Source organism: Aedes albopictus, chromosome 1, assembly GCF_035046485.1.
Source record: "Aedes albopictus strain Foshan chromosome 1, AalbF5, whole genome shotgun sequence".
Taxonomy (NCBI): domain Eukaryota; kingdom Metazoa; phylum Arthropoda; class Insecta; order Diptera; family Culicidae; genus Aedes; species Aedes albopictus.
The window spans coordinates 52025673-52097761 of record NC_085136.1 but is presented as its reverse complement, the minus strand read 5'-3'; the positions used below and the strand labels follow the sequence as shown (position 1 = coordinate 52097761).

Here is a 72089-nt window from a genome sequence, read left to right as displayed (position 1 = left end):
CTTCTCGTTATTTTTTTATAAATAGCTCCCCTTAGGTAGTGCCATGATTGGTACACGCACCCTAGCTCTGGTTAATATTCACAATCGTAGCACACTACTCTAATTAACTAACAGTTTAACTGTTTAAATAAACTTCGTAATCGTAATCCACAGTTCAATCTTACAATCCTTTACCACGGTTTTCCTCCACATGACATAAGGCCATGCTGGACCTCCTCGCATATGACAGACGTCAAATTGTGTTTCCTCGGTACTTGTTGCTAAACTGGCAACCCCGCCAGATCAAACAATGACTCGTAAAATGACATCGAAACGGCAGAACGACGAGAACAACGTCATGCAGTAAAGAACAAAGGTGCCTCATCATATGCCTGAATTAATAACGCGTGTTTATTAGATGAAACCAATTTGTACCATTTTTCGATAAGTACGGGCTTTAGGAGGGAATAATTTTCCCTGTGCTAGATAATTATAGATGATCCTTTTCCTCATTTCCATAGAGTAGATAACACCTACGATTGATTTTTGTTTATCCCCTGCTACGTGAGATAGAAGAGTTCATTCATTACACGTGAAGTGAGTAATAATACCACAGTGAATTAGATATACAAATAAAATAACCTTTATTAATAGGCGATTTAGGGGCACTTTGAAACTGTTTGTTCGGGAACAGAGCTACAATAGCCTAACTGAAATTGTAAGTCCTTTGCCTCAGAATTCATACCGATACTTATAATAAATACAATCCTTTTAGCTTGAAGCATTCGCTACACAAGATTCAACGGCGTTTCTCTGGTTCCCCACAATTCCTTCAAGAATTTCATCATGAGCCGAGCGGGCGACATTGATGAAACCACCAGCCACGTAGAAAGCCTGGGATCAGCCTCTACCACCGCTAGCCGTAGAGCCAGGCTGCAGATACAGTTACAGCGGCTCGACGAGGAGCAAGCCATCCAAAAAAAGAAGGCAGCACTCGAGGTCGAAGCGGAGTTCACCAGGAAGAAGTACGAGGCCCTGGAGGCTTCCATAGCGGATGATTCGGTGAGCGTGCGGAGCCGGATCAGCAAAGGAAAGTCTGACAAACAGGTACGTGATTGGGTGGAAAAACTTAACGTTCCGATTGGTGACGGCAATCGAGTTGCCGGCGATGACGACGGAGAGCTAGAAGGCGCGGTCGGTGGGGTAATGGAGAAATTGGATCCCGAGAAGGATCAAGTAAAGTTCAACCCCGCACTTCCAGCTGCAGCGAAGCCAGTGGACATCGAGAGATCCAAAGGAAGCGATCACCCAAGAAAAGGAAAACCATCGACACCCGAAGACGTAGAGTATCTACGACGAATGCTGGAGCAGTACAAGACACTGTACCTAGCAGAGAAGGAGAAAAACCGGCAGCAGCCATCGGTGCCGGAAATTGGTGGCAGCAAAGGAGCATACCCGAAAATGAAGCCCGCCGAGAATTCACACGATCGTCCCACATCCTCAACTCCGAAGCTGATTGGTGAAAGGCAGGATGACCCTGAGAAACTACACAAGCTGATGTCGCATTCAGCAACCGATGGATTGGGAGAAGGTGTCCAGAACAACATAAGACCGACTGCAGATGACGAATTTGGGTTACGCCAAGGCATCTTTCGAAGGAGCAACGTTTCAACCATTGGCAACGCGCCATTTGCCACTGGAATCCAGCGACCAAGAAGCCCAAATGACACGGTACATCAAGGGGCACCTATTGGGAGTGTTGAGCATCCAGCTGTACTTCAGATGCGGCCGGAGCCCGCCATCTTCCCCGTAGCAGTCGGTCCCACGCCTCAACAGCTTGCCGCTCGTCAAATTCTACCTCGAGATCTACCAAGCTTCTCCGGAAACCCGGCGGATTGGCCTGTTTTCATCAGCCAATACACGTATACGACCGAAGCGTGCGGCTATAGTGACGGCGAGAATATGATTCGCGTGCAGCGCTGCCTGAAGGGTGCAGCCTGGGAGGCTACAAGAAGCCGCCTGATTCTCCCCGCATCTGTACCCCACGTCATCGAGTCGCTTCGTATGCGCTATGGGCGGTCCGAGCTGCTGATTGAGTCGCTGATCGAGAGGGTCAGGAGCACACCAAGTCCCAAAGCGGACAAGTTGGACACCATCATCGAGTTCGGAACGAAAATTCAAACCTTGTGTGATCATATCACAGCGGCGAACCTTTTGGATCACCTCGGCAACCCGACCTTACTGAAGGATCTGGTTGAGAAGCTGCCGGCGGAGTATAAAATGCGATGGGCGACGTACCGGAGGAATCGACCGCTGGTGAATCTCCAAACGTTCGGCGAGTATATGGAGGAAGTCGTCGCTGATGCGTGCAGCGTATCATCGTACGGAGGAAGTGAGAGCGAAAGGTTCGCAAAGCGTGAAAAAGGAAGGGCACCCGACCGAACTCTTCTTCATTCCGATGCCGGGGGAAACAGTAACACGTTAGCGAAAAGTTACAGCAACCGGCCCATAGATTCCAGCAACAACTTCGAGTGTGCGATTTGCAAGAAGATCGGACATCGTGTAAGGGATTGTACGACATTCAAGGCACTAGCAATCGACGAACGTTGGAAAAGAGTTCAAAGTCTCGGATTATGCCGAACTTGCTTGTACAACCATGCCAGACGATCGTGTCGTATCACCAATAGATGTGGGGTGAACGGTTGTCTAACTCGTCACCATCCCCTCCTACATTCCACCCCAAAAGATACAACGACTTCCAACGTACCCGCACCACTGGACCACCACTTCCATAACCGAGATCTTCCATCCTTGTTGTTCCGTATAATTCCTGTCGTTTTGTACAGCGGAGCGAACAAAGTAGCTACGTACGCTTTTCTGGATGAAGGGTCCAATATTTCGATGATCGAACGGCAGTTAGCAGCGACGCTGAAGGTGACTGGCTACCGGCATCCGTTGTGCCTTAAATGGACTGGTAACGTGACGAGGGAAGAGAGTGATTCGCAGCGGATTACGATAGAGATTTCGGGCACCAATCAACGAGCACCGAGGTATATTATGACTGATGTTGGAACCGTGGACTCCCTCGACTTGCCCAGGCAAAGTTTGCCGATCGAGAAGCTAGCCGAGAGGTTCGGGAATCTGCGAGGTCTGCCTATTCAGGGGTATCACAGTGTTATACCTCAGTTGTTGATTGGAGTTGACAACCTTAAACTGGCAGTCCCACTCAAGGTAAGAGAAGGCAACGTGGGCGGCCCGGTTGCCGTGAAAACAAGGCTTGGATGGTGCGTATACGGGGGTCATCGGGATGAAGGACAGCTGTCCGTCAACTACCACGTCTGCGAGTGTTCAGATGGCGATTCCCTTGACAAAACATTAAAAGCGTATTTTTCGCTTGAAGAAGCTGGAATACAACCGACCGGCGCCGGAGTAACTGCGGAAGATGAGCGCGCCTTACGGATCCTCGAACAAACTACCCACTATGCCAATAATCGATACGAATCGGGTCTGTTATGGAAATACGACGATTTTGAATTTCCTGACAGCTACCCTATGGCTGTAAAGCGGTTCGAATGTCTGGAGCGCAGATTGGCCAAAGATCCAACACTCAACGAAAATGTTCGGAAGCAGATCCACGAGTACGAACAAAAGGGGTACGCACACCGCGCGTCACCTGAGGAGCTGAACACGGCTGACCTTCGCCGCGTGTGGTATTTGCCGCTTGGAGCTGTTACCAACCCTAGAAAACCCGGAAAGGTGCGACTCATCTGGGACGCCTCAGCAAAAGTTGATGGCGTCTCTTTAAACAGTATGCTACTGAAAGGGCCCGATCAGATGACACTTCTACCTGCGGTACTTTTCCGATTCCGGCAGTATCCAGTCGCTGTAAGCGCCGACATCAAGGAAATGTTCCATCAGGTACGAATTCGGCCAGAAGATCGACATTCTCAACGGTTTGTGTATCGAGCTGACCCAACGGCGCCGCTGGAAACGTACCTGATGGATGTGGCCACTTTCGGGTCAACTTGCTCCCCCGCAACAGCGCAATTCGTGAAGAATACGAATGCCAACCGGTTCAAACAGGAACATCCCAGGGCAGTTCAAGGAATCATCCACAACCACTACGTGGATGACTACCTTGACAGCTTTGCTACCACTGAAGAAGCTGCTCAAGTCGCGTCACGGGTAAAAGAGATCCATCAACATGGTGGATTCGACATCAGAAATTGGTGCAGTAACCAACGAGTCGTCTTGGAACAACTTGGAGAGGTCAAGAAACAAACTGTCATCGATCTTACCTCCGGTACCGATAAACAGTCGGAACGGGTCCTTGGAATTATGTGGGATACACAAGATGACGAATTCCGATTCAGCACTTCTTTGCCCGACGATATAACCCACCTGCGAATGCTTAACACCAAACCGACTAAACGGCAACTGGCGCGGTGCGTCATGTCGTTTTTCGATCCTCAAGGGTTTTTGGCGCCATACCTGATATTCGGGAAAGTTCTGCTACAAGACACCTGGCGCGAAGGAATTGGTTGGGATGAACAGATTTGCGACGGAACGTTCGAGCGATGGAAGCACTGGCTAGAGATGCTGGACATAATCAACCAAGTGAACATACCGAGATGCTACTTCTCCATGGGTGATCTTACGACTGTGGACATCCATACGTTCGTGGACGCAAGCGAAATAGCGTATTCGTGTGTTTCGTATTTCCGGATTGCGAATCCCTACGGTCCAGCAGAGGTGGCGTTCGTAGCAGCGAAGACCAAGGTAGCCCCCGTCAAGCCAACAACCATTCCCCGTCTGGAACTCATGGCTTGCGTGCTTGGAGTACGGCTGGCCAAATTCGTAGTCGATGGACACTCACTTCCAGTTCGGAAACAATTCTTCTGGAGTGACTCCGAGGTTGCAATGAGTTGGATTAACGCGGATCCTCGGAAGTATCGCCCCTTTGTTGCTTTCCGTGTGGGCGAAATTTTGGAAAAATCAAACCGCGAGGAATGGCGCTGGGTGTCATCCAAGCTAAATCCGGCGGATGAGGCAACGAAGTGGGGATCAGGACCGTACTTCGACAAGAACAGTATTTGGTACAGCGGACCTGAATTTCTTCGCCACTGTGAAGATCAGTGGCCACCGAGGAAAATCTACGATAAGGTGACGGACGACCAACGTGCCTGCTACGCCCATCGCAATCTACAAATGCCGGAGCAATTGCTGGACGCCGAAAGGTTCTCCTCATGGAAAAGGATGTTACGCGTGATGGCCTACGTTTGCCGATTTGTGAACAATTGTCGAACGTCAAGCACTGGTCAAGAGCGAAAAACCGATCATCTGACGCAGTCAGAGTTACGGAAAGCCGAGCAATGTGTATTTCGAGCTGTGCAATGGGAGTCATACACTGACGAACTAGCCGTTTTGACCAAGAACCAACGTCTGCCAGTTCAGAAGCGCCAGCCATTGGAAAAGACTAGCGCTCTCTACAAAATTTCGCCGATGTTAGACGCTGCAGGAGTTTTGCGAGTGGACAGTAGGATCGGTGCAGCTCAGCATGTGTCGGCTGAGATGAAATTCCCGGTTATCCTCCCGAAGCGGCATCGCTTGACCATGTTAGTACTGAAGGATCTTCATTGCAAGTTGTTGCACGCCAACAGTGAAGCTGTCGTCAACGAAGCACGGCAGCGTTATTACATAGCGCAGCTACGTACGCAAGTACGACGAGTGTCAAAGGAATGTCAAATATGTAAGATACGCAATGCGCGGCCAACAATACCGCGAATGGCTCCTCTTCCAAGTGCTAGGCTTTCCTCTTACGTTCGTCCTTTCACTTACTGTGGTCTCGACTACTTTGGACCCCTGTTGGTGAAAGTAAATAGAAGTCATGTCAAGCGTTGGGTGGCTATATTCACATGCCTAACAATACGTGCGGTTCATGTGGAAGTTATTCACACGCTTTCCACAGAATCCTGCATCAAAGGCGTACGTCGATTCATCTGTCGTCGGGGAAGTCCCGCTGAAATCTACAGCGATAACGCAACTTGTTTCCACGGGGCTGACCGTCTTCTGAGAGAGCAGATCAACAAAGGACTTGCTGCGGAGTTTACAAGCACGCAAACCGAGTGGAAGTTCATTCCCCCAGGCACTCCGCACATGGGGGGAGCCTGGGAGAGACTCGTCAGGTCGATTAAGGTTGCTCTGGCCGCAATCCAGGACGGAAGCCAAAAACTGGACGACGAATCTTTGGTGACCTTTTTAGCGGAAGCGGAAGGTATTGTCAACAGCAGACCACTAACATATCTGCCTCTGGATTCGGTGGAACAGGAGGCACTAACCCCAAACCACTTTTTATTGGGCAGTTCGTCGGGGGTTCGTTTGCCAGTTGTGCCAACAGTCGACGAAGTCTCTCTTCTGAAAGGTTCGTGGACAGCCATTCAAAGATACCTAGATGCATTCTGGAAACGGTGGACTAGGGAATATCTCCCTACTCTAACGAAACGCACGAAATGGTTCGGCGATGTAAAACCGGTCAAACCCGGCGACCTGGTACTGATAATCGATGATACTAAGCGAAACGGGTGGATACGTGGACGCGTGCTAGAAGTATTGACTGCAGCGGACGGACGTGTACGTCAAGCTATGGTCCAGACTGCAGGAAGCGCTCCGACTAGGAAATCTGTTTCGAAACTGGCGGTCCTGGATGTATCGAAGGATGCTGGAACCGAGAACATCGTGGGTTCCACCAGGGGGGAGGATGTTGCTAAACTGGCAACCCCGCCAGATCAAACAATGACTCGTAAAATGACATCGAAACGGCAGAACGACGAGAACAACGTCATGCAGTAGAAGAACAAAGGTGCCTCATCATATGCCTGAATTAATAACGCGTGTTTATTAGATGAAACCAATTTGTACCATTTTTCGATAAGTACGGGCTTTAGGAGTGAATAATTTTCCCTGTGCTAGATAATTATAGATGATCCTTTTCCTCATTTCCATAGAGTAGATAACACCTACGATTGATTTTTGTTTATCCCCTGCTACGTGAGATAGAAGAGTTCATTCATTACACGTGAAGTGAGTAATAATACCACAGTGAATTAGATATACAAATAAAATAACCTTTATTAATAGGCGATTTAGGGGCACTTTGAAACTGTTTGTTCGGGAACAGAGCTACAATAGCCTAACTGAAATTGTAAGTCCTTTGCCTCAGAATTCATACCGATACTTATAATAAATACAATCCTTTTAGCTTGAAGCATTCGCTACACAAGATTCAACGGCGTTTCTCTGGTTCCCCACAGTACTCACACTAGTAAGAACCGTTCGCACGGTGGGTTCGACAACAATAGCACTATAGGATATCAGGCGGACAAAAACAAGAAAAGTGACTATCACCATTGCTTGTTCTGAAAATTTCTATCAATAGCAAACATATAAACTAAGAGCAATCCATAAATCCATGAGTAAAGCTAAAAAATGCGATTTTCACAAAAAAAACACGTATGCGTATTTTCTAATTGACATTTTTTTAATTAATATCATCATTATCTATTGGATTCAATATATTATTGGTAAGGTAATGAAGCAAGCTTTCCAAAAAATAGGTGCTTTGGTGAAATAGTTGAACAACTGCAAGAAAAAAGGTAAAAGAAGAAGAAGTTAAAAGTTAGATAAAAAGTCTATTTTCTATGTAAGCCACGATAACTGAATGGTGACTTCGACAAAGTTGTAGATAATATCATGCAGAAAAATGTTGCCAACGACACTTTTGCTCTATCTTTTATAATAAGCGATGTATAATAAATTTGTATGTATGTATGTATGTTTATTCGCAACGGTATCCTTTTAGTACAATACTTTATCTTAGGTCAAGGAATCAGGAATTTAGTAAAAACAACCCTTTCAAACCTTGAAGAACCACTAAATCCTTAACCATCTACCCTCGTTGGTTTGAACGACACCTCATGCAAACCAACGGGGTTCGTTTTTTAATTTGAACTTCTAGTAACCCTGTGGACATCGAAAAACACACTGATGGTAACCGTTTTTGCAGTTTTGTTTTGATTCTGCGTTCCGTTTCACCCCGTTCCATGACCAGAATGACTTTTGAACCATTTTTAGTTTGAACGATGCGCAGATTAGAGAGGGTCAAATTAAAAAGTGTTCAGATTAGATGAGGTAAATCCAACGGGGTAGACGGTATATCTTTCTTGACTGAGGTTTTCGTGGCTTCTGATGTTCTGAACGCTTGTTCAGTATGTTATTATACATCTTTTTTCTCAAGACAGGCCGACCGAAGGCTGTCTTCTTGCAAACTGATCCTCAGGTTTTCTAAAGAGTTGCGATTTGATGTGTCGCTTGCATGGGTTTGGTTCATTTTTATATTTGACCACTTCAGGTGGGACATCCGGAACCGGTTCCAGATTACTACAGGTAGTCTATGCTGTGATCTAAGACTGTTTTCCTGCTTACTGTTCACCAGGTTATCGAAAAAGCCGTGATTTGATGTGTCGCATGCATGGATTTGGCTCACATTTATATTTTGCCACTTCCGGCGGGACATCCGGAACCGATTCCAGAACACTACCGGTTCAGATCTTCTTCTTCTTCTTGGCGTAACGTCCTCACTGGGACAAAGCCTGCTTCTCAGCTTAGTGTTCTATGAGCACTTCCACAGTTATTAACTGAGAGCTTCCTCTGCCAATGACCATTTTGCATGTGTATATCGTGTGGCAGGCACGAAGATACTCTATGCCCAAGGAAGTCAAGGAAATTTCCTTTACGAAAAGATCCTGGACCGACCGAGAATCGAACCCGTCACCCTCAGCATGGTCATGCTGAATACCCGTGCGTTTACCGCCTCGGCTATATGGGCCCATACCGGTTCAGATATGGCCTGAAACTATTTTCGTGCTTACCGTTCGTCAGATTATCGAAAAAGCCGCGGTCTGATGTGTCGCATGCATGGTTTTGTAGCATTTTCATATCTGGCCCTTTCCTGGAGTACCGGTCCGGAACACCTAAATGGCCATATCTCGGGACCGGCTGAACCGATTCGAACCATTTTCAATAGGAAATAATGGGACCAGATTCCACGTCGAATGAACCATCGGTCATTTAAATCGGTTGAGGTTTACTCCCAAAATGTGATGTGAGTTTTTGTACACACACGCACACACACACACACAGACATCACCTCAATTCGTCGAGCTGAGCTGATTGGTATATGTGACTCGAACCTCCGGGTCTTCTATCAAAAAGTTATTTTCGGACTGAACATATATCAACTAAAGTACGCCACAATAAATACTCGATTTGTGACTGCCGCTCTCCATCCTCGGTTGCGCTCAATGATCGCTAGGTCACGGTCTACCTGGTCCGCCCATCGTGATTCTTTGCAGGGATGTTATCCGGAATTCTTGCAACATACCCTGCCCACCGTATCCTTCCGGCTGTGGCCACCTTCTGGATGCCGGGTTCGCCGTAAAATGCAGCGAACTCGTGATTCATCCGTTTCGCAGTTCGCAGAAATCACCGTTTTATTCATGATCCCTGCACTTATGCTAACTCCGAAAGGGCTACGCCAATGACCTCACGGTTGAAGAATGATGTCTTCCACCTACGAGGGCTTGGCCTTTGTCTAGTCGCTGCTTCCTCCGCCCGCTGCCTGCTGTTATTCAAGTCGATACTGTAACGAATACTGTAACGAAGTTCGAAGTACTTGTTAGGCCAGAACTTCAAAAAGTAACTTCGATGATCGACTTCGCTTCGTTCCGGCTAAAGGTACCGATATTAGCCTGATCATCATCGAGACTGAACATAGCAGGATCTGACCCCACTGCACAGTGGTCCACGAACCAGATTTACGAGGAAAGATGCATTCAACGCCTTCAAATGAGTTTTTAGGCAAATACGGTCCAAAAGTGTCTGTATGCTCCGAGGTCCACTAATTTTAGGAGTTTCTTGGCACTACCTCCGAGGTGTTGGAGCAAATAAGCTAGAAACGGCGTTGAAGCTTTGACAACGGCGGAGCCGCAAATAACGTGGTTTAAATTCGCAGAAACCAGCCCTCATGCCAAAGTCCACATAAATGATGCACCTTGGCACCGATTTCATCGGCAATAATCGCCCATCGATGGAGAGTTGATTGGTTAATTGAAAATGTTGCAACCTCACTTGCTGGAAACCGAATAGGCATGTGGTAATTTCATTTTTTTCCATTTTTGCTTTCCTCTGTTGTGAAATCAATTATGGTCCGGTCGGCATTCTAGGTCTGGCATCCGGCTTTTTTATGTTCATATACCTACAATTTAAAACAAACGCTTTTCATTTCGGCACGTGCGGGCAGGCAGACAGGCTTTACCATTATATCAGTAGTGTGTTAATGTGCCGGAACGCGGTCATGCCTTTTAGATGAGGTTTTTATTTCCAGTGTCACCAGCAGCGCCAGCAGCCATTCCAGTTCCGGTGGTTCCGTCATCCGAGGACATTGTGGGTGAAGCAGCCAATCGCTTCCGAATAATTAAGCAATGTTTAATGCAGAATCGTTGCTGGAATTGCGGATAATAAGTTATCCTTTCCAAGAAAATTTGAAATCATCATTTCCGCACCAACTTTGTTGAAATAGATTATTGCTATCATATGATGTCCATTGTAATTTGCGTTTTCCGGATAATAGGTAATGGGTTGCAGAATGGTGAGTCAACAAGGAGCGTTCAACATAGCTCATACCTACCTTACCGGTCAGGCTAAGGCCGGGGTGGCCTCTGCTGTACATAGTAGCCGCCTCCATTCCACTCGGTCCATGGCTGTTTGTCTCCAGTTCCGCGCTCTGCGTAGGGTCCGCAGATCATCCTCCACTTGGTCGACCCACCTAGCTCGCTGCGCTCCACGTCGTCTTGTACCGGTCGGATGACTCTCGAGAACCATTTTAGTCGGGTTGCTATCCGACATCCTGATGACGTGACCCGCCCACCGTAGCCTCCCGATTTTCGCGGTATGGACGATGGTTGGTTCTCCCAGCAGCTGATGCAGCTCGTGGTTCATTCGCCTTCTCCAAGTCCCGTCTTCCATCTGCACTCCGCCGTAGATGGTACGCAACACCTTCCGTTCGAAAACTCCATAGCTCAGGTCCTCACGAATGTCTACCTACCTCATGCTTCCACGGGTCTTGCGATGACAAAGACCGCCAGCTAAGAGTTGTGTGCTTAGCTGGTAGTGCAGCCTGGGCACTGTTGTCCTTTTGACTTCAGCTAGATTGAGGAGGTACGTCTCGAGCGTCTGTTCACCAAGGAGGTGCGGCTCAAACAGCGTATGTTCTGGCATCCAGCGGCTGAGTAAGAAACGCTGCACCACGCCTAGCTAGATCCAAGGTGGTCGTCCCAGTGTTGGTTGGGACGTTAAACAGAACTGGCACGATGGCCCTCCGGCGAATAACATAGGAGAAAATACGACTCGATACAATCGGCAAAGACCCACGCGACGAAATAAGGACTACGATTGGAAACTTGGAACATGGAATTGCAATTATTTAGGTTTCGCTGGATGTGACAGGATAATCTACGACGAACTACATCCCCGCAACTTCGACATCGTGGCGTTGCAGGAACTTTGTTGGACTGGACAGAAAGTGTGGAAAAGCGGGCATCGAGCGGCTACCTTCTACCAAAGCTATGGCACCACCAATGAACTCGGAACAGGATTTATAGTGTTGGGCAAGATGCGACAACGTGTGATCGGGTGGCAGCCGATCAACGCAAGGATGTGCATGTTGAGAGTTAAGGGCCGTTTCTTCAACTACAGCATCATCAACGTCCACTGCCCACACGAAGGGAGACCCGATGACGAGAAAGAAGGTAAATTCTTCTCGGATATAACCAATGTCCGCACATACCACAGTGCGAATATAGATTCGGATCACTACTTAGTCGCTGTATGCATGCGCTCAAAACTTTCGACAGTTATCACCACGCGTCGAAGTCGAACACCGCGGCTCAACATCGAGCAACTTCGTAACGTAGAAGTGGCTCAAGACTACGCGCAGCAGTTAGCAGTGGCCCTACCAACGGAAGAGCAGCTTGGCGCAGCTACACTTGAAGATGGCTGGAGGGACATCCGATCCGCCATAGGTAGTACCTCGGCTACAGCACTAGGCTTCGCGACTCCGAATCACAGAAACGACTGGTACGACGGCGAATGTGAACAGTTGAAAAACGAGAAGAATGCAGCTTGGGCGAGAATGCTGCAACACCGTACGAGAGCGAACGAGGCACGTTACAAACCGGATTCCGGATGAAGAAGCGCCAGCAGGAAGAACGAGATCACGAAGCGCAGGGAAGAGCTGTACCGCACTAAGGACACATTAAAGTTCTACGATGTCGAGAGGTGATGGCAGCATTACGATGAGCACCTCAATGGCGACGTTGCAAGTACCGAAGGTGGCGTGGTAACAGACCTAGGAGTATGTGCACAGGACGAAATACTTCCGGCCCCTGACCTCCAAGAGATTGAGTAGGAGGTTGGCCGGTTGAACAACAAAGCCGCTGGAGCGGATCAACTACCTAACGAGCTTCTTAAAGACGGTTCAGAAGCACTGGTGAGAGCCTACACTGGGTCATTACCATGATATGGGAGAAGGATCACACTACTGACCGCTGCCTACAAAATACTCTCTCAAATTTTATGCCGCCGTTTATCACCAATTGCAAGAGAGTTCATTGGGCAATATCAGGCTGGATTCAAGGGTGAACGCGCTACAACGGATCAGATGTTCGCCATCCGCCAGGTGTTGCAGAAATGCCGCGAATACAACGTGCCCACACATCACTTGTTCATCGATTTCAAATCGGCGTATGATACAATCAATCGAGAACAGCTATGGCGGGTTATGCACGAATACGCATTCCCGGATAAACTGATACAATTGATCAAGGCGACGATGGATCGAGTGATGTGCGTAGTTCGAGCATCAGGAACACTCTCGAATCCCTTCGAATCTCGTAGAGGGTTACGGCAAGGTGATAGTCCTCCGTGCTTGCTGTTCAACATTGCTCTAGAGCAGTGATTCCCAAAGTGGGCGAAATCGCCCCCTTGGGGGCGAACACGACATCAAAGGGGGCGAAAATTTAAAAATTAGAAATTGGGGGGCGAAAAATTCATCAAGGGGGCGATTTTCCACAAACCATTTTATTTAGATCTTGGACACGAATGCCAGCTAATTTGATAAAGTGTCTTTAATAAAGTAGAATAGTTTTATTTAGAGTGATTTTGTTTTTTTTTTTGACAGTTTTGGTCTCTTTGTCAAGAGAGTGTTTTGTTATTGGAATTGTCTGAAACTTGGTCGAATAATTCAGCTCGATTGGGAAAATTTTGATGTCAATTTGGGATTCAATAGTCTTAACCCCATGATCCGACCCCATGACGAATAGAACACAGTTACCAAAAAATAGAAGAAGTTTCCCTTCAAGGGTATTTATTTTTTTTTCAAAAATATTCATTTTGAAAACCAAATCTCAACTCAAGTGCAACTATTTTTGGAGAAATATTGATTATTTGATTATGTGCTTTTTCTAAGTCATCAGCCATTAAGTGACAGATCTTTTCTGAACTATAATTCGTTTTTCATTAACACAGCAATATATTCTTTAGTTGTGAATAATTTGAAAAGGTCACAGTTGAAAATTGCGAACTATAAAAAAATCTGATTTGAAATAATAAATCTACTTAATGTACTTAATACCACAGAGAACAGACGTCCAAGCTCATGTAGAGCAGTTGTGTAAAGCATTGCAACGGTTATTTTGAAATAACTGGGAATGTGTCCATTACGCGGCGCTGTCAAACTTCGAATCAGGGTACAAATTTGCCGTTGTTTTACCTTTTGGCGCTAGTGTCACCAAGTGTGCACCCTAGTATAGTTCCACCAAGAGAATGTGTTGGTTTTACTTGGAAAACATTAATTGAATTCTTGTTCAACTTGTTTATTACTGAAAATAATGAAACTAATTATCAATGGGTTGCTCAAATTTTGTTGCTGGATTAGTGAAATAATCATAAACATCTTGTTATTTAAGCAAATACAGCTCAGAATCTGAGTAGGAAAATTTAAAGGTGCGCTAGTGAAATATTTCTTCAGAAAGCGCCATCATGGTGTCGAAACAAGTTTTTGAGTGGGAAAGTCACCGTCGATGTCGCTACTGAGCTTGTTTTTTCTTTACACAAGATTTTCAAGCAATTTTGTTCGAGCATGTTCGTCTGTTCTCTGTGTTAATACTCGAATATAAATAAGTAATTACAATAGGAGTATTAAAGTTTTAACATGACAGCTTTCAGTATGCAATCTACGAATTACTCCGTTACCACGCAACGCAACGCAACGAATATATATTTGGAATTTTAGCATTTATGTTAAAAGCAAACATCTCATACTTTTCGTTATTTGGTATTTTAAAAAACGAAGTAACTAAAGAAAATATACTTGTTGGTGATCGCATGTTTGCAACAATATGATTTGATACATTCTTCATGCTCAAAGAAATACGAACCTTATCTGTCCTTGATTTGTCTCAGGTGTGAATTCAAAAACCGTTCTTTAAGCTTTCATATATGTCAAGATATGGGAAAGCTCTGAAAGTATTTTGAATTTACCAGAGTTTTTCGAAACTCCTGTATTCTAAGATTTACTGAGAGAATAATAAACAAAACTTGGGTATTAAAGATTTTATTTCAGATTTCTATTTCTTTCCTTTTTCTTTGATTTTACAAATATCTTGTTATTCGAAGTTGATATCCAAGATGACATTAAGTCTGCATATTTAGTAAAACTTCTGAAACTTATCAAACTACTTGAAAGGTTTTTGTTTAGTTTATTTAAATTTATTACGGAATCTTCTAATTTTCCGTTAAGTTTCAATTTTCGTCAAACTTTTGGAATTTCTGTGAAAAAACTAAGACGTCTTACAAAGCTGAATCCTTAAACCCTACTATGAATCTTACTTCAACAATATTTGAAAATAATTGTATTAAAAAGTCACATTACCTTAAAATTCTCTAAAAATATGATTCTGAATGTTATTTATTCACGATTTTATATTATAAATTTAAACTGGAAGTTGAATGGAAATGTAGTAAAATTTATTGATGCATCTAAACATTTTCAAAAAAAAATCCAAAAAATACAGTGTAAATAAGAAGATTTTGTTCCAGTAACTTACAAAATAGACAGAATTTGTAGATTTTAATGCAATTTCAAAATTACGAATCTTATTTAAAAAAAATCAAACTTAGGGGGGGCAAAAATATTTTTCAACAGCTTCAAGGGGGCGATTGCTCCGACAAGTTTGGGAACCATTGCTCTAGAGGGTGTAATAAGGAGATCGGGGATAAATACGAGTGGAACGATTTTCACGAAGTCCGTTCAGCTGCTTGGTTTCGCTGATGATATTGATATTATAGCTCGTAAATTTGAGACGATCCACACTGTTTCCAAAGGCCCAATTTTGTGATCGAAATTGTTTTGGGCATGAAAAATTGATTCAAGAGGTTTGGTGTCTTCGAAGAAGTTGTTTGGTATATCAGATCCCTTCTTTTGGAAGTATCACTAATGTGATTAATCCACCTAAAAGTGAGATAGAAATTCGTTTTTTTTTATAAGTGAAGATAGCGTGTTTATGTCTTCAGCAAAGTTGTAGAAAATGTCATTAAGAGAAAACTTGCCGAACAAACTTTTACTCTATCTGCTCAATTTCTAGAGATATGGGCCATTATTTGTGAATGGCCCCTTAAAATCAGTTATTTTGTTGTAACTTTTTCCAGACATTTTTGGAAATTTTTAAATGTTCTTCAAAGTTATTAAATATGACAAAATACGTATTTCTTCTGAAGACGGAAACATTGTATCTATGATAGTTTTTGAGATATTTACTAATTTATTTTGAAAAGTAGCCTTTTTTACGGTTTTGTGACATTTACAGAGGCAAAATGGGGCAAGATTTTTCAATTGAATATGAAAGAAGTTTATTATAGGTGTAAACTTTGTTTCAACTCAGGCTGGACACTTGCTTCCTTGACAGTAAAATTGAGCTATGAAATATTTTAGTTCGTAACTGAAATTTTCAAAAAACTCAAAAAGTATTAAAGATAGAACTTTGTCGTCTTTAAAGAAAACATGCATTTTATCATATATAATAAGTTTGTAGAACATTTGAAAATTCCTAAAAATTTCTGAAAAAAGTTACAATGAAAAAACTGATATTTGGGGGTCGTTAACAGAAAATGACCCATATATTTCAAAACGGAGCAGATATAGGACAAAAGTTTGTTGCAAGAAGTTGTTTGATAGACAAGAATCCTTCTATTGAAAGTATTGCTTTTGTGATCAATTCACCAAGTAGTGAGATGAAAATTGAGTGTTTACCATATGTGCATATAGTATTCTGATGTCTTCAGGAGAGTTGTAGGAAATATCATTATAAGAAAACTTGCCGAATAAACTTTTGTTCTATATGCTCCATTTTAAAAGATATGGGTCATTTCCGGAAAACGACCCCCAAATATCAGTTTTTTCATTGTAACTTTTTTCAGACATTCTTAGGAATTTTTAAATGTTCTACGAAGTTATTATATATGATAAAATACATGTTTTCTTTAAAGACGACAAAGTTCTATCTTCAATACTTTTTGAGTTTTTTGAAAATTTCAGTTACGAACTAAAATATTACACAGCTCAATTTTACCGTCAAGGAAGCAAGTGTCCAGCCTGAGTTGAAACAAAATTTACACCTATAATAAACTTCTTTCATATTCAATTGAAAATTTTTGCCCCATTTTGCCTCTGTAAATGTCACAAAGCCGTAAAAAGGCAATTTTTTAAATAAATTATTGAATATCTCAAAAACTATCAAAGATACAATGTTGTCGTCTTCAGAAGAAACACGTATTTTGTCATACCAAATAACTTTGTAGAACATTTGAAAATTCCCAAAAATGTCTAAAAAACTGATTTTAAGGGGTCATTCACAAATAATGGCCCATATCTCTAGAAATTGAGCAGATAGAGCAAAAGTTTGTTCGGCAAGTTTTCTCTTAATGACATTTTCTACAACTTTGCTGAAGACATAAACACGCTATCTTCACTTATGAAAAAAATCGAATTTCTATCTCACTTTTGGGTGGATTAATCACATTAGTGATACTTCCAAAAGAAGGGCTCTAATATACCAAACAACTTCTTCGAAGACACCAAATCTCTAAAATCAATTTTTCATGCCCAAAACAATTTCGATCACGAAATTGGGCCATTAGAAACAGTGTGCGATGGCGGAAACGTACACTCCCGATCAAAAGTTTGGGGTCACCCCCTCAAAAACATGTCATTTTTTTAGGCCCATATCTCCGCCAATTTGCGTTCGATTTTAAAACCCTAAGTTTCATTAAAAAGATAATAAGTCAAAGAAACTTTGAACATGATTTAAAAAAAAAAACTTTTTCAAAAAAAATTGTATGTAAACTTACCCCAAAGTTGCCAAATTTTCTAAAAAAATTAATATATGTCGTTGGAAATTGGGTCTACCAAATTTAAGGATGAGAGCGGAAATATAACCCATTTTCTATGAACTTTCAACTGCTTTTTACAGAACTTAGCTAAAAAATCTAGAAAAAAAAAGTTGTTAAGTAAATTAATCCTTGATGTCATCGACCAAAAGTTTGGAGTTACCCCTCAAAATGATGTATCGCCCAAAAGTCTTTGTCATCTTTCATTCAATTTTAATTCTTCTTGGCTTATTTGAAACAAAATGAATGATACTTACTGCATAGACATTGAACCACACATATTTGTTGAAATTTACATGCTAAACTTAACGTTAAGTTGCCTCTTTTTTTTTAAATGTGGTGAAATGTGTTAACTTTACATAACATTTTTATATACAAAAATCGTTAAATACGTTAAGTTAAAGACATCAAACGTAAATTTAGTGAATTTTTGTCTTTGAAATGAGCCAAAAAGAATTAAAACTGAATTATAGATGACGAAGTTATCACCAAATCACTTTTCCATGTTTTACGAAAGTGACCCCAAACTTTTGGCTGATACATATACATATTGAGGGGTGACCCCAAACTTTTGGTCGATGACATGAAAAAAAAAGACACTACACCGTCTTCAGCCAGAGGCTGCACAAACTGAACATTACCAACACGAGACAACGGACAACACACATAACACCCAGTGGCCTAATGGAGAATTTTTCGTTTGACGAAAAGTTTTCCCCGACTGGAGTGGGAATCAAACCCGCACTCCGAGGCTTACGAAACGCCTAGACGACTGACGCCGCTAACCGCACGGCCACGAAGGGAATTTCTTGAAGATTTATTAAGGAATCCTCAATGGAATTTCCGGTGGTTTCTCTGGAAGTCATCCTCGAGAGTTTTCTTGTAGTTTGAAGAAGATTTTTCGAGAAACTAATAAAAGGAATTCCAGCAAGAATGTCCCTTTCGCGATAATTACAGGAAAACTTCGGAAAATAACAATGCATGGAAGAGTTTTCCTGGAATAATTCGATATAAGGCGCAGTAGTAAAGTCATTTCCTTGGACGCGTACCGGTATAGGGGGCGCTAAAATTTGGAAACCTTGAGTTGATTTTACCATGACAGCACTGACCAGAACGTTTGTTGTTCAAAGACACACGACAACGACCAAGAAAAGTGTTTTGCCGGAGTTTCACACTGGACGTGAAGCAGAAGCCAACCATCACAGCCTTCAAAAGTGCAGGCCTATTTTGGCTGCACAGATCAAAACAGAGTGTTAATTTCTGTGACAATATGATGCACATGATTGGAGCGTGGGATATCACAGAAGTTTACATCACAGAGAACAGACGTCCAAGCTCATGTAGTGCTATTGTGTAAAGCAATGCAACGGTTGTTTTGAAATAACTGGGAATGTGGCCATTACGCGGCGCTGTCAAATTTCGAATCGGGGTACAAATTTGCCGTTGTTTTACTTTTACGCTAGTGTCACCAAGTGTGCACCCTAGTATAGTTCCACCAAGAGAATGTGTTGATTTTACTTGGAAAACAATGATTGAATTCTTGTTCAACTTGTTTCTTATTGAAAATAATGAAACTAACTATCAATGGGTTGCTCAAATTTTGTTGCTGGGTTAGTGAAATAATCATAAACATCTTGTTATTTAAGCAGATACAGCTCAGAATCTGAGTAGGTAAATTTAAAGGTGCGCTAGTGAAATATTTCTTCAGAAAGCGCCATCATGGTGTCGAAACAAGTTTTTGAGTGGGAAAGTCACCGTCGATGTCGCTACTGAGCTTGTTTTTTCTTTACACAAGATTTTCAAGCAATTTTGTTCGAGCATGTTCGTCTGTTCTCTGTGTTTACATGACATATCATGTAAAAGTCATAAAATGTCATGTAAACTTCTATTATATGTCATGTAATTCATCATGACTCTGTGTGTTTACATGACATATAACATAAATTTACAAGATTTATCATGTAAACCATCATAACACTAAGTCTACATGACTTAACTGAAGTTTATATTACGTGTAAATTTTATTATTTTTATCTGTGTGTGTATTGGACCCACCGGTCGTGCGTGAAATAATGAGTTCTGAAGCGGATCCAAATTTCTCCACCGAAAACACGATGTAACGTGATGAAATTTACGATGCGGGTGCCATAATTCAATTGCTTTTATAGCTCAACTCTCCGAAAAACCAGCCGACCATCCTTAGAGGGATTTCTAATTGCCCCGTTCGGTGTCATCCAGTTGACCCATTTGGTGTTTTGATGCTGGTGTAGCTGCTTGAACGACAACCACAGGCAAGTTTTGGCAAATCGTTAATTTTAATTTATTTGGTTGATATTGTTTGGTTAGTTTTGCATGTCAACACAGAGCTGCCACGTTTTCCAATATCTTTCGAGCAAGCTCATTTTCCAACGTAAATCCGATGTACAGGGGTTCCTCAAAATAACTGGGACAGATAAAATTTTCATTTTTCAAAAAATGTTCAACTCGCTGTAACTTTTCGAAAAGTGCATCAAATATTCTCAATTTTTTACTGTAAGTTCATCAACTAGTTGTGTATCAGTAGTCCAATTTTGGAGAAGATCGGGCTATTGTCCACGGAGTTATAAAGATTCTAGAAAAAGGTAAAATTATCCGATAGCCAACTTTGAGATGTTATATCTCCGGATTCGATGAACCGAATGCAATGAAATTTTGACCATTCATGATTTGTATAATGAGCTATAAAAAACCTTTGACTTAACTTAAAATTCTTAACACGGAAGAAAATTATAACGATTAGATTATTTTTCTAATAAAAAACCAAATTATCCAAAACTTCAACATCGATTCAAAATTCAAGATGCAAATTATAGTTCAATTAATTTCCCTCTAAATGACTTATATATAAATGTGTTTTGAAGGAAAGTTACAACATAGCCGCTAATGGGAGCAGGCCGTTAGGCCGAAAGACGTTAGGCCAAAAGGGTCGTTGGGCCGAATAGGTTGTCACGTTTTATATTGCACTAAACGAAATAAACATGAGAAAAGTCGACATCATTGGGTAACTCTGGGGGAAATCAATTTAGGAGGTGAAGTAGAAAAGGTTTATAAGAAAGCATATTCAATACAGTATTATGGCGCCAGCACCAAACCGAATAGCGACACCTTTTTTCAGGTCCGGGTGTAGAGCGATGTGTGCGTTCAATGATGCACTATCATATACGTCACTTCCGATGTATGTTGTAAACAATCTAAAATTAGCAAAAATATTTTTCTCAAAAAAAGTTTTTTTTATTTGTATTAACGAGGTTTTTACCCCTAGGCTAGTTCATCTCGGGATCCACACTTTACTTTCCTTCCGAAGGAAGAACTCACATTTTTGCGAGTTTGTCGGGAGTGGGATTCGATCCCAGGTCCTCGGCGTGATAGTTACGTGCTTTAACCATCACACCAGATCCGCTCCACACAAAAAAAAGTTTCTTGATTCCCAACCGAATCCATAATAACATTGTCAACGTAAATATACTACTTGCAAATAAATGTAATACAAATCAAAAAGGCTAAGTCTAGGCGAACCAGCGACCAGGCTGAAAGCCTCTATAATACAGACACAAAAAAAGGCTAAGCATCAACATCATCGTTCTTATCATTCTACCATGAGCAGGATACAAAAAAGAAAACAGCGCAAAGCGAAAAGCTGTCAGCATAAGTAATTAAGAACAAATATAGCATTTCAGCTATTAAATTTATCATCGGGGATTTGTCCTTCTTTTAAACATAGGCTGTTCTTTGTAGTTTTAATGTTCTACCATGAGCATTACAGCAATTAAATTTTTCATCGGAGATTTTTCCTTCATTTAAAAATAGACTCTTCTTTCTAGCTTAACTATTCTACTCATTATAAGTATTTCAGCCATAAACTTTTTCATAAAAGTATTTCCTTCTTCTGTACATAGGCTTTCTTCTATTCTAACAGTTATACTCACTATTTATAAGCATCACAGCTTTTCAATCATTCATCGGAGATTTTTTTCTTCTTCTAAACATAGGCTGTTCTCTCTCATTTTAGTGTTCTACTGACTATGAGCATTACAGCAATTATTTTTTTCATCAGAGATTTTTCCTTCTTTTGAAAATAGGCTGTTCTTTCCATATTCTACTCATTATAAGTATTACAGCCATCAATTTTTGCATAAGAGTTTTTCCTTCTTCTGTACATAGGCTTTTCTTCTAGCCTAACTGTTATACTCACTATGAACATAACAGCTATTAATTTTTTCATCGGAAATGTTTCCTTCTTTTGAAAATAGGCTGTTCTTTTTTCATTATAAAGATTCATTTTCATCACAGTTCCTTCTTCTTCTGAACATAGGCTGTTTTACTCATATACGTATTATAGCTATCAACTTTTTCATCTGAATTTTTACATCTTCTAAACTCTTTCTAGTTTAACTGTTCTGTTTCACGGCGGTAGTCTACTGCTGCTCTTTCTAGATTAAATGTTTTATTATATTTTTTTATTATTTTATTTTAATCCATCTGACTTACGTCTTAATGAATGTGTACTAATCTAACTAGCGACTGCCGGACGTACTGAAGCAATAATTCTGCTCCGAAACTCTGCTGAAGAAACTCCAAATTCGAATAAGTTAGCCACGTCGTTGAAGGCTCTCACCATGGCGGAAATCGGTTCATAAAAGCCAAATTGTGAACGGTGAAACGGCGTCGCAAGCATCCGGTCAAGTGTCCAACGTTGAATACGTGTAGGAGCGATTAACGGCAACTGTGCCAGAAGGACAATCTATATCGCAGTTCAGGATTTTTGCAACAGTCATTGCTTGTTGGATAGTCCGACGACGCTCCAGAGTGTCGAAGCCTACCAAGCCGCAGCGCTCAACGTAGGGCGGGAGAGGTAGTAATCGTAGGGCGTGAAGCGGTTCAAACTTTGGACCCCTTCGAATTATCTTCCCTCACTAAACTCCGTTTCAACTTTCTAATATCTCTATTAAACTCTTCGTAATCACGCGGCGAAGTAAAAATTCCGACCGGCCACTTACCTGAATAAGTGTAGACTCTCTCATCGTATCCTCTCCTCATCCATCTTCGGTAAGTATAGTAGGGTGGTCCGTTACAGGCGTAACGTACAAAACGTTTCTGAATCCGTTCGAACCTATCGATCCAGTTTGCTTGGTATGGACTCCAGACAACTGAAGACGTTTCTATGATTGAACGAACCAGCGAGCAGTACAGCGATTTGAGGCAGTGGATATCGGTGAAATCTTTGGTCGTCCTCATAATGAAGCCTAACTGTCGATTGGCGCGATCGATGATCTCTGCGCGGTGGTCGTTGAATGTTAGTTTGGTGTCAAGCAGTATACCCAAGTCTTTCACTTGATTGACGCGCTGAATACTAGTGTCGCTGATTTTATAATCCATGTGGACAGGAGCCGCGGAGCGATGGAATGTTATTACTTGACATTTGCTAATGCTAAGTGTCATGCGGTTTTCTTCACACCATTTAGCAAATATGTCTAGCAAACTCTGCAATCTGACGCAATCCGCCGGGCTTTCGACGACAACGTAGATCTTAAGGTCATCGGCGTAAATAAGCCTACAGCCAATACCCAGCAAAGCAGCAACGTCGTTGAAATAGAGTGCGAAGAGAAGAGGCCCGAGGTTACTTCCTTGTGGTACGCCCGAGGAGTTCGTGAACCAAAAGGAGGTATATGATCCAATCTTGACGCAAAGTCTCCTACCCCATAAGTAAGATTTTAGCCAACTTACAGTAGCGGTTGAGGCACCCAATTTTGCCAACTTGCACAAGAGAATGCCATGATCGATTTTGTCGAAGGCTGCCTTCAAATCCGTATAAATTGCATCTACCTGTTTTCCGTCTTCCAAATGGTTGATGCAATTAGAGGTAAAAGAGAGCAGGTTGGTCGTTACTGACCTGCCAGGATAAAATCCATGCTGGTCGGTGGAAATATACATTTTTGTTTGGGCAAAAAGGCAATCATTGATAATAGTCTCAAATAATTTTGAGCCAGCGCATAATGACGTAATTCCACGGTAGTTTCGTACATCCCTCTTATCGCCATTTTAGTACACTGGGAACATGAAGGATTTTTTCCACTGCTCAGGAAATTTCTTCTGCTGCAGCGACAGATTGAAAATTCTGCACAGGGGAACAGCGAGGACATCAATACAACTCTTCAAAACAATAGCGGGGATTCTATCGGGTCCAGGAGCGGTGGATGTTTTCAGCCTCTTCACGGCTTTGCGCAGCATTTCATCCGTCACGAACGGCACATCGATGTCGCAAAAACTTTCAGGAACAGCCGAAGCAGCTACTGTAGCATCGTCGGGTGTTGCGCACTCCTCGTTAAAAACGCTGGTAAAATGCTTAGCAAAAAGGTTGCACTTTTCTGAAGCACTTGAAGCTACATCATCGTTGGAAAAAATCGTTGCAGGTACACCATCGCCATCGTTTTGTTTTCGCTTCGAGTTGACGTAGTTCCAGAACCGTTTGGGGTTATGACGCAAGCTGTTCTGCACGTTATCGACATATTGCATATATAAATGACTGTTCAACGATTTGTAAGCATTGCTTGCTGTTTGAAATCGTTGCTTGAAAAGCGGCGTTCGTAGTCTCCGATAGTGGCGCTGACATGCATTTTTCTCGCACTTTAGCGAGCGAAGACGTGCATTTCCCCATGGTGGTTTCGCCGGCAATCGCTTTTTAGGCACATTCGAAGACAGCCAATTCGCGATAACATCCGTATAATTCTGTACCGCAACGTCCACATCCGAACAAGTCAAAACTTCAGTCCAATCAATGCGCGCAAGAAAGTTGTTCAGCGAAGCAAAATCGATGCGTTTATAGTTCAACGGAAGCGTATCTTCGTGCTCGAAGAGAGGTTCGCTGTCACCAACGAGTAATGTTATTTCTAACGGAGGGTGCGGGCGATCAATCTTCACCAACGGAACTGCGGCTTCGGCGATGACACAAGATTTAGTGTTAGCAAACACCAAATCCAAGATGTGAGTCCAAGGATTCGTCACGAAACAGAACTGATTTAATAAAAGACGACTCACTCTGCTTCCACGCAAGGTTGGCTTGATTGAAGTCACCACAAACGACAATCAAATCATCGTTGCCCGCAGGTCGAAAACTGTCACATATAGCATCACCGAAGCGTTTAACAAATGGAGGATTGGAACGCAACTCGGGAGGGATATATCCAGCGCAAATAAACAAATAGGAATTTGCAATATGGACACGGGTCAGCACCAATTCGAAGCCTTCTGTAGCACACCTAATCAATGAAGAGGGCAGCTTGCGATGAACGGCAATGAGGACACCTCCTCCAGACTTCTTTTGACTGTTGGTCGTATCGCGGTCATTCCTGTAGACTACATAGTGTTCGCCAAATAGTTGTGCAGACGTTATGGTTGAATCGAGGTTGGTTTCCACAAGAACAATTACATCGTTTTCACTCCCGTCCACGGCAAGGACCTCCGCCGTCCTCCAAATATCGCGTTGCTTCAATATCATAAGCGGTATTCTCTCCTCTAAAGTTCGCTGGTCCATGCGGGGCTTGATCATCATCCTTGCATTGGTCGAGTCGTAAAACATTGAGTGATATCCCATCACCGTCAGTCGACTGAAACGGATAGGAATTCGGTGCGGGATCGTCAGGTATTAAAACACAATACTCGCCTCTGGTAGAGACCAGTTGGTCTCCATCGTCTACATTATAATTTCCTATGCTTGATTCACTTCCATGGCGTTGTCCAAAGGGGTCCCCGCAGTAGTAACCTTGTCTTGATGTCGTCTGCCGGGTTGCTGTTCAAATTCCCTGAACACGAGTCCGGCCGGCCACGTTGAAGAGTTCAATGCTAGGGTCCGGTGATCAGGGTCCAATCCGATCTTGAAGGAGACGTAACTCAGCTTGGTAATATCGGCATCCTTAGCAACCAGACGCACAACATCGAAGGAGTCCTGCACATCCAAACAACGAGCGACGATTTTCTGCACATCCTCTACCTTTACCAGTGGCTGAAATCCTGATAAGTAAAGCCAGAATTTCTGAGGTTGTGGAGGAGGTACGATGAATGGAACAGATAGGTCAGATAGATCGATCGTGTTTGTTCCGCGTTAAGCGACAGCGACAACCTGGACAGGCTGACCATTATTACCACGACGACGTTTGATACCGGTTTTAGGCCACTGCGGTGTACTAACCGATTTAGCAAGTGGGCGCTCCTTATCGACGCCCTCGACTTTCTTCCTCAGAGCTTCAACCAGGCTGGTCAACTTCTGCACTTGATCTGACAGCAAATTCAAATCCACCGATGGGGGCGGTTGTGGACTCATCGTCTCTTCGATATACGTGCAAACGCTGCGACCGTTGAGTGTGTCTCTGCATTTGGGGCAGATAAACATAGCTTGGCCATTCGAAAATAGATCTCGATTTGCCCGATTGTTGAAACCGCAGCATTTCTGGCTAATGTGAAAGTACGTATTACAAAAGCCACATCGTATTGGTTCCAACTCATTGATAACGAGGGAACATTCGCCGCAATGCACAGTGAGAAAAAACCGACCCAAAAAGGCACCTAATTATTGCGGCTGATTGCGATCTTTGAAGCCCAGCTTTTCCGAATGGAAAAATGCCAAGGAATCGATTGGTGATAGTTTCATTCACCGGAATTGAGTGTAAGTGTCCATTTTGCCCCATTTTCCCCTAAAAAACACTGTTTTTCTGAATTAAATAATGGTTTCAACTGATTGCGGCTAACCAACCAATTTTTTATTGATGTAGAATTGACAGGTGCATTCTATGGAGCATACCTCGATCTGTGTATTTGACTGGAAGTGCCCATTTTGCCTCATTTTCCCCTAAAAATACTGTTTTTCTGGATTAAAAAATAGTTTCAACTGATTGCGGCTAACCAACCATTTTTTTCTTGATGTAGAATTTACAGGTGCATTCTATGGGACACACCTTGATTTGTGTCATTGAATGAAATTGCCCATTTTGCCTCATTTTCCCCTATAAATACAGTTATTCTGAATTAAAAAATAGTTTCAACTGGTTGCGGCCAACCAACCAATTTTTACCTGATGTAGAATTAACCGGCACATACTTTGGGGTGCACCTCGATATATGTCCTTGACTGGAAGAGCTCATTTTGCACAATTTTCCCCTATAAATACTGTTTTTCTGGATTAAAAAATAGTTTTAACTGATTGCGGCTAACCAACCATTTTCAATCTGTTTCAGAATTAACCGGCGCATACTTTGTGACGCACCTCGATCTGTGTCTTTGACTGGAAGTACCCATTGTGCCCCATTTTCCCCTAAAAATACTATTTTTATGAACTAAAGACATGCTTCAACTGATTGCAGCGAACCAATCGATTTTTGCTTGATGTAGAATTAACTGGCGCATATTTTGGGGCACACCTCGTTCTGTGTCTTTGAGTGGTGGTGCCTATTTTGCTCCATTTTCCTCTAAACTACGGGTTTTCTGGATTTAAAAATAGTTTCAATTGATTGCAACTAACCAATATTTTTTCCTGAAATAGAATCGACCTATGCATATTATGGAATACACCTCGCGCTATGCGTTAGTCTGAAATTGCCCGTTTCACCCCATTTTCCCCTAAAATACTGTTTTCTGGGTTAAAAGTTTGTTCCAACTAACTAAAACAGTGTTTTAGGGGAAAATAGGACAACATGACCACCTCCAATCAATGACACAAAGTTTGTCTGACAATATGCTCTGATCAATTCTACATGAGGAAAAACTTGTTTTGTTAGCTTAAGCTGTTAGCTTAAATTGCTTAGCTTGTTAGCTTAAATAAGTTGAAATTGTTTCTCAAACGAGAAAAACAGTGTTTTAGGAGGTAAAGGGGGAAATGGGCACTTCTAGTCATAATGCATCGATTAATTTCACATTAGGAAAAAAATGCTTGGTTAACCGCAATTAGTTGGAACTAATTAGGGGAAAATTGGTTAAACGGGCAATTTCAGACTAACGCATAGCGCGAGGTGTATCCCATAGTATGCATAGGTCGATTCTACATCAGGAAAAATATTGATTAGCTGCAATCAATTGAAACTATTTTTAAATCCAGAAAATCCGTAGTTTAGGGGAAAATGGAGCAAAATGGGCACTACCACACAAAGACACAGAACGAGGTGCACCTTAAAGTATGTGCCGGTTAATTCTACATCAAGTAAAAATTGATTGATTGGCCGCAACCAGTTGATACAATTGTATAATTCAGAAAAATAGTATTTTTAGGGGAAAATAAGACAAAATGGGTGCTTCCAGTCAACGACACAGATCAAGGTGTGCCCAAAGCATGCGCCGGTTGATTCTACATCAGGTAAAAATTGGTTGGTTAGCCGCAATCAGTTAAAACTATTTTTTAATCCAGAAAAATAGTATTTATAGGGGAAAATTGTGCAAAATGAGCACTTCCAGTCAAGGACACGGGAAGAGGTGTGCCTCAAGAAATGCACCTGTCAATTCTACATCAAGAAAAAATGGTAGGTAAACCGCAATCAGTTGATACTAATTTTTAAATCAGAAAAAACAGTATTTTTAGGGGAAAATGAGGCAAAATGGGCACTTCCAGTCAATGACATATATCGAGGTGTACCCCAAAGTATGTGCCGGTTAATTCTACATCAGGTAAAAATTGGTTGGTTGGCCGCAACCAGTTGAAACTTATTTTTTAATTCAGAATAACTGTATTTATAGGGGAAAATGAGGCAAAATGGGCACTTCCATTCAATGACACAAATCAAGGTGTGTCCCATAGAATGCACCTGTAAATTCTACATCAAGAAAAAAATGGTTGGTTAGCCGCAATCAGTTGAAACTATTTTTTAATCCAGAAAAACAGTATTTTTAGGGGAAAATGAGGCAAAATGGGCACTTCCAGTCAAAGACACAGATCGAGGTATGCTCCATAGAATGCACCTGTCAATTCTACATCAATAAAAAATTGGTTGGTTAGCCGCAATCAGTTGAAACCATTATTTAATTCAGAAAAACAGTGTTTTTTAGGGGAAAATGGGGCAAAATGGACACTTACACTCAATTCCGGTGAATGAAACTATCACCAATCGATTCCTTGGCATTTTTCCATTCGGAAAAGCTGGGCTTCAAAGATCGCAATCAGCCGCAATAATTAGGTGCCTTTTTGGGTCGGTTTTTTCCCACTGTGCAATGTTTTGGATCCATTTCTGCTTTGCTCAACTTCGCCTAGTGGAAGTATCCCACGAAGTAACGATACGAGTGTGCAGTTGGTGCTATCGGTCACGAACAATATAGCTGTACTATCGGTCACGAGCAACAAGAACGGCCGGATGGTTACTGGATTTCTCTTGTAGAGCGACAAGAATCGAACTGTACTCCGGTTTACTGACGTTCCTGGACGTACGTAGTTTTACTCATTGTGAAGGTTACAGCCCTCAACAGAGTTTAAAAAACTTTTTCATCGAAGATTTTTCCTTCTTTTTTCCGGCCTAATGGCATATTCGGCCTAACGACCCTTTCGGCCCAACGACCCTTTCGGCCTAACGGCATTCGGCCTAACGACATTCGGCCTAACGGCATTCGGCCTAACGGCTTTCGGCCTAACGGGGTAGAACCGCCGCTAGTAAATTGAGAAAGTAATGGGATGCATATTAGAAATTGATGAATTTACTAAAAAATCGTGGAATAAATGAAATCGTTATAACTTTTTCTCTTCTTAAAAATTTAAAGTTAAGTTAAACGTTTTTAAGAGTTCTTCATATAATGTTGGAGCAAACACACAGCGGAACACACCTCAGCGGGACGAGTAGCGAAGCTTTCCGGACCGGAGCAAAAGTAAAACACTTGATTACAGTGTGACGATCACGAACGACTGATTTATTGACTATTTACATTTTACAATTGTAAACAATAACAATGTTCGACAACATAAAACATGTTCACGGTGTATCTTTACACACCGGTTGTCTCGATTATAAGGGGTGCTCGAATGCACACAATACTAATTCCCAACATATTTTTCATGAATGGTCAAAATTTCATTGCAATCAGTTCATTGAATCCTGAGATATAAAAGCTCATAGTTGGCTATCGAATAATTATACCCTTTTCAAGAATCTTTATATCTTCGTAAAGAATGGCCCGATCTTTTCCAAATCTGAGCCACTGATACACAACTAGTTGATGAACTTACAGTAAAAAATTGAGAATATTTGATGCGCTTTTCGAAAAGTTACAGCGAGTTGAACATTTTTGGAAAAGTGAAAATTTTACCTGTCCCAGTTATTTTGAGTATCCCCTGTATGTTAATACATCCTCCCATTCTCCTCTTCTTACTGTAACGTACTCACTGGGAATATAGCCGCTTCTCAGGTCTGTTTAGTGCACTCCACAGTTATTACTTCAGAGCGTCCTCTGCCAATGACCATTTTGCATCTTTCAGACAGATAAGAAGATACTCTATGCCTAAGGAAGACAAATAAATTTCCATTACGAAAAGTTGTTGGACCAACGACCAACCAGAAATCGAACCCGTCAACTTCCTGTTCCTAAAAAGAGTAAAAAAAAAACTCACCTGACATCGTCGCTGTTCCTGCTATACGAAAAATCAGCTGTCATACTCATCCCACGCTCCTATCACGGATTCCTTCATTCTGCCATCAGCACATTGAAGATAAATAGAGCATGTAGGTAAGGGCCCATATAGCCGAGGCGGTAAACGCACGGGTATTCAGCATGACCATGCTGAGGGTGACGGGTTCGATTCCCGGTCGGTCCAGGATCTTTTCGTAAAGGAAATTTCCTTGACTTCCTTGGGCATAGAGTATCTTCGTGCCTGCCACACGATATACGCATGCAAAATGGTCATTGGCAGAGGAAGCTCTCAGTTAATAACTGTGGAAGTGCTCATAGAACACTAAGCTGAGAAGCAGGCTTTGTCCTAGTGAGGACGTTACGCCAAGAAGAGGAGAGGAGAGCATGTAGGTGCCGTCTTAATCCTTGAAACACCCCCGAAGGAAAAGGCTCCAAAGAATCCGGAACTGCTGCACTTTTGGCATTCACACGGACACACATGGAACTGTCCGGCCGTCGGGCACAGAGGAGCGAAACTGCACACTGCACTTGGATGCTCTGTTTACAACAGCGAGCACGATTCGAGGAGAACGAGAAGTAGAAGGGCCAAGGAGCAGCCATATCCAGAATCCACTTATGGCCCGCGCAAAAGGGAGACCCACACAATCAGCAGCCCAATCAGAGGAAGACAATCTGTCGGCCCTTCTCTGCGCTGCCAGCCAACTATAGTTTGATAGGGTGCGGCCTGCGGGGTAACGACTACGATACAGCTCTTTTTTGGCAAAACGTGCCAGTTGCTGCATTTGGCAAAGTTTTCGTTCGGTTGTCCCGAAAGGGCCCGCGCACATCCCGGACCCGCATGAGCCGGAAGAAGAAACTGCCGAAAATGTAAACAAACAAACCGTGCTTCGAAATATGAATGAAATATTGCACAATCGCGATTCGAATGTGTCCTCCGCTGACCGCACTCCCCTTTGGAACCCACCAGCATGCTGATAGGACTTGCAAAAATAGTGTGATCACCTTTTTTTAGTTGCTGGGGTGCGAAGTCATTGTTTACAATTGATGATAGGCCCTTTTCAAATATCTTCAACAGAATCTACATACAAATTTCTTGAAGCCATTCGAAGCCATGAAATTCCCAAATTTTTTGGAAAGAAGCTATCAAGCTTCTGGGAAGAAGCTTCCGAGCTTCCGGGAAGAAGCTTCCAAGCTCGTGGGAGGAAGCTTCTGAAAGCTTCTGGGAAGATGCTTCTGAAAGCTTCTGGGAAGAAGCTTCTGAAAGCTTCTGGGAAGAAGCTTCTGAAAGCTTCTGGGAAGAAGCTTCTGAAAGCTTTTGGGAAGAAGCTTCTGAAAGCTTCTGTGAAGAAGCTTCTAAAAGCTTCTGGGAAGAAGCTTCTAAAAGCTTCTGGGAAGAAGCTTCTAAAAGCTTCTGGGAAGAAGCTTCTGAAAGCTTCTGGGAAGAAGCTTCTGAAAGCTTCTGGGAAGAAGCTTCTGAAAGTTTCTGGGAAGAAGCTTCTGAAAGCTTCTGCGAAGAAGCTTCTGAAAGCTTCTGCGAAGAAGCTTCTGAAAGCTCTGGGAAGAAGCTTCTGAAAGCTTTTGGGAAGAAGCTTCTGAAAGCTTCTGAGAAGAAGCTTCTTAAAGCTTCTGGGAAGAAGCTTCTGAAATCTTCTGGGAAGAAGCTTCTGAAAGCTTCTGGGAAGAAGCTTCTGAAAGCTTCTGGGAAGAAGCTTGTGAAAACTTCTGGGAAGAAGCTTCTGAAAGCTTCTGGGAAGAAGCTTCTGAAAGCTTCTGGGAAGAAGCTTCTGAAAGTTTCTGGGAAGAAGCTTCTGAAAGCTTCTGGGAAGAAGCTTCTGAAAGCTTCTGGGAAGAAGCTTCTGAAAGCTTCTGGGAAGAAGCTTCTGAAAGCTTCTGGGAAGAAGCTTCTGAAAGCTTCTGGGAAGAAGCTTCTGAAAGCTTCTGGGAAGAAGCTTCTGAAAGCTTCTGGGAAGAAGCTTCTGAAAGCTTCTGGGAAGAAGCTTCTGAAAGCTTCTGGGAAGAAGCTTCTGCAAGCTTCTGGGAAGAAGCTTCTGAAAGCTTCTGGGAAGAAGCTTCTGAAAGGTTCTGGGAAGAAGCTTCTGAAAGCTTCTGGGAAGAAGCTTCTGAAAGCTTCTGGGAAGAAGTTTCTGAAAGCTTCTGGGAAGAAGCTTCTGGGAAGAAGCTTCTGAAAGCTTCTGGGAAGAAGTTTCTGAAAGCTTCTGGGAAGAAGCTTCTGAAAGCTTCTGGGAAGAAGCTTCTGAAAGCTTCTGGAAAGAAGCTTCTGAAAGCTTCTGGGAAGAAGCTTCTGAAAGCTTCTGGGAAGAAGCTTCTGAAAGCTTCTGGGAAGAAGCTTCTGAAAGCTTCTGGGAAGAAGCTTCTGAAAGCTTCTGGGAAGAAGCTTCTGAAAGCTTCTGGGAAGAAGCTTCTGAAAGCTTCTGGGAAGAAGCTTCTGAAAGCTTCTGGGAAGAAGCTTCTAAAAGCTTCTGGGAAGAAGCTTCTGAAAGCTTCTGCGAAGAAGCTTCTGGGAAGAAGCTTCTGAAAGCTTCTGCGAAGAAGCTTCTGTAAGCTTCTGCGAAGAAGCTTCTGAAAGCTTCTGGGAAGAAGCTTCTGAAAGCTTCTGGGAAGAAGCTTCTGAAAGCTTCTGGGAAGAAGCTTCTAAAAGCTTCTGGGAAGAAGCTTCTAAAAGCTTCTGGGAAGAAGCTTCTGAAAGCTTCTGGGAAGAAGCTTCTGAAAGCTTCTGGGAAGAAGCTTCTGAAAGCTTCTGGGAAGAAGCTTCTTAAAGCTTCTGGGAAGAAGCTTCTGAAAGCTTCTGGGAAGAAGCTTCTGAAAGCTTCTGGGAAGAAGCTTCTGAAAGCTTCTGGGAAGAAGCTTCTGAAAGCTTCTGGGAAGAAGCTTCTGAAAGCTTCTGGGAAGAAGCTTCTGAAAGCTTCTGGGAAGAAGCTTCTGAAAGCTTCTGGGAAGAAGCTTCTGAAAGCTTCTGGAAAGAAGCTTCTGAAAGCTTCTGGGAAGAAGCTTCTGAAAGCTTCTGGGAAGAAGCTTCTAAAAGCTTCTGGGAAGAAGCTTCTGAAAGCTTCTGGGAAGAAGCTTCTGAAAGCTCCTGGGAAGAAGCTTCTGAAAGCTTCTGGGTAGAAGCTTCTGAAAGCTTCTGGGAAGAAGCTTCTGAAAGCTTCTGGGAAGAAGCTTCTGAAAGCTTCTGGGAAGAAGCTTCTGAAAGCTTCTGGGAAGAAGCTTCTGAAAGCTTCTGGGAAGAAGCTTCTGAAAGCTTCTGGGAAGAAGCTTCTGAAAGCTTCTGGGAAGAAGCTTCTGAAAGCTTCTGGGAAGAAGCTTCTGAAAGCTTCTGGGAAGAAGCTTCTGAAAGCTTCTGGGAAGAAGCTTCTGAAAGCTTCTGGGAAGAAGCTTCTGAAAGCTTCTGGGAAGAAGCTTCTGAAAGCTTCTGGGAAGAAGCTTCTGAAAGCTTCTGGGAAGAAGCTTCTGAAAGCTTCTGGGAAGAAGCTTCTGAAAGCTTCTGGGAAGAAGCTTCTGAAAGCTTCTGGGAAGAAGCTTCTGAAAGCTTCTGGGAAGAAGCTTCTGAAAGCTTCTGGGAAGAAGCTTCTGAAAGCTTCTGGGAAGAAGCTTCTGAAAGCTTCTGGGAAGAAGCTTCTGAAAGCTTCTGGGAAGAAGCTTCTAAAAGCTTCTGGGAAGAAGCTTCTGAAAGCTTCTGCGAAGAAGCTTCTGGGAAGAAGCTTCTGAAAGCTTCTGCGAAGAAGCTTCTGTAAGCTTCTGCGAAGAAGCTTCTGAAAGCTTCTGGGAAGAAGCTTCTGAAAGCTTCTGGGAAGAAGCTTCTGAAAGCTTCTGGGAAGAAGCTTCTAAAAGCTTCTGGGAAGAAGCTTCTAAAAGCTTCTGGGAAGAAGCTTCTGAAAGCTTCTGGGAAGAAGCTTCTGAAAGCTTCTGGGAAGAAGCTTCTGAAAGCTTCTGGGAAGAAGCTTCTTAAAGCTTCTGGGAAGAAGCTTCTGAAAGCTTCTGGGAAGAAGCTTCTGAAAGCTTCTGGGAAGAACCTTCTGAAAGCTTCTGGGAAGAAGCTTCTGAAAGCTTCTGGGAAGAAGCTTCTGAAAGCTTCTGGAAAGAAGCTTCTGAAAGCTTCTGGGAAGAAGCTTCTGAAAGCTTCTGGGAAGAAGCTTCTAAAAGCTTCTGGGAAGAAGCTTCTGAAAGCTTCTGGGAAGAAGCTTCTGAAAGCTTCTGGGAAGAAGCTTCTGAAAGCTTCTGGGAAGAAGCTTCTGAAAGCTTCTGGGAAGAAGCTTCTGAAAGCTTCTGGGAAGAAGCTTCTGAAAGCTTCTGGGAAGAAGCTTCTGAAAGCTTCTGGGAAGAAGCTTCTGAAAGCTTCTGGGAAGAAGCTTCTGAAAGCTTCTGGGAAGAAGCTTCTGAAAGCTTCTGGGAAGAAGCTTCTGAAAGCTTCTGGGAAGAAGCTTCTGAAAGCTTCTGGGAAGAAGCTTCTGAAAGCTTCTGGGAAGAAGCTTCTGAAAGCTTCTGGGAAGAAGCTTCTGAAAGCTTCTGGGAAGAAGCTTCTGAAAGCTTCTGGGAAGAAGCTTCTGAAAGCTTCTGGGAAGAAGCTTCTGAAAGCTTCTGGGAAGAAGCTTCTGAAAGCTTCTGGGAAGAAGCTTCTGAAAGCTTCTGGGAAGAAGCTTCTGAAAGCTTCTGGGAAGAAGCTTCTGAAAGCTTCTGGGAAGAAGCTTCTGGAAGCTTCTGGGAAGAAGCTTCTGAAAGCTTCTGGGAAGAAGCTTCTGAAAGCTTCTGGGAAGAAGCTTCTGAAAGCTTCTGGGAAGAAGCTTCTGAAAGCTTCTGGGAAGAAGCTTCTGAAAGCTTCTGGGAAGAAGCTTCTGAAAGCTTCTGGGAAGAAGCTTCTGAAAGCTTCTGGGAAGAAGCTTCTGAAAGCTTCTGGGAAGAAGCTTCTGAAAGCTTCTGGGAAGAAGCTTCTGAAAGCTTCTGGGAAGAAGCTTCTGAAAGCTTCTGGGAAGAAGCTTCTGAAAGCTTCTGGGAAGAAGCTTCTGAAAGCTTCTGGGAAGAAGCTTCTGAAAGCTTCTGGTAAGAAGCTTCTGAAAGCTCCTGGGAAGAAGCTTCTGAAAGCTTCTGGGAAGAAGCTTCTGAAAGCTTCTGGGAAGAAGCTTCTGAAAGCTTCTGGGAAGAAGCTTCTGAAAGCTTCTGGGAAGAAGCTTCTGAAAGCTTCTGGGAAGAAGCTTCTGAAAGCTTCTGGGAAGAAGCTTCTGAAAGCTTCTGGGAAGAAGCTTCTGAAAGCTTCTGGGAAGAAGCTTCTGAAAGCTTCTGGGAAGAAGCTTCTGAAAGCTTCTGGGAAGAAGCTTCTGAAAGCTTCTGGGAAGAAGCTTCTGAAAGCTTCTGGGAAGAAGCTTCTGAAAGCTTCTGGGAAGAAGCTTCTGAAAGCTTCTGGTAAGAAGCTTCTGAAAGCTCCTGGGAAGAAGCTTCTGAAAGCTTCTGGGAAGAAGCTTCTGAAAGCTTCTGGGAAGAAGCTTCTGAAAGCTTCTGGGAAGAAGCTTCTGGGAAGAAGCTTCTGAAAGCTTCTGGGAAGAAGCTTCTGAAAGCTTCTGGGAAGAAGCTTCTGAAAGCTTCTGGGAAGAAGCTTCTGAAAGCTTCTGGTAAGAAGCTTCTGAAAGCTTCTGGGAAGAAGCTTCTGAAAGCTTCTGGGAAGAAGCTTCTGAAAGCTTCTGGGAAGAAGCTTCTGAAAGCTTCTGGGAAGAAGCTTCTGAAAGCTTCTGGGAAGAAGCTTCTGAAAGCTTCTGGGAAGAAGCTTCTGAAAGCTTCTGGTAAGAAGCTTCTGAAAGCTCCTGGGAAGAAGCTTCTGAAAGCTTCTGGGAAGAAGCTTCTGAAAGCTTCTGGGAAGAAGCTTCTGAAAGCTTCTGGGAAGAAGCTTCTGGGAAGAAGCTTCTGAAAGCTTCTGGGAAGAAGCTTCTGAAAGCTTCTGGGAAGAAGCTTCTGAAAGCTTCTGGGAAGAAGCTTCTGAAAGCTTCTGGGAAGAAGCTTCTGAAAGCTTCTGGTAAGAAGCTTCTGAAAGCTTCTGGGAAGAAGCTTCTGAAAGCTTCTGGGAAGAAGCTTCTGAAAGCTTCTGGGAAGAAGCTTCTGAAAGCTTCTGGGAAGAAGCTTCTGAAAGCTTCTGGGAAGAAGCTTCTGAAAGCTTCTGGGAAGAAGCTACCAAGCTTCTGGGAAGAAGCTACCAAGCTTCTGGGAAGAAGCTACCAAGCTTCTGGGAAAAGTAGTAAAAAGTCGTATGTTCATCTTGTCACAACCAAAATCAAACTGGTCCTCACATTATGAAACCTAGCATACATAGCATTCCAAAGCTGCCGAAAACTGCAGAACCGTGCCACCATGCATCCGGGTCCTTCGAAAACAGAATCGAATTAAAATTCCTGTCAGGAACATACTCCCATGCACCTACGAACACAAACATACTGCAGCAGTGGCCGAATCTTTTCCCCCTTGTGTTAAGTCCCTTCTTATAGTTAGGCAGCGGAAGAGCTGATTCTATGCTCCATTGCATCCGGCAGATAAGTCTTCTCAAATTTGTAAAATGCGCTCCATTGGCTCCATTGCATTGGTGGGAGAGACTGCCTGCAGAGGAAGCTGCTTCTGCTGCTGGCGCTATTGCGCTTGTAAATGCAATTTATTTTCGACGGATTGAAGCTTTCGGTTCTCCCTCAGGCCTTTTTGGGTATTTTACTCGACAGAAGCAGGAAACGGACGTGACGGGTTTTTCCTATGGTGATGTTGATGGTGATGATGAAGACGTGGACAAGAAACTACAGTTGAGGATGTAATGTCCTATTGATTGATCTAGAAACTAAAGACGAACATAAACAAATAATTTCTGATTTCTGATTTCTGATTTCTGATTTCTGATTTCTGATTTCTGATTTCTGATTTTTGATTTCTGATTTCTGATTTCTGATTTCTGATTTCTGATTTCTGATTTCTGATTTCTGATTTCTGATTTCTGATTTCTGATTTCTGATTTCTGATTTCTGATTTCTGATTTCTGATTTCTGATTTCTGATTTCTGATTTCTGATTTCTGATTTCTGATTTCTGATTTCTGATTTCTGATTTCTGATTTCTGATTTCTGATTTCTGATTTCTGATTTCTGATTTCTGATTTCTGATTTCTGATTTCTGATTTCTGATTTCTGATTTCTGATTTCTGATTTCTGATTTCTGATTTCTGATTTCTGATTTCTGATTTCTGATTTCTGATTTCTGATTTCTGATTTCTGATTTCTGATTTCTGATTTCTGATTTCTGATTTCTGATTTCTGATTTCTGATTTCTGATTTCTGATTTCTGATTTCTGATTTCTGATTTCTGATTTCTGATTTCTGATTTCTGATTTCTGATTTCTGATTTCTGATTTCTGATTTCTGATTTCTGATTTCTGATTTCTGATTTCTGATTTCTGATTTCTGATTTCTGATTTCTGATTTCTGATTTCTGATTTCTGATTTCTGATTTCTGATTTCTGATTTCTGATTTCTGATTTCTGATTTCTGATTTCTGATTTCTGATTTCTGATTTCTGATTTCTGATTTCTGATTTCTGATTTCTGATTTCTGATTTCTGATTTCTGATTTCTGATTTCTGATTTCTGATTTCTGATTTCTGATTTCTGATTTCTGATTTCTGATTTCTGATTTCTGATTTCTGATTTCTGATTTCTGATTTCTGATTTCTGATTTCTGATTTCTGATTTCTGATTTCTGATTTCTGATTTCTGATTTCTGATTTCTGATTTCTGATTTCTGATTTCTGATTTCTGATTTCTGATTTCTGATTTCTGATTTCTGATTTCTGATTTCTGATTTCTGATTTCTGATTTCTGATTTCTGATTTCTGATTTCTGATTTCTGATTTCTGATTTCTGATTTCTGATTTCTGATTTCTGATTTCTGATTTCTGATTTCTGATTTCTGATTTCTGATTTCTGATTTCTGATTTCTGATTTCTGATTTCTGATTTCTGATTTCTGATTTCTGATTTCTGATTTCTGATTTCTGATTTCTGATTTCTGATTTCTGATTTCTGATTTCTGATTTCTGATTTCTGATTTCTGATTTCTGATTTCTGATTTCTGATTTCTGATTTCTGATTTCTGATTTCTGATTTCTGATTTCTGATTTCTGATTTCTGATTTCTGATTTCTGATTTCTGATTTCTGATTTCTGATTTCTGATTTCTGATTTCTGATTTCTGATTTCTGATTTCTGATTTCTGATTTCTGATTTCTGATTTCTGATTTCTGATTTCTGATTCCTGATTTCTGATTTCTGATTTCTGATTTCTGATTTCTGATTTCTGATTTCTGATTTCTGATTTCTGATGTCTGATTTCTGATTTCTGATTCCTCATCCTAACATTTTCGTTTCAAATGTCTGCTTTGCGAAGTCACAGTGAGTCAATGATGCAAACAGCATGTTCGTAGTCGAATCTGACACCAATAAACGATAATTTGCGGCAATAGAGACAAGCCCATCATCGCAATGTATACAGGTATTTAAACAGAGCTGCATGAGAGTAATAAAACTGATTGAACTCAATTGGCACACAGAAATCGATTCGAGGAAAAAGTACACCAAAATGAGTCCACGCGGAAATGTGATTGCAGTTGGCACGAAAGTCACGCGGGGGTCACGCTTTTACGCCAATTGCATTCCGAATGGTCATTGAACCACGGGTCGCTTAATTGCGGTCGTCGGGAACCTTTCTGATCCGGTCTCGGATCTCTGTGTGTCGACCATTTTCGGACAATTGAGCACAACTCAGGCCGTGTTATCGAGTGTGAAATTAAATGCGTTTATTTGTACTCAAAATCGATACCGCGCTCGAGTCCTGCTACTTTCGCTCGCGAAAGGTGAAAATCGTGTCCATCAGGAAGATGACCCCGTTGATGATGGCTATCGAGCCCTTTGTGATGGCCAGATCGCGGGTTCGCGTCCGGAAGGCGTGCTCCCAGGCTTCTATGATGAAAACACCCGCCGTGAGGAACAGGGCACATCCCAACAGGCTGTAGAACAGATTCAGACGCCGGTGGACATGTGCTTTCATCAGGTAGCCTGGAAGAAAAAAGGAAAGGAATTGCGATATGGCTACGTAGCAAACCTTAGCTCGGACAAAATTGGTATTAACTGACCGACCATAATCGTAGTAAGAATGACTATGAATCCGCAGAAGGTTCCGGTGGCCAGGAAGCCTGTGACAAGATCGCCATCATCGAAACTGTAGTAGTGCAGAACGGTACAAGCGATGGCCAGGCACTGAAATGGTTAAAAAAAAAGTCATCAGAAAGCGTTTGCCTCAGTGAAGACCAGAAATTTCCGGGATGACGATTCCGGTATTGTACAGTAATGAGGTCGGGAACCCCTTGATGGAACGACGTCAGGGAATCGAAAGGTGTAGTGATACTTTCGCGAACACTTGAAAGGCGTCGATAACGTAACAGGTCTCAGGTATTAGTAGGTACCAGAGGCACGATCTCTTCCATTTGAGAAATTTGTGCCATCATCATGAACACAAGCCTATTCATCATCTTCCTGAGGGAAGGAAAAGAGATAGGGAAAAGGACAGGTAAGGAATAGAATCGTCACTCTAAAAGAGGGTACTAACGCATAAGCGTACCACAATGGGTTCAAACAGCGCATGCTGCAATTCTGCTTAGACAGATTAATTGGATACTACTCACCCTTTGGAGATGGCTCAGTACAATACAATGTTTTTTAACGACATAACAACTCCAGTATTTTTTGTGTAAAGTGACAGCCCAGGTGTGAATCTGAAGCTTAACCCAACCTTTCGATACCGGAATAGCTGGCTCAGGGACATTGAAGTTATGTGATACTCCAGAGCGAGCGGAAGATGACCATACAAGGTGAACAGAATTTGCTGAATTCAGCATCTGGATTTGAGTTCGACAAGTGATACCTATCTTCGACCTGGAGTTGGCCGACGCAAGTGCTTTAATAGCAGCCTGGCAATCTGAACAGAAGAATATGACTTTGCCCATTACATACTGCTGAAGTGCTGATTGCACTCCGCACATAAGAGCAAAGATTTCGGCCCGAAGAAGATACACCTTTGTAGGAACTTCCAGATTATGTAGTCCTTGGACAAATTGCTGGAGAAATCATTAAATAAAGTTATATACGAATGCTTGGAGAAATGCTTGATGAAATCTTCGAAGTCGTTTTAAAAGATTTCTCAAAAAAAAAACTCTTGGATAGTTCTCATAGAAATTGCAATAGGAGTTTTGAAAGAATTTCCAAATAAAGTTTCGAAGAAAATCCGGAGATGATTGGTAGGCTTCCTATAGGATTCGAGAATGCCTCTATCAGTGATTTATCCAGCAGGAGATTCTTCAGGGATTCCCATAGGAAGTCCTTCAGAAATTAGTCTAGGAGTTACTTCAAAGATTTCTCTAGGAGTTGCATCAAGAATTCCACTAAAATTTCAATCAGGGATATCACCTGACATTCGTTCAGGGATGTCTCTAGAAGTTAGTTGGGGATCTCCCCAGGGTTCCTACAGGAGTTTATTCTGGGATCACCCCTGGAAATTCTTCAAGGATCCCTCTAGGAATTACTTCAGGGACAGGGAATTGCAGCAGGCGTTCAACGATTCAACGATTCCTCAAGGAATTCTTCCAGAAATTGCTCTCCAGGAGCTCCTTCTGGGATCTCTGCTGGAATTGCTTATCCCAAGTAACATTTTTGAGTCGAGTTGATTTAAAAAAAAAATAAGCACTATCAAAAAGCCACAAAAAATCATCTTGGTTTTACGGAGGTTCTCAAAACCTCTTACCTCTCGCAAATAAGGCATCACATTGTTGCTTGAGCAAGGATCCCAGAAATTCCTCCTTGGATGCGTCATGGAGATTTTTTCAGAAGTTCTTCAAGGAAATCAGGGATTTCTTCAGAAATTTTCTCAGCTATTCCATCAGGACTTCCCTCAGATATTCAACCAGAAGATCCTTCAGAGTTGCTTTCAGGACGATTCAGGGATGCCTCCAGGGGATCCATCAGGAATGACTCCGAAAGTTCCTTCGGGATCTTCTACAGAAGTTCCTGAAGTTCCTCCAGAAATTCCTACAGGTGTTCCTACAGGAATAAGTCCAGGAGTTCCTTCAGAGTTTCCTCCCTGAGGAAATTTCTTCAGGGATTCCTCCTGAAGTTCAACAGGATTTCCTTCAGAGATTCTTACATCCAATGATCTTAGAATCCAATGATACTTCCAGGAAAATTCAGAGATTCCCCAGAAGTTTATTCAGGGATTCATTCTAGGATTAGCCCAAGAGTTCCCTCTAAGATTGGTTAGTCCAGGAGTTGCTTCCGGGATTTATCCAAGAGTTCTTCCAGGGATCGCTTCTAGAGTTTTCTCGGGTATCCTTCCAGAAGGATTCAGGGACGCCTCCATCGCCTCCAGGAGTTACATCGGAGATATCTCCAGAAGTTCCTTCCGGAACTCCTACAGCGGATCCTCTAAGAATTTCTTTAGGACAAAAACGAGGCAAATCTCCAGGATTTTATCCTGGAGTGCGTAGGTACAAGAATTTCTCTAGGTTTTCTTTCAGGGAATTCTCTTCCTTTCTGGAAGGAATTATTCAAGAAATTCCTACGGGGATTCCTAATGAAAATTTTTCGAGGATTGATCCTGGAAATCCTTCAGGAATTCCTCCTGGAAATCCTGCAGAGATTTCTCCTAGCCTTTGGGGATTCCTCATCGAATTCCTCGGTTTTTTTTCTGGAATTCATTCGTTGAGTTCCTTTGAGCATTACTTCTGAATAGCCTCTGATGCTGGAATTCTATCGGAGATTCCTCCTGAACATCCTCCAAAATGAAGTTTTCTCAGGGAGTTCTCTGAAAAGAGTCATTAATGACCAGGCATTCCTGCAGAAATTCCTTAAGGGGTTCACACAGCCCTTCCTGCAAGAATTAGGGTAGGAGCTTCAACAGATCTTTCAGAGATTCCACTAGAAGTTTCCTCGGGGATTTCTCCTGTTGATCCTCCTGGAATTTCTTTTTGAATTTTGAATGTTATTTTTGGAGGCGAGAAATCTTCTTCGGAAATTCCTATAGAGAGGGCTGTCTATGTCCAGAAATTTCACCGACATTTTTTTACGAGAAATCTTCTTCGGAAATTCCTATAGAGAGGGCTGTCTATGTCCAGAAATTTCACCGACATCTATATATATAAAAATGCAGCGGCATACGTGGGACCGCGCATAACCTGCGAACGGCAGGTCCGATTTTGGTCGTCTTAGTTTTGTTCTGTTAGTTTTCACCCAAGGAAGGTTTATGAGGCAAAAAACGTGGAAAAATTGAGAGTTTTTGGAAATTGATTTTCCATACATTTTGACCGGGGACTTGGTCTTGGCAAGAAACTTGAAGCGTCAAAAAACGCAGTAGGCAAGACAAAGTTTGCCGGGTACAGCTAGTTTTTTTATAAAACCTTCCATGTCTCAGAAATTTCTGGTTTCCAGAAATTAAATGCAGCGCAACAAAACGCTGTTTGTTTTTATTAAATGAAAAGTTGTGAATTCTTACAAAAAATTTTGCAAGGGTTTCTTCAAAAAAATGTTCGGAATGTTCTTTAAGAATTATTTCATAGGAATGCCGTTTTGGGATGGAATTTTCCAAAGAATTTCTTTAGAGCACCTCCTGAAAAGGCTCCATTGCTTTTTCTTTGTGGAAACTCCATAAATTAGGTTTAATTTCAGCATTTTTCGGCATTTCTTCCATGGGTCCTCCAGGAATCCCTTCAAAAATTTCTTCAGGGTTTACCGAAGAAATGTCAAGAACGGCTTCCTTTAGAGATTCCTTCGGGAATTCTTTGGGATATTCCTCCAACAGATATTTACAGAAGTGTTTCATGAAGTAACATAAAAAATATTGAACTTCCTGATGAGATTTTATTTTATTGATCGTTGGAGGAGCCTCTGGAGGAATCCCTGCACGCTAAAACTGCTCAGCACTAAAATGTGTAAGACCTACTCATAAGTGCATAATTTCCAGACCACACAAAAATGTGTAGCAGTTACACATTCTCAAAAAACAGCTCGTACACTCTTCTAGATGCGAAATGTTGATTTTTTTTTGTTTTCCAAGGTCACTAGTAATCCTACCTAGATTGGCGTACAAAAATTTTTGCGATTTCAACAATTTTGCGGACACTGGAGCTGATTTTATAAATGTGCAAGGGTTACACATTTTTGGTGTAGTCTGGAAATTATGCACTTTAGTGCTGAGCGGCGTTAGCGTGTGGAGAATATCTGGAGAAACTCCTGAGCTGACTTTGTAGGAATTTCTAGAAAAATCTTATGAGATTTTTTTGAGAAATTTAAGGAAACAAATCCTGGATAATTTCCAGAGAAAATCACTGAAGGGATTTCAAAAGGACACCTATGAGGAATTTCTGAAATAAATCTCGAATATGTTTCTAAAGCAATCCTTGTAAAGAATTCTTTGGGAATTCGTGCAGAAATTTCCGACAAACACAGCTAGTCGTGTTCGGTACTTTCTACCGAAATCTCAAAGATTTTGGTACCACCGAAGTCGATGATTTGTGTGAAGGTACTAGAGGAATTCTTGAAGAAATCCCCCAATAAATTTCTGAAGGGATTCCTCGACGATGCTTTGGAATAAACTTTGGAAGAACCCCTGGAGATGTTCGTGTAGGAATTCTTGGAAGAATCTCTTGAAAAATATCCGAAAGGTATTGGCGGATAAAAAACCCTGGAACAATTTCCCTAGGGCAATTTTCGGAGAAAATTAAAATCAAATGGATGTATTCTAAAAAGAATCACCAAAAACAGAAATTCTAAAATATTTTTTTTCAAGGAATCTCTTAAGCAATGCCTGGTGTTGGCACAGCCCCGTACCACCCTTCGACGGCGCAACCCGGGCGCAACCCGGGCGCAACATGAGGTCCACACAGGACAAGACGACGCGTCTATGGACAAGACGTCGCGACGCCAGTGTATGGATGAACCGTGCGCTGAGCATAGACGTCAGTGAGTATGTTGGAGAAGACAGAGACAAGTAGAAAGGTAAATATAAACAAAACTAGAAGGAAGAAAAACCACAAAATGGTAAAGATTGAAAGGCATTATGGCAGAAGTAAAGATTTGAAGTGAATTTAGAGCGAGATTTAGAGCTTCTTTGCGAATAGTGAAAAAGGGCGTAGTTTTTTGAGGTAATTGCGGGTACCAAATTACAATCCGAGGTAAGAGATCTTGCGATAAACGAATACGTCAACCTAAGAGTGATTAATTCAGGCAGTTTTAGGATTCGAGAAAGCGATCAACCGTAAGCCGCCATACCTTTTTGGGAAAACGCAAGATATTAGAAGAAAACTATTAAATGTATGAACATAGATAGTAGATATAGTTAAAAAGAAACACTTGTTAAAATTTGAATACTCTCTTTGCTAATTTCATTCAATAATAAATGGTTTCAAGCTGTAGCAAAGTTACTTGCCTACTTTGAGAATTCGCTTTTCTCACTGGGGTGGTCCAAAAAGGAACACCTGGAATACTGGATAATGCTGTGCAGTAATGCCAAAAAACATTTCTTGAGATATTCTTGGAAAAACATAAAAAAATAAACGCTGAAGCGATTTCTAAAGGAGCTCCTGAAAGATTCTCTGAAGAGATTCCTGAAGGGTCACCGTAAAAATTACGGAAAGTATCCCTGTAGAAAGGTGTCCATAAATCCCTGGAGAAGTTTACGATCATACCCCTGGGGGAATAACTGAGGATCTACTAGGAAGCTGCCTGGAGGAACTTTCAGAAGAATCGCTTAAGAATTTTCTGGAGGGATTCCTGAAGAAACGCCTGAGAGAATCCCTGGCTCCACCACCTCGCAGGTATCCCCGTCTATCGTAACATTACTACCCAAACGGATCCGGTCGTGTTCGGTTCCGCCTACCAGCATGTACTTTGTTTTTGAGGCATTCACCACCAGTCCGAACTTTGCTGCTTCGCGTTTCAGGCGGGTGCACAGCTCTGTCACCGTTCCAAATGTTCTGGCAATATTGTCCATGTCGTCCGCAAAGCACACAAATTGACCGGATTTTGTGAAAATCGTTTCCCGGCTGTTGAGCCCGGCTCGTCGCATCACACCATCCAGAGCGATGTTGAAGAGTAGGCATGAGAGTCCGTCACCTTGTCGCAGTCCCCGGCGAGATTCGAATCAACTGGATAGTTCACCCGAATCCTCACGCAGTTTTGCACACCATCCATCGTTGATTTAATCAGTTCAGTCAGCTTCTCAGGAAAGCCGTTTTCGTCCATGATTCTCCATAGCTCTGCGCGGTCGATACTGTCGTATGCCGCTTTGAAGTCGATGAACAGGTGATGCGTTGGGACCTGGTATTCACGGCATTTCTGGAGGATTTGCCGTATGGTGAAGATCTGGTCTGTTGTCGACTGGCCATCGATGAAGCCGGCTTGATAACTACCCACGAACTCATTCGTTTTAGGTGACAGACGACGGAATATGATCTGGGATAGCACTTTGTAGGCAGAATTCAACATATTGATCGCCCTGAAGTTCTGACATTCAAAATGGTCGCCTTTCTTGTGAATGGGGCAGATTACCCCTTCCTTCCACTCCTCCGGTAGCTGTTCGGTTTCCCAGATCCTGACTATCAGCCGATGCAGACAGGTGGCCAACTTTTCTGGGCCCATCTTGATGAGTTTAGCTGCGATACCATCCTTAGCAGCTGCTTCGTTGGTTTTCAGCTCCTTAACTTACCTCAGCGTGAGAGTTGGTTCATGACCGTCCTCCGGTTTCCACGTCATTCAGGTGCTGATCGAAGTGCTGCTTCCACCTTTCGATCGCCTCACGTCCATCCATCAAGAGGCCTCCGTCCTTATCCCTACACATCTCGGCTCGCGGCACGAAGCCGTTGCGCGATGCGTTGAGCTTCTGGTAGAACTTCCGTGTTTCTTGGGAAACCATTCTACACTCTTCGTCGAATCATTCGTTCTGTCGATTCCGTTCCACGTACCCGATGGTGCTCTCGGCTGCGTCGATGATGGCTACTTTCACTGTACTCCAGCAGTCCTCTAGAGGGGCCTCATCGAGCTCACCCTCGTTTGGCAAGGCGGCCTCGAGATTCTGCGCGTATGCTGAGGCGACATCCTGTTGTTTCACTCGCTCTTTGTTGTACCGTGGCGGTCGCCGGTACCGTACATTGTTGATGATGGAGAGTTTTGGGCGCAGTTTCACCGTCACCAGATAGTGGTCGGAGTCGATGTTGGCGTCACGATAGGTCCTGACGTCGATAATGTCGGAGAAGTGCCATCCGTCAATCAGCACGTGGTCGATTTGAGATTCCGTCTGCTGTGGTGATCTCCAGGTGTGACGATAAGAGAGGCTGTGTTGGAAAAAGGTGCTACGTATGGCCATATTTTTGGAGGCGGCGAAATCAATGAGTCGTAGGCCGTTTTCGTTCGTTAGCTGGTGGGCGCTGAACTTACCAATCGTCGGTCTGAATTCCTCCTCTTGGCCTACCTGAGCGTTCAAATCGCCTATGATGATCTTGACGTCGTGGCTTGGGCAGCGATCGTACTCGTGTTCGAGCTGCGCTTAAAATGCGTTCTTGTCATCATCGGTGCTTCCAGAGTGTGGGCTGTGCACGTTTATTATGCTGAAGTTGAAGAATCGGTCCTTGATCCTCAACCTACACCAACCGATCACGTGCCCCTGCCTATCACCACCTATCACCCATCACGATGAAAGCTGTTCCCAGCTCGCGTGTGTTGCCGCAGCTCTAGTAGATGGTATGATAACCTCTAAACGTTCGCACCATGGATCCTGTCCAACACACTTCCTGCAGCGCTACGATGCCGAACCTGCGGTCCTTCAGTAGATCGGCGAGTATGCGGGTGCTCCCAATGAAGTTGAGAGATCGGCAGTTTCACGTACCGAGATTCCAATCGTAAGTCCTTTTGATTCTCTGGGGTCGTTGCTGTTGGTCTCGGTTCGTATTATTCTGTTGATGATTTTCCGTTACAATGGTTTTTTACGGCTGGCTGGTAGGGCCTGACACCAACCCCCTACTTTCCGGAGGACCACAGTGCACAGTTGAGCTTAGAGTCCTTCCCTGGCACTTGGACGTTGATCAGCCGCCCCTAACATGGGGATCAGACGCTGTTGTGAGCCGCTCCTCCTGGAGAACAGACGCTCAGGTTTGCCGAAGCAACCCCCCCCCCCCTTCCCTGTCAGCCTACGACCAAAGTTCGCACCGGGGTTGGTTACCCGACTAGATGGACATTACAAAATTATAACAAGCTGTGTTATTTTGTTACAATAAATTTTAATAACAAGGGATGTTATAAAACATGTACCGATAGTAGTTAACATAACAAAAATTCTAACAAACTTCCCACTGAAAAGAACAAAAATGTGATAACTTGTGTTATGATCATAACAAAAATATTACAAAACTTGTTCTATGAAATATGATAGAATTTAACAAAATTATAACAAATTGTGTTATAATTCCTTTGACCTATTAGGGTAAAAACTATTTTATACTCATTTTTTGGGTAAATATTTTTGAGTGTGTTATTCTATTTTTAGAAAAGTAAATAACATAAAAAATAGTTTCCATAACGTTATAAAATTCTTGGATCCGAACGGGATTTGAACCAAGACACCTACCATAGGTGGAAATCTGGCGCCCATGCCAATGAGGCCACCACGGCTCTTGAAGAGAGCGGTGATAGAAGCTTTACTGGTTCTACGTATTGCCAGTTTCGTCATTCAAATCCTTGTTTGTCAGATGTACACTAGCGCGGCAGTATGACGTCAAATTGAGCTCGTTGACACATAATAGACTTGATTTGTCGTTTGAGATTTTGTTCTAATAGATCGCAATTATATTATACACTGAAAATATTCTACACGTTCGAGCCACATGTTTCAAACATGAATTTTCACCACTTGGAAAACAACTGAATTTAACGTGTCAAACCAGTCATAAATCTACTTTTTGAAATCATGTGTAAAACACGTTAGTTTGGCATCATAAATGTCAAATTTCCAACAAATTTCTTAGAATATTTGTACCAGACACCCAGCTGCGGGTCCCTGTTCACCAAAAATGAAGTATGCTAAGACATACTTAAAGCGGGCGAGTTTGGTGGTGTACCTTAGGGTTTAGGCGAACCATTTCCATTATCGATACATAAACATACTGTCAAACACGATAAAATCATGTGTAAAAGCCAGTGGTTTAGAACCTCAACTATTCAACATCTGATTCAAAAGAATTACACGTTAATATAGCGTGCTGTTCTGAACGATACATTAACGTGTAAAAGAACATGGATGAAGCGTGTCGATTATTTTCAGTGTATGCAAATATAATAACAACTTTAGATATAATTCTGTTATATTCAAAATATTATTTTATTTTAAGCAATTAAATGAAATCCATCACATAAGCGGTCGTCCATTAAGTATATCGTATCGTTCGGAGGAGGCAAGGAGGGTTAACAATTTTCCAATTTAAGCGTGACATTCTTATCCCTTCAGGACGCACGCTGTTGTAAAAAGTACATTTTCACCAAAAAAAAACCTCGCTCGTCGCATACGGCGCGAGCACGATGCAGTTTAAGGATCAAACTGGCACGCGTCCTGAAAGGTTAATGGATGCTCCCAAAGGTCGAAGCAAAATAGGCAGAATAAACAAATGATTGATTGGGCAGAATTAGTAGCATAGAGGGCATTTTTAATGATAATAATTATTTAATTCCACTTTTGCTCTCTACGTTCAATAGCATTCACTAGTTGCTCGGTATATTGCGAATCTTTTCTGAAATCCGCATACCGGCCAACAACTCGTGCGCCGACAGCCCATGCGCCGGGTTGTGCGCCATACAAAATGTAAATAAACAAGTGTCAAAATGGTTCGCGCCAAGAGCTCTATCTATCTTAGGGTTCGGTTCCATGTTTTGTCTAAAACATTGAATTTCCTTATGTCTGGAAATAATGTACAACAAACATATTATTGACGGTAGCAACGCTTTTACTTCATTCAACCACTGATTAATAGTGATTTGGCTAGTGAAAAACTTGGCGCATAGGCAATCGGCGCGCAAATTATGCGCTGGTGTGCGGATTTTAGTTAATCGTCGCAAAGTGCCCAACACACATTATACCCTGGCGCGCAACCTAGAGGTCGACGAGAAACTTGTCGAAATGCTAAAAATTCTCGAGAAGCTCAATACTTTGTTCACGAAGTTAGAGCAGTAGTAGGGGAACACGGGGTAAGACGGCCACCCTAAGCCAAAAAAAATCATAACCTAACACTGACGATGAATTACACTAGTTTCGACACAGCATATCATTTTTCAAAGTGTATTGGGCATGCAAGAAAATTATTTTTCGATTCGTGCTGTTGAAACTTTTTAATTTTGAGCCATTTGAAAATGTGATTAAAAAGCACTTTATTTTTCGATGACGGGGTAAGTCGGCCCACCAGCGGGTAAGAAGGACCATCACTATTTTTTTTAATAATAGTGATTAGAAATGTTTGAATTCCATGCGTTGAAATAAGATATGGCTCCCTTAGGTCCCTCACATGGAAAATTGGTTAACATACTTGTCCGGGGGTTACCATTTATTATTTTTATTGGGGTATCGTAAATATGGATACTGAAACACCCATTTACATCACAAAACACTGTGTGCCAAAAACCGTTATTAACAAATAAAAAATGTCCACTCAAATGGCACCCGGCATTGGAAAGATATACTATTCTAGTATCTGCTCTGAAAATTTGAAAATGTTTCATCGAGGAAACTACAGTTTTTGTAATTTGAAGATTTTGAGCCTTTTCTATAGGATTTTCTTATATGAGTAAATGCGCGCACGGTGTGCCTGATACCGCTATTAACAATAAAATGTACTCCAAACTAACATCCGACATTCGAAAGATATACTATTCTAGTACATCCTCCGAAAATTGAAAAATGTTCCCAGGTAACCACTAAGCACTGTCGTAAGCGGTCTAAAGGTCATTCAGCAGCTTCTCCGTGTCATTAGGCTCTGTATGTGATTTTCAAATGCTCACAGGCATTATAAATTGTAAGCACTAAAATAAGCCGTATATTAGTATATTACGCTACACTGTAGTGCTTGCAAATCCAGAGCCTGTGAGCCGAATTAGAAGCCTGACAGTGCTGTTAAAAGGCTTGGCGTACATGACGTTTATATCAATCAGAGCTGATTTGAAGCAAAACAAAACTGAACCGTCAGAGAACAATGAAATATCATCGGAACTTTTGTAGGATAGATTGGGTGTTGTATGATTATCGTCATCTCGCCACTATAAACAACAAATTAATGTACAACTGCTTCCGCGATCATCTATTACGAATGCATCAGATATTTACCTGTGCAGCTGTAATCGGTTTACCCGAGCTTTTACCTACAGATGAATACCACACGCAGAAAAATCTACGGTAAAAATATCCATATTCGACGTAAAGTCAAACGAAATTTGACATTGTTTTGGCCGCAATGAGAATGTATGATTGTTTCTACAATCCTGTATGATTGTTTTTACAATCCTGTATTTTTGTTCCTCAATCGGAAATCCGATTGAAATAACAATAGTTTCAGGCTTTTGACGTGGGTTGTCAAGCTTGACGTCTACAATATTATGGTAGTTTCAAAAATAGTTTTCTTTTACTTTCAATAATATTTTCATTAGAAAACAACATGCCTTTTTTCTCTGGGTTATTTTTATTTATATTAAAAAAAAAGAAAAAAAAATCTAACAGAAGAATCAGGGAATCTTCTGACTAATCAAATTTACAACTTTTCGAAAATCTCTTACCTTGTATTCCGCATGCTCCCTAATTAAAGGAAATTTTCAATGAAGCTTTTCATTAAAAACAGCTTTGCATAACTTGAAAAATATACCTTTTCCAGCATTAGCAAAGAAGTGAATGTTTTGCAAAACAAAACATACTGCTTGTTTTGACAGAAGTGACCGAGGGATTCATCAGTAAAACATTTGCATCAAAATACTCTGCTTGATTTCATGTTCAATAGTGTGGTTTTTACAATCCTATTCGACGCCGAGGGATCGGTCAGTTAAATGGACTTGGAAACAAAGTAGAAATATGTTAATTTCCACAAGAGTCGCTATAAAATACTGGATTGTTAAATCAAACAGAATTTCACATGGATTTTAAATTAGCAAATCTGTTTGAAACTGTAATAATTCACATATTTTCAAAAGAATTTCAATGTGTAAATTCAACAAACGTTATTTTAGTTTCAATGTGAACGCTTTTCTGTCCGTGTACGGTGTATATCTGATTTTCTCCGTGATTTTCACGTTTACATGAATGTAAACGGATCGGAATCGGGGGAACAGGTTCATTTTTGTTGTCATTGTTTAAAAGATAATGGAATCTTACAAGCAAATGTGGTGATTCCAGACACGATTCTCATAATTTAGTTCTACAAACTCCAGCTCCGGTTGGAAAACGTTGCGGAAGAGGAGCCGCGGCACCCCTTTCCATCCTTCTCTTTCTCGTGTTTGTTTAGGAGAATGAGCAAGAAAAAAAGAAAAAGCTAGATCCGCCAATGGAGGAGCTGCAAAGTTTTCCGCCCATTTATATATGCTTCTCCTGCATCTCTTCTCTTTCTGCATTCGTCATCACCATCACCAAATTTACCATTAGATCATCAACCCCCCCCCCCCCCCCCCATTAAATTTCGAACTGTCGAGATACTCAAACGTGCTCAAACTATTAATTTTTGCATGGTTTAAATACTAGTTTGATCACACTGATTCCATGGAGCATCGGTATGAAGCTGATGGGAAACGCAAATGGACTTGGAACCCGGAGGACAACAGCTGGAATCTGGGTCGAGCAGCAAAAAAGCAACTCCAGTGGAGGCTAAAGCAATGAGAAGATAAACAAAATATTTTTTCTTTTTTCTTTGTTTCATTTTTGACAAGTCTCGCTTCAGAGGCTTTGTACGGAATTTTGAAGTTGGCCGTATATCAGCCGAATAATGCGCCAAAAATAGCTTTTGAGTAGCTCTATAAGAGGATATAGTACTAATTAGCTCTAATGGCTAGGTTCTATATTCGACTATAGAACCGTTTTAATGCCATTTTTACGGCTTAGTGGTTACTTGGGAATGATTGGTGGAACACACTTTCACGATTATTTTGCCTTTCTCGTACACTAAGTGTACTGGAAAGGCTCCAAAAATGACTTTTTGATAGAAGGCCCGGAGTGTCGAGTCACATATACCAATCAACTCAGCTCGACGAATTGAGGTGATGTCTGTGTATGTATTGGCCATTAGATGTTCCGGATCAGTGCCCTTGGAAGGGGTCATACACAAAATGTAACAAACACAAACATGCGACACATCAAACTACGGCATTATCGATTACCTGATGAACAGTTAGCAAAAAAACAGTCCCAGACCATATCTGAGTCCGGTAGTGTTCTGAAACCGGTTCCGGGTGTCCCACCGGAAGTGGCCAAATTCAGAAGTGAACCAAATCCATGCATACGACATATCAAAGCGTGTTTTTTTTGATAATCTAGTGAAAGGTGTGGATGGTCTCAGACCTTATCAGAACCAGTAGTCTTCCGGAACCGGTTCCGGATGTCCCGCCGGAAGTAATCAAATATAAAAGTGATCCAAATCCATGCATGCGACATATTAAAGCGTGACTTTTTTGATAACCTAATGAAAGATTGGCATAAAAAAGAACTCAGGCCATATCTGAACCGGTTTTGGATATCCCGCTAAAAGTTGCCAAATATAAAAGTGATCGAACCCCATGCATGCGGCACATCAAACTGCGACATTGTCGATAACCTGTTGAACACTTAGCATGAAAATAGACTCAAACCATATCTGAACCGGTTCCGGATGTCCCGCTGGAAGTGGTCAAATATAAAAGGGATCCAAACCCATGCACGAGACACATCAAACTGCGACATTTTCGATAACCTTATAAACAGTTAGCAAGAAAACAGTCCCAGACTATATCTGAACCGGCAGTGTTCCGGAACCGGTTCCGGGAATCTCGCCGGAAGTGACCAAATATTAATAAAGTGAACCAAATCAATGCATGTGATATATCAAAGCGCGGCTTTTTTGATAATGAAAGGTTGGCATAAAAAAAGACTCAGACCATCCCGGATAAAAACTAACCATAGGGTATTTGGTGAAAACCATTCCTGTACCATACAGTGTACCAGCTACAATATAGTGTATTGTAATGGAATGGTTCGCTAAAAGCTTTGCACATTGGTAGCTATTATACATTTACATCCGATCTTTATGTAACAATATATTATACTGTTTTTCTTACGTTTGAACCATTCACTATTCCGAAACAATCTTTTTCCGTGCATTTTTAATTTTTTATTCAGTTTATGATTTTTTCCGTGCTTTGTTTTGTGACATTTTTGTTGCAAAGGAAATGAAAGAGAAAAAAGTGAATAAGTTGAAACATCTATTTAAAGTCAATAAAATGTTTAAATAAAGTGGTAAACCAGGTGTCCTAAGGACTGCATATCCAAGAGATATGGTGAGCTAGGTATGTAGAGTGCGATGAGAGGAATACGAATGTAGTCAACCCGGAAAGACGCAGGCCAGATTACCGTAAATCAGTGGATGAGTTCAACACTATTCTTTCTCTTCTTCTCTCATGTGAAATTGCCTTGTACAACAACCGAATTAAATGCGATTTATCTTTGACATTTTTAACATAAGGACTGGACTGGACACTGAAACGACTTCTGAAATAAGTTTGTCTAACCTAACTTATAGTTGAATCGAACTTGACAGTTTTCTCATGAGTTATGTACACTTTTCATAGTTCAGTCAAATTGGAGCCTCAATATTGCAATAATGGTTAAGCACGCTGTAATGATACTTATGTACCTCGTCACCCACTTCATGCAACTACATTAGTGGTCTAATAACACTTAGCGCGCTTGGCATAGTTCCATCATGCCGCTCAAAGTGTTGCCACAAATAATGCTTAGTTTGCAAAACCCGGTTATCTGGCTGGTGGGACATGGGAGCTTAAGCTTCAACTGTTAATGCAATGAGAGGCTACTCAGACTTAGACGAGTTTAGGTTAGTTTGGCTAGAACTGCCATTATCGAAGGAACATGACGAGATAATATAACATTATATGGTTTATCTAATGTAAAACAATACAACATAACAAAAGAGAACCATTCCAAAACCATGATTAAATTCATAACCAGTAGTGGAATTACAATTAAAAACAATATATTTACGGAACATTTTATTGTTTGAAACCATACGTGTACCATACAATGTACGGTATATTAAAGCCCACGTATCAGTATTTCGAACAATTCATTTACAATAAAATGTATGGTTTTGTAAAAAAATATATATGGAGAAAAATATTTTTTTATATTGTTACGATACTTAACAACCCGTATAGTATATTGTAAAAATCTCATTTACAATTCATTGTATGGTGTCTAACATTACATCTTATTGTTTTTGCATTTTTTATTTTTACAGTGGTGTTTATTGTAACAATATGGTTCTAAATAGTACTGTTACAATACAACATTCGGTTTTTCTTCTGTATTTTTTATTCGGGATATTTGAAACGGTAGTGTTTTGGAACCGGTTCGGGGTGTCTCTTTTCCAACAACTTGATGACCGGTTATCAGGGAAGTAGGCTAAGATCACATTAGGGACTGCCAGTAGTGTCGAAACTAGTTCCGGCTTTCCCTCCAAAAGCGGCTAAACATAAAGTTGAACCAAACCCATTCATGCGACAGAGCAAAGCGCGGCTTTTTTGCTAGCCTAATAATCGTTTGCAAGCAAATAGGCTCCGACTATTTAAAAGACTACCGGCAGTGTCCGCAACCGGTTCCGGGACGGAAGTGAAACCAAACCCATGCATGCGATACCCCAAATCACGGCTTTTTAGGTAACATGATGAACAGTTGCACGAAAATACACGCAATCCATATCACTGTGTTACGGAACCAATTCCGAGTGTCCCGCCACAATTGGTAAAATGTAAAAGAGAACCAATACATGCGACATATCAATGACTTATTCAGTAAGGTGCCGTTCATAAACCACGTAGACTTTTTAGGGGAAGAGAGGGTCTGGCCAAAATCTACGCTCCACACAAATTAGCACACAAGTTAGCAAGAAAATAGCCCCCAATCACACTAATTTTCGGCTTTTCAGGAAACCCGTTGAACAATTGACAAGAACATAGTCTCAGACCATATTTGAGACAACCGGAATCGGTTCCAGGTGTCCCACCGGAAGTGGCCAAACGTTGATAAAAACCCATGCAAGCTGCACATCAAATAGCGGAATTATAAAAGTGAACAAAATGAATGTCAAATCGATAAATCAAAACGTGGCTTTTTTTGATAGCCTGTAAACGGGGTAAGATCATAAGTGAAGAAATGGTCAAAGTCTTCATATGCAAGAGAACAAAATCGTGATGAAAGCGAGCTCTTCAGATCACACCATTCCAGATTCCTGCGGTGTAAATATATAGTAGGATAGATCAACGTTTTATGGACAAATTATAGTTTAATCGCATTAACACCGAATAAAGTTTTTCCAATCTTAAATATCCTTTTGCTTCTAAAATTACTACTCACAATTGGGTGCGGCTGGATGAGCCCTCTCTCTTCTCATTGCGATTGAAATTTGAATGGAAAACTTACATTTTCTGTATTTTTCTCGTAAGGAGGTCAATTTTTACATGAATCGTGTTGACAAAGATATTGAAATATAGCCTGAAGTGTGCAGAAATAAACTTTGTCGAAGATCACAAAGTGATCTGTGATTGTGAATAAAGAAAACATTCTTCATGCATCAGATGATGCTCACCCCGCTGCCGTAGCGTAAGGAATGGGGTCATAATGACCCGAATGCACGACTAGGGTTAAGGTGGTCAAGCAGTCAACTGAGAGGTCGGATATTTTTCAGCTCCGTTTTACCACAGAGAACAGACGTCTATCTTCACTTTCTGGCTTGTGTAAAACTTTGTAACGGTCATTTCAAAGTGTGTGGTTATGCTCCCGTTGCGCGGCGCTAGCGTCCCATCACTTGCATTGTTGTGTTGTCATATTTGTTTCCAGTGCTCGTCGTTTTTGGCCGTTTGGCGCTCGTGTCGCTTTGTGGGCTAGCACAGAGAACAGACATTTAAGCTCGAACAAAAATACGTCGAAATCGTGTGTAAAGAATTTAAGTGTACCTCAACGCCACCAACGGAGACTGCCCCACATATAAAGTCGCATAACCACATACTCTGAAATGACCGTTACAGAGTTTTACACAAGGCAGAAAGCGAAGATAGACGTCTGTTCTCTGTGGGGCTAGTGTATTTTAACGATGAACACTGCCATCGTGGAGTCAAATCAACTTTATATCACAGAGAACAGACATCCAAGTCCAGTTCCGAAACTGTGTAAGGAATTTAACGGCCATTTGAAATCGGCAACACATGTGGCAATAGCGTGGCGCTGCAATCGATTAATTTCCCATACTAATTTAATTCACCACTTGAAATGTTTCAACTCACCACTGACTGTGGCAATATGGTGTTTGGTGGCGTTAGTGCTGTCATCGTGTATTGGTTTGCAACCTTACTCGAGTAAAGATTCAAATCCTTACACAACTTTCTGAATGAAATTTGTTGTAGCCTGAATGTCTGTTCTCTGTGTTTATATGTGGGGCAGTCTCCGTTGGTGGCGTTGAGGTACACTTAAATCCTTTACACACGATTTCGCCGTATTTTTGTTGGAGCTTATACGTCTGTTCTCTGTGGTTTTACTGTTGAACATAACATCGAAATATGAATCATCAATAAGTTTCCCAAATCGATGATGGCTCTGTTGAAATTGTTGCTTTTGACACATTCCACGCACTTCTACGCCAAGGGTGTGAAATTTCAAAGTGATTGTTTTGCCCCAAGCTTTCCAGCATATGAAAAACAGTAGGTTCAATCTTAGGAAAATCATTTGTTTTACTTTAAATTTGACTGGTAACGTATTTGAATAGTTAGGTGAAGTAATAGCACAGAGAACAGACGAACATGCTCGAACAAAATTGCTTGAAAATCTTGTGTAAAGAAAAAAACAAGCTCAGTAGCGACATCGACGGTGACTTTCCCACTCAAAAACTAGTTTCGACACCATGATGGCGCATTCTGAAGAAATATTTCACTAGCGCACCTTTAACTTTTCCTACTCAGATTCTGAGCTGTATTTGCTTAAATAACAAGATGTTTATGATTATTTCACTAATCCAGCAGCAAAATTTGAGCAACCCATTGATAATTAGTTTCATTATTTTCAATAAGAAACAAGTTGAACAAGAATTCAATTATTGTTTTCCAAGTAAAACCAACACATTCTCTTGGTGGAACTATACTAGGGTGCACACTTGGTGACACTAGCGCCAAAAGGTAAAACAACGGCAAATTTGTACCCCGATTCGAAATTTGACAGCGCCGCGTAATGGCCACATTCCCAGTTATTTGAAAACAACCGTTGCAATGCTTTACACAACTGCACTACATGAGCTTGGACGTCTGTTCTCTGTGGTTTTACAGCTCCGTTTTACTGTTGAACATAACATCGAAATATGAATCATCAATAAGTTTCCCAAATCGATGATGGCTCTGTTGAAATTGTTGCTTTTCTATATTAAGTGTTATCAGGATTCAGGAACATTTTGGCGAACGTCGACGGAAAGTTCATGAGTACATATTCGACGAGAAAGCACACAGAACAGACATTTAAGCTCGAACAAAAATACGTCAAAACCGTGTGTAAAGGATTTAAGTGTACCTCAACGCCACCAACGGAGACTGCCCCACATAAAAAGTCGATTTGACCCCACGATGGCAGTGTTCATCGTTAAAATACACTAGCCCACAAAGCGACACGAGCGCCAAACGGCCAAAAACGGCGAGCACTGGAAACAAATTTGACAACACAACAATGTAAGTGATGGGACGCTAGCGCCGCGCAACGGGGGCATAACCACATACTCTTAAATGACCGTTACAAAGTTTTACACAAGCCAGAAAGCGAAGATAGACGTCTGTTCTCTGTGGAGAAAGGCACTATCACCATTAGGTGGAACAATCTGAATTTGTCAGAAAACGTGTCATCACATCTCACTTCTCCAAAGCAGAGCGGTTCCATATCATTTCAGCAACGAGTTATTTTCATATATCTTTATTTGGATGAAACCTTGCATACAAGTCTTTGGGGAACAAAAACGCCGTTTTGCATACTTGGTTCGCCATTTTTAATCTAGCCTTACTTATGAGAAGGGCCTATGAAAAATGCACAAGATATCTTCAAAAAATTGTATCTCGAAAACGGTTGTCCGATCGGTTTGGTGTCTTCGGCGAAGTTTTAGACAATTGTTGGTGCTATATGGAGAAAATATGCACGGTAAAAAAATATGTTTGGTTTTTGTGATTTGAACTAAAATATAGATTTTCCCTCAAAAGTGACATGTCAATATTTTTTTATTATCCTTATGTTATAGCTGACTGAAAATGCTACCTAGTGCACAGTGGGTTGTTCTGGAGAAAAATAGGTTACAATGAAAAAAAAAATGTTTAAAAAAATTACGGTTTTCAAAAAAAGCTATTAAGTAAAGTCAAAAAAGTTTGTCGCCCTAATTTTATGAAAGTACATCAAATTTGCAAGAAAAAAGTACTTCGGTAACATTTTTCTAAGATGCACCGTTTAGAAGATATTACTAATTTAATATTGATTTTTCGATAACTTAATAAGTTTTAGCCCTTTTCGGATGTACTCCGTGTTTCTCCAGTTTCAAAAGTATTTTTTTCGGAAAGATTGGAAAATTTTGAGTTAAAATGACACTGACAGCTTAAAGATTTGAGTGAAATTGTAGAAGTATTTTGAAACAAGTTACAAAATCCCACTATCAAGAACAATGATTTCTTCCAGTGGTTTTTATTGCCTTCTGCTGAAAACGTGCTAATAAGTATTAGATACAGGTAATTAGATACCAGTTAGCTGTACTACGTACAGTTGGTGATTGTAAACATGGTCTTTGTTGGAACTAGTCCACCATGGCCACGCTGGCCCAGGCTTGTAAACATTCGACACTTTTCACTGCCTTCGTTTCGTTGTCGCGGTCGGGTGTCAGCTTGCTTTATTTCATTCGAACGCGACCGCTACCTCTTACACACAACACAAGCGGCAGAACAAAGATCAATAAACAAAAAAGTGGATCAAATCAACGTAGTCTGACACGATGACATTAGTATAATTCCAGCTTTTCGCAAGATTTCAGCCAGTTTTGATTAAAATTGGTATAATATTAGTATAATATTAGTCACCTTCCATCAAACTAGACGGCTGCCGACTGATACCTCAATCAACAACCGCCGCACTCTTTATTCATTCCAGGTATATACAATTTACAATCTTCTTCAATAACAATATACCTACGCCAGCAAATCTACCTCGCTCCAACTCTCCAAACTCGTACCTGACGATACCTGAGCGTTCAACTCTACCTATCTTCCAGCAGTCTTTACCCAGCATTCTATGATTTATACCCGTGAGCTGTATAATAATGTCTGACTCGGTTCTGAATTCATCCAGTATCTACTAGGGAAAACCAAACAGTAAATGCAGAAAGGTTGCTAGAAGCATAGTGGTTTCATAGTAATTTCAGCTAATAATCCAGTGTTTTTGAACTAGATCCAGTGTTGTTTGATAACATAATAATTGTAAAGGAAAGTGTAACACGTTTTGGTGCAAAGGTAAGTTTTAAATACACATTTTAATTATATGTGTTGTGATATTTTCGTTCAAAACTAACAATTGGAAAATATTTTCTATGTTACAGATTACAAAATGAGTAAAATCAGATGTATTCGTCCATTCAAAGACATTCAGTGTTCGAAAGAGCTGCGATATCTCACGGATGGTATCATCCAAAAACTAAAGTCAATTGGATTTTCCAAGGTATCCACACTGAACATCAAGGATTTTCGTATTTGTTCGTCTTGCCGTCTACATATTGATTCAAGAGCTCACCTCACCCAAAACGAAGAACAAAGCGTAGCCGGTGGCTCAAGGATGCCAACTGTTCAGACCATACCTGTTGTACATGATTCGCAAAGCTATGAAAGTTTGGTCACGATACCATCAGCGTCAACGCTAAGCACAATTCAATCAAATGAAGACTTCACGATGCCTGTAGACGTCGAAATATTCAACCGAGGAATAGCAGTATTCGTGTTTCGCCTATAGATTTAGGTAAGGTTAAAAATGTTCACTATCCTGAAAAAAAGTGCGCTGAAATCGTCGAAGGTGTACGAAGAAATCTTTTTAAATTAGACGCTAAAACAGAAAAAGCAAACGAGTTTAATGAAGTCATAGAAAATATGAAAATTAAATTTTTAAATTCAGCCAGAAGGCAAGAAAAACTATCAATTTTATCATTGTTACCAAAATCATGGTCAGTACAAAAAATTGTAGACGAATTTAAAACTAGTAGAAATATGGCATCAGATGCAAGAAAGGAAAAAAATAATGTATTAGATTCATCTCAAGGTTCAAGCTCTGGAAAAGCTTTGAGTAATGAAACAAAAGAACTGGTTTTGAATTTTTTTGAGGACGATGATATGAGCCGTGCAATGCCAGGCCAAAGAGATTTTGTTAGCGTAAAGACAGGAAATAAGAGATTAGCTGTTCAGAAAAGATTGTTAATGATGACATTAAGAGAAGCTTTTAATCGCTTTAATGAAGTGTACGTCAATGTAAAAATAGGGTTTTCATCATTTGCAAGCCTCTGGCCAAGGCAATGTAAACTATTGACTATCACAGGAACACATATTGTTTGCGTTTGCACTACGCATGAAAATTTAATTCTACATAGCTTAAAAAAATACAATGTCTTGAATGATCTAAAAACATTAACGAATAGATTACTTTGCGAAAATAAGACAACTCATTGCCATCTACGAAGATGTAAAAACTGCCCAGATACCTCAGTTTTAGAAGACAGTTTATTGAAACAACTGGAAGAAAACTTTGTTGAAAAGCTTTCATTCGAACAATGGGTTACCACTGACAGATGTGATTTAGAAACTATTGTAAAGCAAACCGATGACTTTGTTACATTTTTCAGCTCAAAATAAGAAAGTTTGATTCCGCATGATTTTGTAAAAACCGAACAATCCAATTTTTTGAAAACTACAAAACAAAACTTGCAAGATGGTGAATTTTTGGCTATTTGTGACTTTTCTGAAAATTACAACTTCGTTTTGCAGGATGAAGTTCAATCACACCATTGGAACGTGCAACAGGCCACAATCCATCCTTTCGTAATATATTATACTGAAAATAGGCAAATTAAACATTTTAGCTTCATTATAATTTCAGAAGAACTAAGACATGATTCAGTCGCTGTTAATTTGTTTATTGATAAAATGATGAACTTTTTACAAATTGATCAAAATAAAAACTTGAAAAAAAATTATGTTATGTCAGATGGTGCTGCTTCACAGTATAAAAACCGAAAAAACTTTTCTAGCCTTTGTAAGTTTAAGTCAAAGTATGGTATTGACACTGAATGGCATTTCTTCGCAACATCGCACGGAAAAGGTCCATGCGATGCTATTGGAGGTACGATAAAACGCATGGCTACCAGAGCAAGTTTAGCCAAAGAACGCGAACACCCGATAAAGACTGCAAGAGAGTTGTTTAATTGGGCAAACAAACGAAAAGAAGAAGAACTTACAAAGTTGTCATTTTGTTATTCTACTACAGAAGAATACGAAAATATGTCTTTGCAGCTAAATAATCAATATAATAATGCAAAAACAATTCAAGGAACTCAAAAATTCCACTCATTTCTTCCTCTATCAGAAAATACAATAAAGGCAAAGCTTTATTCAAACTGCCCTGACAATGATGCCAAAATATTCGATATTGTTAAGAAAGTTGTGTAAACAATAATTTGATAAAAATACAGGAATAAAAATAAACTGATGTACAAAGTATAATGTTATTTTTTATTGCGCACAAATACCACCCCTGAAAAATAAGCCTTATTCGCTCTTTTGAATCTTGCTAATTGAGGAGCTTGCGATATGCAAGAGTTGAATGCACATTTTCAACACAATACACCAAAAACCACTGGAAGAAATCATTGTTCCTGATAGTGGGATTTTGTAACTTGTTTTTCAAAATACTTTTAAGGCAGAGAATTTCACTCAAATCTTTAAGCTGTCAGTGTCATTTTAACTCAAAATTTTCCAATCTTTCCGAAAAAAATACTTTTGAAACTGGAGAAACACGGAGTACATCCGAAAAGGGCTAAAACTTATTAAGTTATCAAAAAATCAATATTAAATTAGTAATATCTTCTAAACGGTGCATCTTAGAAAAATGTTACCGAAGTACTTTTTTCTTGCAAATTTGATGTACTTTCATAAAATTAGGGCGACAAACTTTTTTGACTTTACTTAATAGCTTGTTTTGAAAACCGTAATTTTTTAAAACATTTTTTTTTTCATTGTAACCTATTTTTCTCCAGAACAACCCACTGTGCACTAGGTAGCATTTTCAGTCAGCTATAACATAAGGATAATAAAAAAAATATTGACATGTCACTTTTGAGGGAAAAACTATATTTTAGTTCAAATCACAAAAACCAAACATATTTTTTACCGTGCATATTTTCTCCATATAGCACCAACAATTGTCTAAAACTTCGCCGAAGACACCAAACCGATCGGACAAACCGTTTTCGAGATACAATTTTTTGAAGATATCATGTGCATTTTTCATAGGCCCTTCTCATAAGTAAGGCTAGATTAAAAATGGCGAACCAAGTATGCAAAACGGCGTTTTTGTTCCCCAAAAACTTGTATGCAAGGTTCCATGCAAATCAAAAAATACAAAAAATAAAAACTGGAAAAATTTCCCACTTGTTCGTGGAATCGCTCTCATACAGGATCAACTAAAAAAAAATGGTAATCCCATAACGATGCGTACCAGCTCGAGGAATTTGATAATCGACAGCGGTGGCCTGCCGGGACTAGTGGACCCGAACGGGGGACCCAAAGTTCCGTTCGCTGCATGATAAGGGCAGGCAACACTCGAAGGTATCTGCTGCTGCTGCTGCGGCTGTGGAACAGTCCCCGATTGCGGTGGCGGTGGCACTGGATGGTGAAGCCTTGGCGGAGGCACCAAACTATTGTTCTCAGGCATCCCGAAATTCGCGGCACTGACCACTACTGGTGGTGGTACGCGGGAGACAGCGAGCACAACGTCTTGATTAATTCCGAATTTCACGCAAACTGAACACGTTCAACGTTCTAGATGTTGGGTCCCCGATCTGGCACAACGGAAAATTGAGTAATGCCGCCGATGATGATGGGTGGCCTCCACCGCTGCCCCGTGTTCATAATAACGAGAAAAAAAAAGTTCAAGACATTCCATCCGATGATGTTGGCAGTTTGACGTGGCCGTCGTCGTTGTAGCAGCAGATATGGTGCGCTCTTGAAATGCGGATGGATACACGCGTCCGGAGTGCGAGACGTGCGGCCTAACTGCTTCCTCTGGGCTGAAGTGCTTCTGGCCGACGCGACCGCGAGATGCTGATAATGGCGGGTTTGATGAAAATAGGTCCAAATACGTTACAACATAGCGGGGCGTGCTGACTGGTTTTGAATTTCGGGAGGGTGATTGCGCGGGAAGAAAATGAACGTTAATCTGCTATCTGGTGTTCTTGAAGTACCACCTGATCCGAGGGATGCACGTCTGTTCAAGTATAGTTTTATTTTCGGCTCGCGTTTATTCTTCCTAAAGTATTGTGATTTTACTTCGAAAATGAATTCCAAGGGAATTTGCTTGAGCTGTTTGGAAATCGCCGTTAAATTTCAAGGGGCGTTTCAATGCGTTCTTGTAAAATTGATTGATTGATTGATTTGTCTTTATTAAAGAGACTTTCTTTTTGTAAAATTATAGTTAATGTTCTTATTACTTTAAACGACCTCTAGAGTGATTCTCTGTAAAATAAAATATGAAACACGCATTGAAAAGTTTAATGCTAAACTTTTAAACTAGAATTTTCCATAATTTTTATAACGAAAACTTTTTATCTCGACATACTCTTCCGAAAACACATTGGAGCACCCCTCCGACTATGCTCCGCCATCCTTGCCGCCATCAGCATCGGCAGCATGAGCAGTGTTTCGGCCGGAAAACGCGCGAAGGGATGCGTACCGTGCCGATACTGTCTGAGGTGAAACTTGATCAACAGAAGAAGACACATTCTACGGGCCCCGTATCATCAATACCAATTTTTTAAAGTTGAGTTATGGTATATTTGACATTTTTATCACATTCTACATTACTTTTGCCATCCAAAAATGTATTCGATATGATATTAGTATGACAATAAATATAAATTAAACGACGATTAAGATTAACATTAAAATCGTGATTTTAAGTCATTTAGGCAAACTTTTCATCCAAACTATCGTATTTTAAACATCAACACACTGATTTTTCAAAAGACTTCCATCATTTGTAGATAAATGTATGTAGATTTTTTAGCATTAAAAGATTTTTAATCGGAAGACTTTACAACTCTGAAATATGGCTGATCATAGTATGGGTTTTTATTGCGTTGTAACGTCACGAAAAATCAACATTTTTAAATTTTATTCAAATACGGAAAACCTTACAAATATGAAATTTTGTATGCTCTTTGTACTCGAAAAGATCTTTCAAATGAGACTGAAAGAAAGAAAATCGGTTCACGGAAGCCTGAGTTTCACCTGGTTGAAGTTTGCGTTGTAACGTCACGAAAAAAAAGTTCTGTGGAAAAGACCAAATCTTAAGGCGAAACTGGAAGCATTTTTTCATTTTTTTGGTTTTTGATTTTTCATTAAATAACGAAGCAATATTTTCAAAATCGGTTTTCGTACACATGTAGAGTATGGATCAAGGAATCTTCTGAATTTTATTGTGGTGGAAAATGTTTTCCATTTTTGCAGAAACCATTTTTTTATGAAATTTTGTTCAAAAATGGTTTCTGCAAAAACGAAAACATTTTCGACAACAAAAAAAAAATCAGAAGATACCCTGATCCATACTCTACATGTGTACGAAAACCGATTTTGAAAATATTGCTTCGTTATTTAATAAAAAATCAAAAACCAAAAAGTGAGGAAATGGATCCAGTTTCGCCTTAAGTGCTTGGACGGCTTCTGAATTGGACAAACGTAGTTCTATATTCAAAACAGTTTCGTTCTCGTTGTGTATGAGGTCTTTTTCAAGAAATCGTTTATAAATTGCGTACCATTGCCTGTTCATAAACTACGTAGACTTTTGAAGGACAAGGGATGGTGTTTGGTCAAAATCTACGATGTAATTGTACTGTGATATTGTAAATGTTTTTAATCGTAATCAAATACCACTCGAACCGAAAATTTCTGTGATATCAGTAGTCAACAGACGAAACACTGACGAAATTACAAAGTTATTAAGTTGGTCAAAGACTTACAGTTGATAGATAGTTGGATTTGAAGTTCCACCAACAGGCGGCGCTAGAGAACTTACAAATTTTAAATTTCATAGGATCCCTATTACATAGAAATAGATTTCTTCGGCAAAGTTGTTTGGTAAGTAAAGGACTTGCAGTTGATTTACCAATAGATGCGAGATATTGCCACTAGAAGGCGTTAGGTTCCATTTTGCAAAAGCAGTAAAGGGATTAGAATTTCTTGAAAAGTATTCTACAAGCTGCAACTTTTTTCACTTTGAACACATTGTATTCAAATCAATTAGCAATCAAAGATCAATATATAATTCTTAACTTTCAAAATTTATTTGATTTGATTCACTTATTCCTAAGATATAAGAGTTAATAGAACAACAGTAATTAATAAAATTGGCATGCTTTTGAAAATTTGCAACTATCACCACTGTGTGGCAGAAATTAATACTATACGGCTATTAAACTGAAAGTCCTTGATCTAACAAACAACTTTAATGAAGCAACCATCTTTCCAAATTATCACGATCCTGAGATAAGTAAAACTAAAAATGTGTATGTCCTCTAGCGTCTCCTAGTGGAAGGATTTGAAATCATACGGCCCATCAATTGAAAGTTCTTGACCAGCCAAACAATTTTGTCGAGGACACCAACTGTCTAAATAGTTAGGATCTTGAAATATATGAAATAGATATTACGTCAGTGTTACATCCTTTTTTGATATAACAAGAATCACCGACAAACAGACGTAACAACTACGAAATTGAAACTCATATATCTCAGGACTCTAATTACTTAGACTTTAGACTTTTAGAATGTTGATGTCTTTGGAAAAAATGTTTATCTTGTCAAGAATTTTCAGTTGAAAAGCCGTTTGGTTCAAGTTTCTAACTGACTAGTGGTAGTTGAAATTTTGAAAAATCATGCACTTTATTAAAAAAATATTCAACATGTTGTAACTTTTTATTGAGTGCCCAAAATTTTTTCCAAAAAATAGTTTCTCAATTAGTCAAAATTTGTTGAAAACTTTTTCAGAAATTCTAATCGTTTGTAAACTATTGTAAACTTTTAATTAGCGTCGCCCAGTGTGTCAGAATCCTACATCCAATAGTAAATCAGCTGTAAGTTTTTGACTTATCAAGCAACTTTGCCAAAGACACTTACTCTCTAAGTAATTATGAGTCTGACATATATAGGATGTTTTTTTTGTCAGAATTAGGTCTGTTTGTCTCTGGAATCTCAGAAATTGATGCCTCTAAGTGGTATGCAGATCCTCAGGTATGTCTTGAGTTCAATAACTGCTCGCACATCTTAAAGCGTTTTTAATTGAATCAATGACATTGCATAAATTATTGAAAAAATGTTTAATTCGACGGCATCATTAGTTTTATATCTGACGGTGCGAAGTAATGAATATCAACGGTCTTTGGGACAAAATTAGATGAATATGGGTGGTACTAGGCCGAAGATGGGTACCATTAACCTTCATGAAGGAGTTTTTATACTGCGGATAGAAATAACTTGGTGCTCCGAGCCATTTATCACAAAACGGATTTTCAATAGAATAAAGTTGCTCTTGGAGCAGTGAAAATAATGCAATAATATATTCACAAATTTGGATGATTATTCTGACTCTAAAATGATGCGCATTTTCGTGACGTTACAACGCGAGCAGAACCCTATTTGAAACTGAACGGGCGTTGTAACGTCACGAAATGTAAAAATCCAAAAACGAATCCGAAATGTATATGTTTCACTGCATTGAAGAACAAACCAATAAATTTCAATGGTGGGAGAAATTTTCAGTTTAAAATAAAAATCCGAGCAAATTTTTCAAGATGTTGGTTGCGCGGTAGAGGGGTCGAATTCTAGAGCGTTGTAACGTCACGCTACAAATGCGCAATTTAAACAATTTTTTCTAAACTTTATGCTAAACAGGTCAAACATATCGGAATTTTTACAAGAAATCTGAATATGACAAAATATTTTGAGGTTTTCAGTCGTTTTTATGAATTATAGTGAAAAATCTGACTACGAATGCGTAGAAACGTTGTAACGTGACGGTAGAATGTGTCTTATATCGACGGCGTGATGAGTTATATGCTGAAAATTTTAAATATCTGGCGGTGTAAAATAATGGATCTCAGCGCGCTAGTCTTTGGAACAAAACTAGAAGAATATGGGTGATACTAAAGCGAAGATGGGTGCCGGTGTCATTAACCATCATGGAGGAGTATTCATACTATTGATAGCAATAACTTGGCCCTCCGAGCCATTTATCACAAAACGGATTTTCAAGAGAATTAAGTTCTCCTTGAAGCAGTGAAGATAATGCAATGATGTATTCACAAATTCAGGTAAATTTGGCTGATTATTCTGATTCGTGCATTTTCGTGACGTTACAACGCGAGCAGAACCATGTTTGAAACTGAACGTGCGTTGTAACGTCACGAAATGTAAAAGTCGATTATCCAAAAACAAATCCGAAATTTAAATGTTTTATTCCATTGATTTGAAGAACAAACCAATAAATTTCAATGGTGGAAAAAAAATTCAGAATATCATAAAATCCTGGCAGATTTTTTAAGATATTGGTAGCGCGTTAGAGAGGGTCAGATTCTAGCGCGTTGTAACGTCACGCTACAAATACGCATTTTGAACACGTTTTTCTAATGAAAACTAAATGTTCAATAGGCCAAATATATCAGAAATTTTACAAGGAATCCGAATATGAAAAAATATTTTAAGGTTTACGCTCATTTTCATGAGTTATAGTGGAAAATCTGACTACGAATGCGTCAAAACGTTGTAACGTCACGGTAGAATGTGTCAGAAACCTCTTCTTGTAAAATATTGTTTTCCTCACTAAGCCTCAGACCGATTGCTCTAATGGTTTGAGAGCGTAAGGTTTACTGAGGGAGTTTTGGATTAAATATTTTACAAGTTCCAAGTGAACTTGTTGGGTGAGATTCCAAAAACCTAAGGGCTGGTTACTTGCAGCAGAAGTCCTGGCCTCTTTAGAGAGTTTGGTAACTACCTTGAACAAGAGTCGTCTTGACGAGGGTCAAAGGGACGGATAACTTTCTGAATGAAACACTAAATTTCAACTGACCTGTCTTCATATATTTCAAACATCCTTATATACTAGGCCTATGTCTAAAGAATGACGTATTATCATATTATTTGCATTTCTCTATCATGTGCGGTACCTGCGTTTGCCCGTTGCAGTAGGGTCAAGATTAGGGCCCTATCTTTATCAGTTGTTATTTTTTCTCTGTCCTTTTCGTCTACTTCTACAGAGGCGACAGTCTCTTGTAATGACTAATCCTACAATGTTGAGGTGATAGATAGACTGATAATTGCGTCGGGTAGACCCGTCTGCGTCATAAATGAAAAATCTTGAAAAATTAATTTTAATTATATTGCGTTTGTAACACCGGCTCCTGTAAATGGACTAATTTACACAAATAATAAGCAATATCTGATAAAAGAGAAAGTATTTCAAACAAATCTGATTTTTCAAATGTATTTAAATATGTGATTGTTTTGTGTATCTGTTTAAAATGTGAAAAGCATTTTTTTTTTTAAATCGTTATACTACTACGTGAGGATACATCCCCGGGGGAAGTCGCACACCGGGTACATCTGGTTTGTCTTCCACTGCTGCCTGGGATGGACTGGATGGTCCTGGGTTGGCCTTGTTATCATAATCAGTGGTCATGTTATCATAATCAGTGGTCGCCGTCCTGTTGATGTTTCTGAGGGTGTTGCGATGTGTCAAGAAGGTAGTTAGCGAATCCCAAAACGAGGCAAGGAGTTGCCAGCCGAATCCATATATTTCATAGAGGATGCGTCCATGCATCAATGTGTCGATGATAAACTTGAAGAATCGTCCGATCATATATAGACCGATAGCTGTCGATGTTACATTGCCTATCCATGTGGACCAAGATATCAATTTACTCCAGTATTTGTTGACCACGTTGTCGATTATTTTCTCAGAAACCAAAGCATCAAAATAAAATCCCTGTCGGTTTGGTGTTTGTCCTGCTAATAGTCTGTGAACAACATTTGATGCTATTCTACGGTCTCCTTGGTCGTAGATCATGGTTTTCATTTTCTGTAAACTTTCACTGTCGTATACTCCACTTTCCATTAGGTTGGGTAGAGGAGTGTAGGTCCATTTGGTGATGATATCGCTGGTGAGTTTATGGGGTGCAACTGTTTCTCTCATCCTGCCATCAGTGGTATACCAGCGTCCTCCGATTTGAAATTTGGCCGGAAGTAATGGTGTACAGTCGATCTCGGTTCCTCGTAATTGTAGTGTACGTGTAACTGGTGCTAAAAACATTGTCTGATTCCCAAACTTCACCGGAATCTCTTGATAACATATTTCTGACTCTATTGGTTTGACATAGACCGGTTTGCATTCGAGAACATGCAGCACTTCACCGGCAACTACTGCTGTGAATCCTGATCTCTTCATGATGGTATTCACGAATTCAGTTGGATTAAGTCGGGCTAATGTAAGTTTCGTCTCCATTAACGCCTTATCAATTTTGCACATCTCCACCATTACTGAATTATACACATCATCTAGCTTCTGTCCTATGTAGTTTTCCACCAGTGTTATTTTGGAGTTAAAGTAAGTGAAAATATCATGATTCCTGGCATTGGTGGGTTTCTTATGGAATGGTGTTGAAAATCCAACTGATTCTAGTATAAATATTCTCGGGTGATCAGTTTTATAACCCTGGTATCCACATATTTTCGATGTTCCTTTCGTTCGAATGGAAAACAAGTGGGAATCTGATATTGACGTATACACGGCAGGGTTATCCTTTCGTTGGGTATCGATATTAATTGTTTTATTTACAGATCCTTCGAATATAACTTCGAACTCTGTATCTTCGCACCTTTGATTCAAACTGATATCCCAGGTAGAATACCCATCCTCGGAATCTAAACATTTGCCATGAGAATATGGACATACTACACCATGTCTGAGAATGATTTGATCATTTTCTGTATCAATCATGGCTTCATAATTATAAAGTGAAATTTCATATTCGTAATACACCAGTGCGTTAGTCCATGTATATTCCGGTGTTCTGTAAGTTCCTCCACTGTATTTCGTGAAAATCTGGAGCTTGGCCAACATGATTCTGGATCCTTAAGAAATTTTGGCCCTGAAATCCACTTAGAATTTTTCACCATTTTTGTGCCTTCATCAGCTGGATTCATTTCCGTAGGAACATATCGCCATTGATCCATCGTTGTTGTATCAAGTAGTTCTCCGATGCGATGTGCTACAAACTGCTTGTAGTTTCTGTGATCTGAATTAATCCAAGAAAGCACAGTTTGTGAATCGGACCAAAATATGGTTCTATCCGGCCTTTTCCGTAATTCCTTATGGATAGTTTCTGCCAATCTGGTTCCAAGAATGGCTGCCATAAGTTCTAGTCTTGGAATTGATAACTTTCTAATCGGTGCTACTCTTGATTTGGCTGATAGCAATCTTACACTTGTTGTATTATTTAGTTTATCAATTCCTCTAACGTATATGGTAGCACAAAAGGCGTATTCTGATGCATCAACAAACACATGGAGTTCAAATCTCCGGCTTTGTTTATCCATAATACATCTGTTGATTACAATAGTTTTTGCAGATTCAATTAGGCTGAGCCAATGTTTCCATCTTTTGTACAAATGATCCGAAATGTCTTCATCCCAGTTGGAAGACTCCTTATGCATTTCTTGCATTATGATTTTACCATGAATGGTAAGATGTGAAATAAGTCCCAACGGGTCATAAATACTCATGATGAAAGAAAGAACTTCGCGTTTAGTAGGTTTTCGTGTTGAATTTCTTACTTCCAAGGGTAACTTCTCAAAATTCAACTCAAAACTGAAGTAATCCATTTTAGTATTCCAGTACAATCCGAGTACTTTTTCAGTTTGTGAATCTTTGTCGTTCAGAACTCGTATCTTTCCAGTTTTAATGCGATTGCTTGGTAACGATGCAAGCAATATTTGTTCGTTAGATACAAAATCTCTAATGAAGAAACTAGCATGATCATGTATAGAGATTACATCGTTAACTGTTTTGATTGCATTGTCCATTGAGTCAAAACTGTCCATGTAGTCGTCTACATAGTGCTGCTTGATGATTGCTTCAGATGCTTGGGGATTCGAATCCTTGAATAAACTGGCGTTGTAGTTCTTTACTGCTTGTGCGCATGCCGGTGAGCATGTTGATCCAAATATCATTACTTGCATGCAGTAAATCTCTGGATTACGAG

At 40.8% G+C, this 72089-nt stretch overlaps 1 protein-coding gene across 1 annotated transcript; it reads right to left on the bottom strand.

Annotated features, from left to right (window-relative positions):
- Positions 1 to 38657: 38657 nt before the first annotated feature.
- LOC109424560 (uncharacterized) lies at positions 38658 to 64398 on the bottom strand. The gene is made up of 3 exons (XM_062844532.1): positions 63279 to 64398; positions 39331 to 39454; positions 38658 to 39253 (listed from the first exon to the last, which is right to left on the bottom strand). Exons 1-3 carry the CDS (start codon positions 63492 to 63494, stop codon positions 39033 to 39035), a joined length of 561 nt encoding a protein of 186 aa, XP_062700516.1. The 5' UTR covers positions 63495 to 64398; the 3' UTR covers positions 38658 to 39032.
- Positions 64399 to 72089: the final 7691 nt, after the last annotated feature.

Bases quoted from the DNA above. Each gene is read 5' to 3' on its own strand.
- LOC109424560 (XM_062844532.1), bottom strand. From the start codon at position 63,494: ATGCCTGAGAACAATAGTTTGGTGCCTCCGCCAAGGCTTCACCATCCA. The intron at 39,455-63,278 runs GTACGCATCGTT...TAACCATTTCAG, and splicing joins TTATCAAATTCCTCGAGCTG to TGCCTGGCCATCGCTTGTAC. The intron at 39,254-39,330 runs GTCAGTTAATAC...TTTTTCTTCCAG, and splicing joins TCTTACTACGATTATGGTCG to GCTACCTGATGAAAGCACAT.